Source organism: Henckelia pumila, chromosome 3 (assembly GCF_033568475.1).
Source record: "Henckelia pumila isolate YLH828 chromosome 3, ASM3356847v2, whole genome shotgun sequence".
Taxonomy (NCBI): Eukaryota; Viridiplantae; Streptophyta; class Magnoliopsida; order Lamiales; family Gesneriaceae; genus Henckelia; species Henckelia pumila.
The window spans coordinates 61,023,298-61,094,333 of record NC_133122.1 but is presented as its reverse complement, the minus strand read 5'-3'; the positions used below and the strand labels follow the sequence as shown (position 1 = coordinate 61,094,333).

The 71,036-nt window shown below is 38.2% G+C and overlaps 3 protein-coding genes across 4 annotated transcripts; all 3 read right to left on the bottom strand.

Annotated features, from left to right (window-relative positions):
- Nucleotides 1–36,113: 36,113 nt before the first annotated feature.
- On the bottom strand, nucleotides 36,114–37,286 carry LOC140888841 (uncharacterized). The gene has a single exon (XM_073296545.1). It carries the CDS (start codon nucleotides 37,284–37,286, stop codon nucleotides 36,114–36,116), a length of 1,173 nt encoding a protein of 390 aa, XP_073152646.1.
- Nucleotides 37,287–43,417: 6,131 nt separating this feature from the next.
- Nucleotides 43,418–45,337, bottom strand: LOC140892778 (uncharacterized). 2 transcript variants are annotated; one of them, XM_073301771.1, is made up of 3 exons: nucleotides 45,173–45,337; nucleotides 43,858–44,028; nucleotides 43,418–43,727 (listed from the first exon to the last, which is right to left on the bottom strand). In XM_073301771.1, exons 1-3 carry the CDS (start codon nucleotides 45,329–45,331, stop codon nucleotides 43,557–43,559), a joined length of 501 nt encoding a protein of 166 aa, XP_073157872.1. In that variant the 5' UTR covers nucleotides 45,332–45,337; the 3' UTR covers nucleotides 43,418–43,556. The 2 variants fall into 2 exon arrangements, with proteins under 2 accessions (XP_073157872.1, XP_073157873.1); XM_073301772.1 differs by having other exon boundaries at nucleotides 43,858–43,932.
- Nucleotides 45,338–47,103: 1,766 nt separating this feature from the next.
- LOC140888840 (gibberellin 2-beta-dioxygenase 6) lies at nucleotides 47,104–48,488 on the bottom strand. The gene is made up of 2 exons (XM_073296544.1): nucleotides 48,088–48,488; nucleotides 47,104–47,710 (listed from the first exon to the last, which is right to left on the bottom strand). Exons 1-2 carry the CDS (start codon nucleotides 48,486–48,488, stop codon nucleotides 47,104–47,106), a joined length of 1,008 nt encoding a protein of 335 aa, XP_073152645.1.
- Nucleotides 48,489–71,036: the final 22,548 nt, after the last annotated feature.

The window sequence follows — 71,036 nt, the reverse complement described above, 5'->3', positions numbered from 1 at the left end:
AATTGCACCGTCACCACCAGCTAAAGCTATTGGTAAGTGTCATACAATCGGTCCTACATTATTTTTAGGATAATACTACATGTTCATGGAGAGTTACACGTTTACACATTACACTTACAATTACATGATTATCTCTGATGCATTTTTGAAAGATTTTTTTTTCCCAAATAAAGTGTTGGGATAATCATGTAATTTTAAGTATAATGTGTAAATCAACAACGTATAACAATCCGTGTACATGTATAACACTACCATTATTTTTATTGGTTTTATTTATTATTAGTATTAATTTAATGGAAAAAATACTCTATATGTCCAAATTATGTAGGTCATGTTTTTTTTTTCTCAAATGTATAATAATATTTATTACACTCCTTGACTAATATACATTTATTAACTTGTTAGGATCGAAATATGTGGAGAGGGGGGGGGGGGGGAGGTGAATACACAATATAAAATTTTGCGAGTACTTCGATCTGATTTGTAAGAGTCAGACAGAAGTTTTGTTTGCTCAAAACTTTTGATCTGTTCGAAAGATCTGAGCAAGTAAGGCGGAAATAATCTTCCTCACAGATTGAATGCCTAATAGTACTAATGCAAATGAAATGAAATAATTGCAGTAAAGAGATAGAGTTGTTTCTGGATGTTCGGAGATGAATTCTCCTACGTCACCCCTTCTTCTATTTCCAGAAGGATTCCACTAGAAGACTTTGACTTATACAATTCCTTTATACAAATCCAATCCAATCAATCCTTTGATAGAAACTCCTAGCTATACTCTAACTCGAAGTAGAACAATTTTTCTACTTAGAGTTTACAAGATGAAGCAACAGAGTATGCTTCGATGGTTTGAACTGGGAAGCTGTAGCTTTGATCTGGATCGATTTGAAGTGTATCTTTGAGCTTGATCGATCTGTGTTGTGTTCTAACTCAGAATATCGAGACTTTGATCTGATGAAATAAGTATCTGATTTGGTATATTGAGTGAAGGCTTTTTTGACTTTGAATTTGATTGCTTTGTAATTTTCACTCTTGGTCTCGTGTCTTGAATCTTCGAAATGCTTGAGTATTTATAGTTTCCAAAAGTAGACAGTGAGCCGCCAACAATTTCTGATATTGGGCTGCCAGCATATCTCATAAATAGCTCACAAATCTTGACTTAAAGCGAAGACCGATCAACGTTCAAATTATCATTAAATGATTTTGTCGTTTTCTTCAATTACATCAACAGATAGATTCCTGATGAAGCTTCGATCTGGTTGTTGACCATTTGATCTTGTGTCAATCGATCCGGTGTAATAAGATCTGTGGAGTTTGATCTGTATCTTGGTTTAATCACGATACTTTGATCTGGAAACTTTCGTAGAAATCTTTAGTCTTTAATATTTGATGAGTCCGATTAATTTATTTACTTGGTTTTGTTTTGACTTTGTAATCACCGAAATTCTAGAGTTTGATCTCCAACAATTTCCCCCTTTTTGGTGATGTCAAAAACAAGTTAATATTCGGATCAAAAATATGATGAAGACGATAGATCGAAAATCTTTTCAAAAATTTTCTGTCATAGATCAAATAATAATTTTAGACAAAATAAATGTCAAAAATTAATTCTTCAGATCTGCTTGTCTCTGCTTTTCTTCTGATCTGAAAATTTTACTTCTTTCCCTTGCCTTTAGCCTTTTCCCCCTTTTTGGCAGCACCAATCTAGAATAACTGTGAGCTGAGTACCAAAAGTGTCATGAATCTGTTTGGTGTAAGCTTCAGTGGAGGCTTCGATACCTTCAAGCTTCCGAAGAATATTTATATATTCTGCAGTGTGTTGCTTTCGGACATGCAAAACAGATTCACTAATGTTGTTTACCATTGTCAGCACATGTGATTTGAAATCACGCAGCTCGGTAAAAGTTTGCAGCTGATTAGCTTGCAGTTCACCGACTATAGTAGAGAGTTGAGTGTAGTGACTCGTATCCGTGATTAATGATTAATGAGTAATTAATCATGTAATCATGTTTGGGTTAAGTAAAACATGATTAAGGAAATTCTATGAGGATTAACGGAGCCCAAAAATGGATCCAGGACACTCGAAATTGGTTTAGAGGGTTCCAAGACTCGAGTGGGATCGGAAGCAACGATCTAGGATCGGAGCATCCGATCGATGATCGGAACGTCCGATCAAGAACGGAGCTTCCGATGGCTGTCGATGACAGGTGTGTGGTTGCATGTGGACCGAATTGACACGTGGCGAACGGAGCGTCCGATCGAGGAACGGAGCTTCCGATCTGTCGGAACGGAAAGGAACGGAGCTTCCGATCGACGTCTATAAATATAGGGTCCGAGCTCCTCATTTCTTGCCAATTCCGAATTCCTCTACTTCGCCCTAGTAGCTCTATTTTGGGCTTTGGGTACTCTTATTTTAGAGTTGGAGTAGGAAATATATTTTAGTATAGTCAGACAGTGTCAGACATAGTAGCGGGGCAGTGCTCGTGTAGCGGAGCAGTGCTCGAAGCTGTGGAGCTGCAGCAGGGGTGTGCCCCTAGTTGCGGGATAGTCGCCATCAGTGGGCTGACGATGGACGCAGGTATAGCTATGGTCTCCTTAAGTTATTTAGGAGTATGCAATAGCTTAGTTAAGGCTTTTAGAGCTTATTGAATGATGCATGGATATTTGCATTGTAGAGTTGATGATAGGCTTGGAACCTAGAGTGGGACTGCTAGGATTTGCCTGTAGTAAGGTACGTAAGTACTGACTGAGATGGCCAGCATGATATATATTATATGTGTTGCATGAGTATGTGCTATATGTTTTACCATGTTTTACGGCTTTAGCACATGCATATGTTTTTACGGAGACTGCATCGGGATGATGTGAGTCATGACAGTTTCCATCAGTCGAGGCGATTCTTCCTGAGGATTCGTGTCTTGGGAATATACGAGTACCACGCGGAGTCGCTCTCTAGCCCGGTACTGTGTATTCCAGGCGCCCAGAGAAAGTGATTTAACCCTGATTTTTGAAGTCACTTATGTGTTGCATATAAAATATATATCATTGCTTTCGTATTGAGCTTAGAGCTCACGTCCAGTGTTTCTGTATGTATGGACACCCCATTCGACGGGGCAGTTGTAGGTGCATGGTTGGGCACCAGGAGCTTGGAGTAGCCAGTGACCAGTGAAGACAACAGGATTTAGCTGAAGGTTTTGCCTTTAGGGTTATTTATTTCGATTGGGTTGTATAATCGAATTTATTTATCCGGTTGTATTCTGCCGGTCTGTTTTAACTTAAGTCTTCCGCAGCGATTTATTTAATGCATGTTTAATTATGCTCCTAAACTCTGATTAGGTAGTGGATCCGGGCTGGGTCGCTACATTCATTGGTATCAGAGCATATACATGCAAGAGACTTGGGATATAGTACTAAGACTTTGGGTTATCCTTGTAGGATTGGTGAGACCTAAGGATAATTTTCTTCATTGCCAAGGTCTGCGACAGGAGTTTTCATTATAAGGAAGGCAACAGTGATGAGAACACCGGTAGTAGCATGAATATGCTGACTACAGTTCATCATTTGATGCATTGGGATGCTGATCGAAGAACATATGGATTCCAGCAGGAAAAGACTGGGAGAGAAGAAAGAGAATATCACGTCAGATATCTCTGAGGGCTTTTTGGAACGAATGGTATGTAATAACCCATGTGGTTCCAGTCCGAAGAGATTCTCCACTCGTAGTTGGAGAGATTGTCATTTAAACTCATGCAGAACATGGTTTTTCCGGTGTGCATGTATCGATGCTTTTGGTACGCATACGGGAAACTTCATGTTCAAAAGCATGATTTAGTTACAAGAAGAAAGCTGACGATAGATCGTGAGCATAAGAGGTCGATTGACATGCACTGACGCAGAGCATAGCTGGTTAGCTAACACGTGCCATTTCTCCGGAGTTCTTTGCGGGAGGACATATAGAGAGACTTGGACGGGAGTATGCTTGTATCGATGCGTGTGTCGATTAGAAGCTTCATGCTCAAGGAACACAGACTAGTACGATGATTTAAATACTGTATTGTTGTAGTTGTAAACAGTGTTTCAGTTGTAATAAATAATCAGATTCGGTTGTATCATTCAAGTTATTGATTGTACATTTTGTATTTTCGGAATACTGTAATCGTATTACATAGGGATTGTAATCAAGAAATTGTACATAACTTGAAGCAATGATACATGTTTTATTAATCTAGCAATTCGCGGATGATTGCGTGTTTTTGCTAAGTTTAGCATTGATCCTAGTTGATTAGTGTTCAACTGTGGTGACTCGTGGGATTTGAGTAGGGCCAACGGTGATTGTTGACTTGCGGTTAGTCTAGGTGTTTTCATAGGATTGACCTAGTTAGTCAGTGGACTAAGATAGTGCCAGCGATGGGTGGACTCATCTAGAGGCATTAGGCATATTGTTCGGTTTAGAACATTTGGGCTTTGTTCTAGATTGTTTCTTGGAACAGTAGGCTGTCTGACCTTCGTTAGATTGAGACTTGTGATGATGGGTTTTCATCAGGATGCCAGGTCCAGTATATACCAAGAGTTGTGGACTATGATCATGACTAGACGTGATGGGGCGCGACCCTATGCCAGTGTTACTCTGGGAGTCTTTGCACTTCAGAGGATTACCTGGGAGCCTTTTGTGCTTCAGGAGATGGCGGTGGGAAGGCTACTCAGTCTAGGGATTTGGCAGTAGTCACAACAGGGTATGACCTTGGATTAGATATCACAGGTTTGATATTGATGGTTCGATATCGTCTGATGTGTCAGAGATATCAGTGATAGTGTTCTGCTGTGGGAACTAGTCTTGGAGGGATTTCCTTGACAAGTGTGTGCTCTAAGCAGATAGATTTAATTTTTGACCGATGATTACTGCTAGACGTGTGGATCTAGTAGGTGGATGGAATTCTAACAACAATGACTTGTGGTTGTCATCAGAGTTGTGGATAAAGTTTCCTTGAGATAGGAATTATCCGAGATCCAGGATGGGATGCAGTTTCAAGACTTCGACTCGAATACAAAAATTACTTCATGATGATTGATTTCATCAAGTGTCAGATCATATGATAAGTATTGTACAAGGATTATTGAGATCTGAGGGAAGCATGGCCTATACCCGTGAAGCCCTGGTGGTTGTCCAGGTGGGTTATCGAGGTAAGCTACCCTAAGTCTTGAATTGTCGTACAGTCTTAGCAAGGGATCTGATCCGGAGCATGTTCGAAGATTGTGAAGATATTTGGTATTCGTTAGTTATGCTTCTTGGACTTGACGAATCGTGATGTTCATCTTGAAAGAACGAGGCAAGAATAATGAGTCCAGTGATTGCGCCAAGAACTGTCTGATATTTCGGAGGTTGAGCATAGGATTTTCCCTGAGATGGAAATGGTCTAAGTTGATAAGATCGCGAGAAGATCTTGAACTTGGTTTGTCTTTATGATCATCTCGAGTGAACAAGACAAACGAGTAGTAGTGCTGAGACGGCACAGGATTTGTGCCAATGACTACTAGTGGTTAATGATTAACTTTGTCAGAGTTAGATTGATTAAGTCAGTGTACGAGATAGCTGTCAGTAATAAGACACGAGATTGTGTCATTGGATTACTAATAGCTATGTTTCGGTTACCAAGCGCGGGTTTGTTGTAACCAGAGAGTTTTTGTGTAATCCAATATTTGAATAGTAGATTTGGATCAGTCGAGTCAAGAGTAATTGATCGAGCCACTTAGGTGTTGACGATCAGTGGTTATCTGATTTGATAAGTGTGAGTATCAATCAGTAAATTGACGAGGTCAATTAGTAAGTCCAATCGGTGATGATTTGGATGTAGCAATCGAGAAATATTTTGGATAGTATTTTGTCGTTCAAATGCTTAAGAGATGAGTACTTGGTACAGTCTCGGAGCAGGTGGTGCTTTGAAATCTATAGGTTGCCGGAGATGAATTCACCAAAGAGTTTCAATTGACTTGAAGGGTCAAGTTAAGGGTTAACTTGACAGGAGACACAAGTGAAGGAGTTGGTAACTTCCAGGATAGTGCTTTTGTGATGATGTCTTAAGTGTACCATTGGAGTTTGGGATCCAACGAGGATTGGATACTCATATGGACATCAGTTGTATGATCGCGAGGTGTGACATTAGCTGGGGTCTATTTTCGAGATCCAGCAAGGGGTGTCACTAAATTTTAGCATGTGGTGCGTGAGATCATGGAAATGATCGAAGCAGTCATTGATCGGCTTAGTGGTCAACAAGATTGTTGTGGGAATTGAAGACTTTGCAAGACAGCGATGCAGCAAATTTGTTCTTTCCAGTCAGTAAATCACATCCGTGCTGACTGTTTGTCAGAGATTTTACGTTCCAGCTATGACGACAGTCAGAAGCGTTGTGTGACCAGCTATTAGAGGACAAGTGTTTCCCAGGATCGGCTAGGAAATCGACGAATTAGTCTTTTCATTGCTGTGGCTGATGAGTTCAGCAAGGGAAGCTATTTGACTATTGAGAATCCGTTGGGATTTAGTCCCAGGATCAGTGTGTTTAATCTTGGGAGGTTGGTATGCGATGATGGCTTCATCAGAGACTCCGAGTTGAGTTATACCAGACACTTGAAACTGTTGAGTTTCGAGACGGTATAGAAAGCGTTTCCATATGTCTGTGTACTGTGGAATGTCCCAGTCGAACATATTGGTGGGAGCTTGCCTTAGTCTTGATTTGTATACAGTGATTGCGAGTGAGTATAACTATCGGGAAAATGTCTATTGATTGGGAATTCATGGGTGAATAACCTATGATTGAGATGATGTTAATCATCAGAGGCTAGAAATGACGTAGCATCATTATTGGTGAGTGATGATGTTTTCATCATAGCAGGGTGCTGAGATATACTAAGAAACATGAACGGTGATTGGTATTAGACTGGATAGTTCCCAGTGTTGCTCTTGGGAAGCTGTTTTGCTTTGGTGAGGCATGGGGAGGATAATCAGTCTATGAAATCATGTTAAGCAGTTATATTGCAATATAACCCTGTGTTATTTAGATTCTCTTGAAGAGAATTAGAGCTTTGTGGTGTCAGCACAATGTTGGGATTAGTGTTTTCTCACTAGAGGTGTTGGGCACTGAGGACTTTTGGTGACCAGTGGATTGTTGTATGCTTCGTGATCAGTAAGATCGTGATTGTGACGAAGGACGTATCAGTGCTGTGGCACGTTAGTGTCAAGCGAGGTTAATTGTCATCAGGTAATGCAGTGGTTTCCAGCTCGGAGAATGCTATTGTGATTTAGCATTTATGCAGCTTGCATATAATTCGACAAGAGTCTGAGTATGTCGGAAGCTATTTCGACTAGACACTCGGGCAAGTGTCTGTATTTACGTTCTCGAGGTGTTACCCTAGATTTCGAGGACGAAATCTTTTAAGAGGGGGAGAATGTAGTGACCCGTATCCGTGATTAACGATTACTGAGTAATTAATCATGTAATCATGTTTGGGTTAATTAAACATGATTAAGGAAATTCTAGGAGGATTAACGGAGCCAAAAAATGGATCCAGGACACTCGAAATTAGTTTAGAGGGTTCCAAGACTCGAGTGGGATCGGAAGCAACGATCTAGGATCGGAGCGTCCGATCGACGATCGGAATGTCCGATCAAGAACGGAGCTTCCGATGGCTGTCGGTGATAGGTGTGTGGTTGCATGTGGACCGAATTGACACGTGGCGAACGGAGCGTCCGATCGAGGAATGGAGCTTCCGATCTGCCGAAACGGAACGTCCGATCGAGGAACGGAGCTTCCGATGGACGTCTATAAATATAAGGTCCGAGCTCCTCATTTCTTGCCAATTTTGAATTCCTCTCCTTCGCCCTAGTAGCTCTATTTTGGGCTTTGGGTACTCTTATTTTAGAGTTGGAGTAGGAAATGTATTTTAGTATAGTCAGACAGTGTCTGACATAGTAGCGGGGCAGTGCTCGTGTAGCGGATCAGTGCTCGAAGCTGTGGAGCTGCAGCAGGGGTGTGCCCCTAGTTGCGGGATAGTCGCCATCAGTGGGCTGACGACGGACGCAGATATAGCTATGGTCTCCTTAAATTATTTAGGAGTATGCAATAGCTTAGTTAAGGCTTTTAGAGCTTATTGAATGATGCATGGATATTTGCATTGTAGAGTTGATGATAGGCTTGGAACCTAGAGTGGGACTGCTAGGATTTGCCTGTAGTAAGGTACGTAAGTACTGACTGAGATGACCAGCATGATATATATTATATGTGTTGCATGAGTATGTGCTATATGTTTTACCATGTTTTACGGATTTAGCACATGCATATGTTTTTACGGAGACTGCATCGGGATGATGTGAGTCATGACAGTTTCCATCAGTCGAGGCGATTCTTCCTGAGGATTCGTGTCTTGGGAATATACGAGTACCACGCGGAGTCGCTCTCTAGCCCGGTACTGTGTATTCCAGGCGCCCAGAGAAAGTGATTTAACCCTGATTTTTGAAGTCACTTATGTGTTGCGTATAAAATATATATCATTGCTTTTGTATTGAGCTTAGAGCTCACGTCCAGTGTTTCTGTATGTCTGGAAACCCCATTCGACGGGGCAGTTGTAGGTGCATGGTTGGGCACCAGGAGCTTGGAGTAGCCAGTGACCAGTGAAGACAGCAGGATTTAGCTGAAGGTTTTGCCTTTAGGGTTATTTATTTCGATTGGGTTGTATAATCGAATTTATTTATTCGGTTGTATTCTGCCGGTCTGTTTTAACTTAAGTCTTCCGCAGTGATTTATTTAATGTATGTTTAATTATGCTCCTAAACTCTGATTAGGTAGTGGATCCGGGCTGGGTCGCTACATTGAGTGAGTGAATTAGCCAAGTGTTGATCTGGTCTGATGTCAACCGGATGAGAGAGATGAGCTTCAGTGGCGTCAGTAGAAGTGGAAGCACTAATTTGAATTAGTGAAGCAGAAGCAACAGGAGGTGTAAGTGTAATGTCCTTCATAAGCTTGGATGTTCTCTCTGGATCTGTGATGCAAATCTTTGAGAGAGATGTAGATGGAAGATTCAACTTGTCTTTGAACATAATGGTAATAGGCCTGAATATACTATGAATAAGATCAGTTTTAACTATCTCAAAGATAGGAGGCAAATCCATTACCAATTGCTCAGAAGGATCTATCATCAGAGACTCGTCAGATAAGAGACAACTTTGTTCTTCCATTGGAACAAATGGTACCAGTGCTGTGTGCGGATCAATAGTAGAGGTCTTTGTTCGTTCTGGAGAGTCCATGATGATATCTTCAATATGGGAATCATTCGGAACAGAGGTATCCACTTGCAATTCATCTGCAACTTGTTCTTCACCAGAGATAATAGTTTCAACTGGTGGAGTTTTGAGAACCGTAGATGCAGCTAGTGGTACTTCTATTTCTTTCTCAGTGGTTGAAAGGTCAGGAGGAACAGAAGAGTCAGGCTGTTCTGTATTGACAGATCGATCAGCTGACACATCTTCAGAAATCGGAGGAATCAGTGGTTCCTTGTATTGAAATTCCTGAGCAGACTGATCTGTGGGAACAACATCAATGATTAATGACTCTTCTGGAACAGAAGTATCCTTAGCTGATGAAATGCTCGTATCGATTGGTTCGGCAGAGAGAGTGAGTTCATCTATCAGAGATAGTTCATCTGTTTCAGACGGATGAGCTGAAGATGAAGGTTGAACTCTGACTGGTGCTTCTGATGGAAATTCTTGTCTCATAAGTTGAGCATTTGCTGTCATCAGATTAGCATCATTCTCCAGTTGGTTAAATGCGGCGGTCTTATAAAAAATATCCAGACTGGTTGGATTGAACTTGACTCTCTGTGTTCGAATGATGTGTCGAAGAGTGCTTTCCCGTAACCTAAGTTGAACAAACTCTCTTCTGTTCAAGGCTCTAGACACCATTCTTGTTTCAGCCCATTCAAGAATTTTATCTTCAAGGACTGCAATTTTGTCCAGTGTGTTCAATTCCTTGATGTTGATGAAATGATCCTCAATCCGATGAAAGACCCATCTGTCAAACGACTTCATTTTTAGATCCATATTTTTGATAATGTGTTCTGCAGTCAGATCAATAATCCTTTGAATGTTTGACAGTAGATTTGGTACATCATCAGGCTGTTTGAAGAATCCGGACTGAAGCATGGATACATTAAGTTGAGTCACTGGTGGAACAACATCTTCTACCATAGAGAGAGGAATAGCTGGAACTGGTGCAGATGGAATAGGCATTGGAATCCGAGGAAGCCTGACTATTCTTCTTCTTTTCTGCGGATGAGGTGGAATGATGACAGCAGTAGTAATTTGATCCGATTCAGAAGATTCGGACTCAGATGAAATTGCTAAAACTTTTTTCTTTGCTGTAGTCTTCCTTCTAGGAACTGTTCTCCTTGTAGGCATAGCTTCCTTTGTTGATGTGATGGCCAATGATTTAGATTCATCCTGGAGCGTTAAGTCTTCAATCTCATCCAAGTGAGATGAATCATGCTTGAAAATAATCAGCTGTTTAGATTTGTATACATCAATGGCTCTTTCATTTAAAGTCTTGTGCGGATGAAGTGCAGACGAGGGTCCCAGATGGACATTCAGATCATTCAGAATATCTCCGATTTGAACTGCAAATCCTTGAGATTGTTCTGTAGGTGTAGTTATCATAGCAGATAGAATATTGAACAGAACAACTGACCAATTTACGGTAATAACAGCAGATATAGCAACCATAAAATCAAATTTCTTAGATGTAATTGCATCAAAAGAACCTGCTTTGGCCAGAAGATATTTGGCCACAATATCGTGCATAATCCTGAATTCCATCTTCAATTCCTTCTTCTTGTACGGAATGCGAATTGGCTTGTTTGTCAAGGAGTACATGCTCTTAATCTGCTTCTTTGTTTCAGCAGAGATTGATGAGAAATCAGTGATACCCTGTCTCGGCAAATCAAATGACGAAGTGAAAAGGGTAGAGATGATGCGGACAGACTCTCCACCAAGACTTGCAGAGATGGAGTCGTCTTCAACTTTGGCCGTCTGAAAGAATTTGGGTAGGGCTTGCTTGTAAAGCAATTTCCCTCCTTCGAGAAATTTCCGAAGCCCAGATGCTTCAATCGTTTTGAACATATCCACCAATCCTTGATCTGTCAGATCGAATATTGTGTGAAAATCGATGAGAAGAACGTTTTGGGTAATGGGCGTTATCTTTGTCCTGCAAATCGAAAAATAAATGCGAGTAATCTCGTTTTTGCGAAGAAGGAGCAAATTAGGGCTCAGAAGAATGCGAAGTGTAGAAGAGGCATTTTTTCCGATAATTTTTAAGAGGCTAAGCACGTGGCAGATGACGTAAGTGACTTTTCAAATTCAAAAAGTGCGACTGATGTGGGATGCCAAGCATGCGGTAAAAAAAATACTATTTAATATTATCTTGGGAATGCATATCGACATAAATAAATAAATAAGTAAATAAATCCCTTATAAATAGATCACTCGGATGTATCTTTCGAGTATTCCGTTTCATACTCAAACCATAAACTCAAATAAAGGAAATGAGTTCTAATCTGTCTCTTGAGGAATTTAAGGAAGAACTTCAGGAATTTATCCTGAAGTGGGTAATGCGTCTCTGGTTCAAAGTGGAAGAGATCCGGATGTATCATCAGGCGCCATTTCCTCCACGCAAGCATGAGGATGTTTGCAAGCTTGAGGATCGCAAGGACAAGTACAAGGAGTTGCTGGGTGCCATAAGCGTTGAGGAGATCCTCTCGAATCAGGGTGTTTCCTTTCTGATGTACAGGAAAAAAGTGAGGGTCCTCACTCATCTGATCAATGCAGGTGAGTTCAAAGGGAGGCGTTTTGATCCGGTTGTGTTGGAATGGTTGAACAGGTGGCGTTTGGATGCTGATGTGAGAAAGCGGGTCTAGGGGCCAATGAGAGAAAATTTAGGAGATTAAGCTAGTATGAAGAGTATGATGTACTACCTTTGAATTATGCAATGAAATATTATGTTTTATCTTATAAGTTTTGTGTTTTGTGCGTGCGATTGATACTTGTGAGTATAAACAAAAATACTTGAGAAAACTTAACCAGCATCGAATAAAATGAAGATTTATTCAGATAAAAGTTTAAACTAAACGTTTCATCTTTAGTCGGATGAAAGATCCAAAGTCAGATGAAAGATCATTAAGAAAATTGAACTAATTAAAAAAAATGGACGAAAAATGATGATGATATTTTGAAGGTTACGAAGCAAAAAGTACAGAAGATAAAATAAAATAAATGTGATTGGACAAGCAGTCTGTGAAATAGTCTTGCGACTTATCAACTTTCTGCAATAAAGTCAAAGAGAATTAGAAAGGTTTTGATAATCTCAAAAAGAATTATCACGATCTAGGCAGATCAAATTGAATTCCCGTAATAAATAGGTAGAAGTTGATTGGACGTTTAAAGAAGCTGAAGTGGCTGAAGCCTTTTCATCCATTTATCTGTCCCTATAAGAAGCAAAGTTACAAGACACTAGCAACTCATAATTTAAAGCAGTAAGAGTAAATGGCAAGTGAGAATAATAACACCGTTGTTCCATCTGTTGAGCAAGAGTATGAAATCCGGAAAGATTTATATAGGAGAAGGGTGTTTGAGCGCGGAATGAGAATGTGCAATTTCCTTGATTCCATTCGCTATCCTCATCCAAATCCTCCTCCGGTGTGTTGGAACACGGTCGTTCTCCGGATCGAAAAAGAAAGTAATACCCGGTGCAGCGGAAGTTTTAAATTTTTATATGGAACGATTCCATATGGGTATCAAATTCCTACGATTAAAATTGATAATATAAAATTTAAACAATATAAATTTTACCTTAAAATCTCGAAGCGAGATTATGGACACCAACAGATTAAACTGCTCTTGTTGTATATCCCAGGAACTGATGAACGAACAATTCTTCAATCAGGTCCACGAACAGAAGTTTAATCCCTCTGATAGACTGCACTAGAAAGTCTATCAGAAGTTTCTACGATGAGATAGAACAGATATGATCTGTTAAATCAGTCTGCAAATTCAAAAATTCAGAGACTGAATTTTCAAACTCTGTAGGGGAGGGGGGGGGGGGGGGGGGCGGCCGAATTCTCAAGAGAGGAGGCTCTCTAGGTTTTCGAAATTATGACCTCTGTTCTTTAATTTCTGTACGGCAATAACTTATTTATAATATGGGCTGCTAACAGCTTAGGGCCCATTAGTCATAAGTTCAAGCCTGACAAGCAAAGCCCGCATGTTCAGAAATTAATATAAAATTCATCGTGACTCAGATTGATAAACAAATTTCATCAATGTGCATAGAAACCATTTCTGCATCTTTTAAAGTCAAGATAAATTTTCTGAATCCGAATTCAGTGGTTTCCAAAAATGTCCATCACTATGTCATTTTAGGAAATCTTACTCCCTCTACTTTTAAATAAGAAGTCCCACTTCTTTATTCACTAAATTTAACTCTTTAAATTTAATTATCTCAACGGGGATTAGAAATCCATTACTTGTGTGACCCTCAATGGTTAAGGGATACAACTAGCCGTGGGCTCACAACTCCTTGTGACTCGGAACAACAATTTCCGACTTGCCCATCGAATCATGGTAAGAGCGCCTAGCAACATCGCCCCATGATTCCCTAGGTATCACTGATAGTGCCTGCAAGAACCAATAGATTTTGGTTAGCGTACAGTACGGTCCCTTCATCCATATATCCCGATCGAATCAACAACCATTGGTAAATCGAGAGTCGTTCGAGATTCGATAACTATGCAATACATCTTGAAGATCAAATAGTGACATCGCATGTGCTACTAGGAAACCAAGTAACCTAAAACACATCATGTACTCTGGCCAGAGATTCGTCACACTAATATCTCCTCAGATTGCATAGGATATCTACACTCACAAGTATGTGGTGAATCCTTGACAACAAAGCATCGACTCCTATATGTGTCGTAACTGTACCCAATCCCGACACCTGATGATCCTAATAGAGTCGGTAAATGAGTCAAAGCACAGTACTAGCATATAGAGTCTCAATGATGTTTCAAGTAATAAGGACTAATGGTGTACAACCAAAACCGAAGACTTTATCCACTCGATAAGTGATGACCACTTGGAAATTCCGGATAGGGTAGTTCGATCATTCATCACATGAATATCCATTTGCATGCTTTGAACATCTCTATGTTCCATACCAATGAAACGTGGTACTCGGCATCGCAAATGCTAGTCTCAATCTCGAGCGATCCTTATCCTTATTAACGGACGGCTCAATCGACTAGGAACTGTTTAGAATATACAGTGATTATAAGATGTGTTTCATGACAGCCATCCCCATGTGCTACCACATCTTACATACACTATAGTATATTCAAGGTCTTCATCTAAACATCTTATAGTATGTCACAACATAATAATATGATAAAAGATAAAGTAAATGCCATTATAAAAGTGTAAATTATATTAAACAAAAGATTGTTTATACATAGAGTCATAAAAGCCCTTAGCCACAAGTTGGCTCACCGGGCACCCACTCTTTCACGGTGACTCAGGCAATGCATCGTCGAAATTATTCTAGGATGCAGTGGTGTAAAATCATGCTAGGTACTCATCATGCTAGAGATGTCTTGAAGTCTTTTGGAGTTCGTCTTGTCATTCTCCTCACAGAGCGAGATGAAATGCAGAACATTTGCTTTGAAGATGACGTCTGCAATGGTCAAGGCTCCCTAAGTGCTTGGATGATCAACTGGAGCCATGAGATGCGTAGAAGAATAGATCTAGCTCGTATAGCTTATGATACAAATCAGTGAAATGTAATAAGTTTTATGTCCTTTATCTGTTAAATGTACTGGAACGAGCAGATATAAAAATTAAGTGTTAAGCAGATATTCCCCCTAAACATGTGATTTATTTAATCGATATAAACTAAACCAAGAACATTTCGAAAATAAGAAAACTTAGCGTCGGGTAATGGTTTGGTGAAAATATCGGCAACTTGCAAATCGGTTGAAACATGTTCCAGACGAACATCTTTCTTTTGAACATGATCTCGAATGAAATGGTGACGAATATCAATATGCTTCGTTCTGGAATGTAGAATCGGATTGTATGTGATAGCAATTGCACTTGTATTATCACAAAAAATTGGTGATTCAGATGAATCAACACCATAATCTTTGAGTTGTTGTTGTATCCAGAGCAATTGTGCACAACAACTTCCAGCGGCTAAGTATTCTGATTCTGCTGTAGATGTAGCAATAGATGTTTGTTTCTTACTGAACCAAGAAATAAGCCCGTCACCAAGAAATTGACAAGTCCCACTTGTGCTTTTACGATCAATTCTGCAACCTGCATAATCTGCATCTGAGTAATCAATTAGATTAAAACTAGAATATTTTGGATACCATAATCCAACATTCTGAGTTCCCTTGAGATATTTTAGGATTCTTTTTGCGGCAATATAGTGAGATTGCTTCGGATCAGATTGAAATCTTGCACACAGACCGACTGAGAACATAATATCCGGTCTGCTTGCTGTCAGATAGAGTAAGGAACCTATAAGTCCCCTGAATAGAGTTTGATCAACCGAAGGTCCAGCTTCATCTTTATCCAATTTGATTGAAGCACTCATTGGAGTACTAGCAGCAGAGCAATTCTCCATTCCAAACTTCTTTAGAAGTTCTTTTGTGTATTTGACCTGGTTAATGAATATTCCCTTTTCCATCTGTCTGACTTGCAATCCAAGAAAGAATGTTAATTCTCCCATCATACTCATCTCGAAATTTTCCTGCATCATCTTAGAAAACTTTTTGCATAATTTGGGGTTAGATGACCCCAAATATGATATCATCAATATATATTTGTACTAATAAAGTATGATCGTCTTTGACAAACTTAAAAAGAGTTTTATCTACAGAGCCAATAGTAAAACCGTGATCATTAAGAAAAAGTAAAAGAGTATCATACCAAGCTCGTGGAGCTTGTTTTAACCCATAAAGAGTTTTATCTAGTTTGAATACATGATCTGGATAAGTTTGACTTTCGAATCCTGGGGGTTGTTCTACAAACACTTCTTCTTGGAGAAGACCATTTAGAAATGCGCTTTTAATATCCATCTGGAATACCTTAAAATTCTTGAAAGCAGCATAAGCAAGGAAAATTCGAATAGCTTTAAGTCTAGCTACAGGATCAAAGGTTTCGTCAAAATCAATGCCCTCTTCTTGTATGTAACCCTGTGCTACTAATCGAGCCTTATTTCTTACTGCATTACCACTTTCATTGAGTTTATTTTTAAATACCCATCTAGTTCCTATTATAGATTTATCTAAAGATCTAGGAACTAAATGCCAGACAGAATTTCTTTCGAATTGATTCAATTCATCTTGCATGGCTTCTATCCAATTACTGTCAAGAAGAGCTTCTTCTACTTTCTTAGATTCTATATGAGAAATAAAAGCAGCATGCATGAATTCTTTAATCATCTAACCTCTGGTTCTCAAAGGTGCAGATGGATTACCTATTACTAAGTTTGGTGGATGAGTTTTGGACCATCTGTAATTTGGACCAAGTTGATATGTGTTTCCTTGTTGATCTTGATCATCGTGATGTGCAATATGATCTGTGTTTGTAGTAATCTCATTCTCAACTGGTGGTTCTTCTGGTCTCTGTTCTTCAACTTGATCTGGTTCACATTGAATATTTTGTATGATCCGGATTTCTTCTTCATCATCTGAATCAAGCTTTGCATCCTCAATTCTGTTACTGAGATCATTTAGGCTTGAAGATTCATTAGTGACAGATGTTTCATCAAAAACAACATGTATAGATTCTTCAACTGTTAGAGATTTAGTATTATATACTCTATAAGCTTTACTAACAGATGAATATCCAAGAAACAAACCAGCATCTGATCTGACATCGAGTGCAGCCAGATGAGTCTTACCATTGTTGTGAATGAAACATTTGCAACCAAATACCTTGAAGTATGATATCACTGGAACTTTACCATACCAGATCTCATAAGGTGTTTTTCCAACTTTCTTATTAATCATTGATCTGTTCTGAGTGTAACAAGCTGTGTTTACAGCTTCTGCCCAAAACTTTTGTGAAATACCTGAATCAGCAATCATTGTTCTAGCAGCTTCCTTTAGAGTTCTATTTCTCCTTTCTGCAACACCATTTTGTTGTGGCGTTCTAGCTGCTGAATACTCATGCTTGATTCCATGATTTTCAAGATAAGTATACAGAGTTTGATTTGTAAACTCGGTTCCTCTGTCACTTCTAATTTTATCAATCAATTGAGATTTCTCATTTTGAAGTCTTAAAAGGAGTTTAATCAATTGGGTGGCAGTTTGATCTTTGGATTTTAAAAATATCACCCAAGTAAATCTTGAGAAATCATCAACAATAACCAAGGTGTACTTCATTCCCCCTAAGCTTGTTACTGGTATAGGACCAAAAAAATCCATGTGCAATAGTTCTAAGCTTTTGGAGGATGACTTACATCCTTTGTTTTTAAAAGTTGATCTGATCTGCTTAACTAGTTGGCAGGTAGAACAAATTTTATTTTTTGAAAACTCGATTTTAGGCAGACCTGTAACCAATTCATGTTTACTCAGATTGGCTAAAGCTTTGAAGTTCAAGTGATTGAGTCTCTTGTGCCATAACCAATTTTGGTTCACTTTTGCTGCTACCAGACAGACTGAAGTGAATGGTTGATCCGATCAATTGACTTTATAAGTGTTTCCATTTCTTTCACCTGTCATAATGATTAGTCCAGATTGATCTTTTACACTGCAAGTGTGCTTTTGGAACTCTACGAAGTAGTCATAGTCACACAATTGACTAATACTAATCAGATTGTATTTCAAATTTTCTACGAGTAATACATCTTTAATATGAATATTTCCATGGATAAGCTAACCCTTACCCATGGTTGTACCTTTAGAGTTATCTCCGAAAGTAATCTTAGGTCCTGATCCTGGTATATATTCAGATAGCATTCTTCTGTCTCTTGTCATATGCCTTGAGCATCCACTATCCAGATACCACACTGTTTGTTTGATCAATTCGCCCTTGTTTTCCTACAAAAAGAAAGTAAAATAACTTTGGTCCTCATTCCTACTTGGGTCCACGCTGGATTAATCCCTTTGGAATCCATACTTGGATTATCCTTACAGGCTTTCCATGATGTTGTCCTTTGGGAATAACATATTTATCTGATGACCTTTGTGCTTTGTGCTGTGTGTGCCAATTGTTGTGATCAGATCGATTATTCCCATTTGAATTCCAATACTTTCTATACGAGCTGTTAGAATGTGGTTTATGTTGAGTTGACGAAGTTTTCTGTCTTTCAAAACTATTTCTAGACCAATTTGATCTAGATCTAGTCCATCCTGACTTAGATCTATCTGGCTCAACATATCCCAGCCCTCTGTGTAAGAGTTTGCTCTGATGAGGTATTGAATATGTCATAGGGATCTCTGGTTCATATATCGTGCTGGATCTCACAAACTTCATATACTTTAAGCTGTTATTTTACTGACACGATTGGGTGATTGGAGTAGATGATCTTCCTTCATTTGTGTTGTAGCCTAAGCCAGATTTATCTCCAGCTTGCTTTTGCATTACGGTAAGTTTATCTAAGGATATCGATGCTTTATTCCAAGAGTTTATTAGATCTGTTAATCTCTGATTTTCAGATAAAGTTTCTTGTAGCTTGCTTCTCATATCATTGTTTTCGGTCATTAGCAAATTTATCTGAGCTCTTAGACTGTCTGATCCAGTGTACTCATTCGAGTTACTTTGATCTAACTTATCTGTTGTGCTCTTTCCATTTGTTCTGACTTCATCAAACTTAAGAGATAGCATGCGATATTCATTAACCACCTCATTTAATGCATTGATAAGATATTCCTTACTAAATTCATCAGAAGTAAAGTCAAGTACCTCTCCATCGTCTGGAATGTCAGCGTTATTAGCCATAAGACATTTGACAGCTTCATCTTCACTTTCACTTGACTATGCTTCTGAGTTAAATGAGGTGTAATCTGATTCTGCCCATTTGCTATTGCTTTCATCTGCTAAGAAGGCCTTTTGTTCTTTCTTCCTGCTGAATCTTTTCCTTTCTTCTCTTGAGTTCTTCTTGTATGATGTTCTTTTCTCATCTTTTTTGGGTTTGGTACAGTCAGCTATGAAGTGTCCTTCTTTTCCACAGTTGTAACAAGCTCGATTTTCTTCAACTGGTTCTTTTGGTTTGAAGCTTGATCTGTTAGCTCTTTGGAAACTGTTGTGATTCTTTCTCATGAATCTTCCAAACTTCTTTACAAATAGTGACATTGCATCGCTACTGATTTGTTCTGAAGTCTTGGTTGCTGGAATTTCATCTGCTGCAATGAGAGCTTTGGTAAATTGTGATGTTGATGTGTCTTCCTCAGTTCGAACTCCCAGTTCGAATTCATAAGCTTTAAGATATGCAAATAGATCATGTAGTTCGATCTTATTGAGATCCTTGGATTCCCTCATAGCGACTGTCTTTACATCCCATTCTCGTGGCAGAGCTCTCATGACTTTGAGTGTTACTTCACGATTGTTGTAACTCTTTCCAAGTGCATTTAGCTCGATCATAATGCTGCTGAATCTTTCATCAAATTCATTCATTGTTTCTCCTGATTTCATCTTGATATTGTCAAACTTTTGAATAGCCACCATGAGTTTGTTTTCCTTCGTTTGATCGTTTCCTTCACATAATTGAGTGAGTTTCTCCCATATTTCTTTGGCAGTAGTGCAGCTTTTGATCTTGCTAAACATGTTTTTGTCCAGAGTTTTGTATAGAATATCTCTGGCAACATTGTCAAGATTGGCTTTCCTTTTATCTTCAGAAGTCCATTCAGATCGAGGCTTTTCTATCATCTGAGGAGCACCTTCAGTAATAGCAACAACAGTGTTGACTTTCATAATCTTCATTGGTCCATCTGTTACAATGAACCACATATCATCATCCAGTGCTGATAGATGAGCCTGCATACGAATTTTCCAGTCATCATAATCTTCTTTTGAAAACATAGGGATTTTGCTCAACGATGTCATAGCTAAAGATGCCATAGTTTAAGAGACGATTCAGGTGATAAGCAAGAACCTCTGATACCACTTGTTAGGATCGAAATATGTGTAGAGGGGGGGGGGGGTGAATACACAATATAAAATTTTGCGAGTACTTCGATCTGATTTGTAAGAGTCAGACAGAAGTTTCGTTTGCTTAAAACTTTTGATCTGTTCGAAAGATCTGAGCAAGTCAGACGGAAATAATCTTTCTCACAGATTGAATGCCTAATAGTACTAATGCAAATGAAATGAAATAATTGCAGTAAAGAGATAGAGTTGTTTTCTGGATGTTCGGAGATGAATTCTCCTACGTCACCCCTTCTTTTGTTTTCAGAAGGATTCCACTAGAAGACTTTGACTTATACAATTCCTTTGTACAAATCCAATCCAATCAATCATTTGATAGGAACTCCTAGAAATACTCTAACTCGAAGTAGAACAATTTTTCTACTTAGAGTTTACAAGATGAAGCAACAGAGTATGCTTCGATGGTTTGAACTGGGAAGCTGTAGCTTTGATCTGGATCGATTTGAAGTGTATCTTTGAGCTTGATCGATCTGTGTTGTGTTCTAACTCAGAATATCGAGACTTTGATCTGATGAAATAAGTATCTGAGTTGGTATATTGAGTGAAGGCTTTTTCGACTTTGAATTTGATTGCTTTGTAATTTTCACTCTTGGTCTCGTGTCTTGAATTGTAGCAACCCATCTCGGATCCACTACCTAATCAGAGTTAAGAGCATAATTAAGCATGCATTAAATAAAATCGCTGCGGAAGACTAAATACAAGCAGACCGGCAGAATACAACTGGCTAACAAACTCAATTTATACAACCCAATCGAATCGAATTTAAACAAAACCTACAGCTAATCCTGCTGTCTTCAAGGTCACTGGCTACTCCTGGCTCCTGGTGTTCAATCCTGCACCTACACCTGCCCCGTCGAATAGGGTATCCAGATACACAGAAAATACTGGACATGATCTCTAAGCTCAAAGCACGGATAAACATACAAATATGATGCATGCAAATGACAGGGTATCCATATCTGGGATAACTGTATACGAACTACTCAGACTGGCGCCTGGGATATAAGCTTGTCACATCGGGGTAGCTAACCACTGTGTGCGACCACTCATTCCCGAATCACGGACACGGACCACGAAGTCCTTCAGGTATCAGTACCTAGGGGTACTCGATATCAAATGTCCTAACAGGGCTGAGCAACCTTAACTGGCTCATCTCGAAAGATATACAGATGTACAGGCACAAGATGATATGCACATGCCGCATAACAATAATAACATGCAAACACATAAATGCAACATATAAGCATGCATATCCGCTGGCAATCTCAGTCAGTACTTACATACCTTTCTAAGGCAGTCCTAGTAGTCCCACTCTAGGTTCCAAGCCTATCATCAAGTCTACAATGCAAATACCCATGCATCATTCAATAAGCTTTAAAAGCCATAACTACGCTATTGCATAATCCTATATAATTTAAGGAGACCATAGCTATACCTGCGTCCGTCGTCAGCCCACTGATGGCGACTATCCCGCAACTAGGGCACTCCCCTGCTGTAAATCCACAGCCTCGAACACGGCTCTACAACACGAGCACTGCTCCGCTACTATGTCAGATACTGTCTGACTATACTAAAACAAATATCCTACTCCAACTCTAGAATAAGAGTACCCAAAGCCTTAAAATAGGACCACGAGGGCGAAGGAGAGAATTCGGAATTGGCAAGAAATGAATGCCTCGGACCTTATATTTATAGGCATCGATCGGAACGTCCGATCCTGCCATCGGAGCTTCCGAACATCCTCATCTGCCATGTATCAAAATCTTACTGGTTGACTTCGGATAGGGGTGAACGGAGCTTCCGATCCTGTTTGGAGCTTCCGATCAATCACACGTCATGGATGACGTAATTCGATCGGAGCTTCCGATCGTTCATCGGAGCTTCCGATCACCTTCGGAGCTTCCGATCTGTCTGACCCTCCGGACCATTTCTGATCATTTTGGGTCTATTTTCGGGCTCCGTTAATCCATTTAGAAGTCTTTTTAATCACGTTTTACTAAATCTAACATGATCACAATATAATTACTCATTATCGTTAATTTTTGGATATGGGCCACTACATTCCCACCACCTTAAAAGGATTTCGTCCTCGAAATCTAAGGTAAACCTCGGGACTATAGTATAAACCATTCGTCCAATTCATTAGAAGTTCCGGTTCAAAACATCTGGTCAAATAACTTTCGACAATACCAAACCTCGCTAAACCTGCAAGGTCTGTTCATTCACTGAACCACATCAGAACATAAACTCGATTTATAATTCGCACTGATTTCAAACTCGCACGCTTTTAACAATCACTCTGGAAATCACTGCCTTCTTATCAGCAATCCTGCGAGAATTTAGTAACACTGCTGACTATCGTCAGTTATCCATCAATAACCGCAACAACACTGCACCTTCGGCCCAAATTGCCGACTGTATCAGCCATACTGCCTACAAATCTTAGCGATGACACTCCTGTTAAGATCGTAACTAGCCATCAGCTATTCTCTAGACATTCACGAACTCCATCGGTGCCCACGATAAAACTAGATACAACACATTGTATTTCACTGGTCTAACGGTAACATCGCATCCCTTGACGTTATCGCAAAGTTCTAAAACAAATTGATCTAGATTTGACTTTCGGTCAAACCCTGGATACCTTATTCCAAGAACTCATGTGAGTTACTTTTTATCACGAAGGATAAAATATTTCTTCCCAAAACAGTACCTTATGCGAATAGAAATGGCAACTACAGGCCACCAGTTCGCAAAGCAATCGCATCACTGTCACCACTCTAACCATCTGAAATCCTTAGACTGATTGCGATAAACCTTGATCTGAATCCCGCTATCGTAGATAGCATCTACTCAATCGTATTAGTCATCCTTCCATGGATAACAACAAAATCCTGACGATTCCTGGTGTCATAGTACGTACTTCCAGTACTCACTCTGCCCGATGAATGTTTCTCAAAGAACACCAACTAAGTAAACAGATGACAAAATCTTTATACACAATTTCTTGTCTAAATGTATCCTTCGAGGTCGTCGCCTCGAAATTCACTATCATCCTGCTGAAACTACCAGATGGACTAACACCATCCTCAGCAGTAGTCTATATCAGATGCTTACTTCTATCTCGGAACCAGAGATAGTATCGATGAAAACAATTTCCGTTATATCCTGTTCCAGATAACCAAATCCTTGGCTCCCTAGCGGGGATAACCAAACTGATTCACCTTGATCGCGCACAAAATCTATCAATACTAGTGGCAATTACGTTATCTAACCCTCTCAATGACACAACATATCAAAATGCACTGGGATCTCAGTGACAACAATCCTGCCAGACTCAGAAACACAAGTCTCAGCTGTTGTTTCATCCCATGAAACAACTAATGCTAGCCTGCTAATGTTCATTGAAATCCATGAGCACTTGTCGAATCGCCTCTCAACAACAAATCTGGAGAAATCTGCTGGAAGCACCCCAAGCAAAACACTCTGACTAACAGTCTTCAAAATTCGTCCACTGACAAACCTGGGACGATCACTGAATCATATTTCCACAATTGAATAATTCATTGCTAAAACCAAGCAATGTTCAGATCAAAATCCGTCAATGGTAATCTCAGTAATGTTATTAACTAGAAAATGGTCACAAGAGCCATCCTATGGCTAATCTCGTGATCTGCAAAATCCAAAATCCCCGATTCTAGCATCCCTGGAGATTCCTTAGCGACTAAAGAATTCCCTAAATGCACTTGAATTGCTATATCAAAGCATACCATACTTAAGTACTATTCCCAGTACTTCTTGATTCACTATATCCCAATCAGTACCGATTGGAATAATCTGATCAATCAAATCGACATACTGTAGTTCTCGCCATGCCTGACGGTATAAATTCTGATCAGACAATCATTGATCGATGAAACTCTCATGGCCGATCAATATCGATGATCTCACTGCCACACGTCCGCAGATACCAAATACTTGGAATCAAAAGAATCACAGCTGATTCAATCACTCATCTTTGACAGAGTCAGACAACAGTTACAAGTAATCACTAGTGCTAAACCTGCACAAGTCTAGACATACTATCCACTGTCTATATTCATTCAAGATGATCATAAGGACTCGTTCAACCCAAGCCGCAATACAAGTCCGAAAGATTTCAACTATCGCTGAACATGCTTCTGATAACTATATCTCTTGCTAAGACTGCAACAAATCGAAACTGAGGTTACTTGCCGCGGTGTCCCACCTGAAATCACCACCAAGTGTACACTGGCATAAATCACGCTATCCTCACGCCTCAAATAGTCATGTACAATCCTTAGCATCGGATATAATCTATCACTGAAGGAAACCATCATTGCTGAAAAATACTCATCCCCGAGTCAAATGTTTCAGGAAGTTCACAAACCATCTCCTGGATAGCCCCTATCACAAGAGCATCCAAACACCGTCTAGATCCACTAGTCTATCAGTATCCAATAGGCTAAAACTATCTGCTCAGAGTACGCACTTGTCAAGGAAATCCTTCCAAGACTGGTCCTTATGACAAAACTACAAACCAATATCTCTGACGACAGTCAGTCGATATCTAAACCGCTGATACCTAACCAGGCATCTAATCCAATGTCATACTTCGTCGTGACTGTTACCAAAACTCTAGACTAGGTAGCCTTCCCACCGCCAATCCTGAAGCACGAAGGCTTCCAGGTATTCTCCGAAGTACAAAAGACTCCCAGAGTAATACTGGCATAGGGTCGCGCTCCATCATGTCTAGTCATGATCATAGTCCACAACTCTCGATATGTACTCAACTGGTTCCTGATGAAATCCCATCATCACGAATTCCCAACCTATGAAGGTCAATCAGGCTACTGTTCTACGGAAACAACCTAGAACGAAACTCAAAATTTCAAACAAGATCAAAATTTCCATGCCCCCAGATGAATCACCTCATCACTGGCACTAACCCAGTCGAACGACTAATTAGGTCAATCCTAGGAAAACACCTAGACTAACCCCATGTCAATCCGTTACCACTGGCTTACTCAAAATCCATGAGCTAGCATAGTCAATCACTAATCAACTAGGACCAAGACAAACTTAGAAAATCATCGCAGTCATTCACAAATTCCTGGATAATTAATACATATACATTACTTCAAGTTATGTACAATTCTTTATAACAATCCTATGTAATATTCAGTATTCAAAATACAACAAAATGTACAACCAATAACTTGAAATGATACAACCGGATTCTGATGATTTATTACAACTGAAATATTGTTTACAACTACAACAATACAGTATTTGAAATCATCGTACTAGTCTTCGTTCCTTGAGCATGAAGCTTCCAATCGACACACGCATCGATACAAGCATACTTCCATCCAAGTCTCTCTACATGTCCTCCTGCGAAGAACTCCGGAGAAATGGCACGTGATAGCTAACCAGCTATGCTCTGCGTCAGTGCATGTCGGTCGACTTCTTTTGCTCGCGATCTACCATCAGCGTTTTTCTTGTATCTAAATCATGCTTTTGAACATGAAGTTTCCCGTATTCCTACAAAAAGCATCAATACAAGCATACTGGCAAAACCATGTTCTGCACGAGTTTACAGACCTTACGCTCGAAACCTGTCATGCCTTAGGCACTCACAGTATTCTTTGGTAAAGGTCTATCTGACAATCTCTCCAACTACGAGTGGAGAATCTTCAAGGACTGGAACCACATGTATTATTATACACCCTTCGTTCCAAAAAGCCCTCAGAGATATCTGACGCGATATACCCGATCTTTTCTTCCAGTCTTCCCTGGCTGGAATCCATATGTTCTTCGATCAACATCCCAATGCATCGAATGATAAACCGTCCACATCAGTCATTCTATCTATCGATATACTACTACTGGTGTTCTCATCACTGTTGCATTCTAAAAACTTCTGCCGCAAACCTTGGCAATGAAGAACCAAATCTTCTTTCGCTAGGCCTCAATAAATCCTACAAGGATAATCAAGAAGTCTTATTATCAATTTCCTAAGTCCCTTGCTTGCAGCTCTGATACCATAAATGTAGCGACCCATCCCGGATCCACTACCTAATCAGAGTTAAGAGCATAATTAAGCATGCATTAAATAAAATCGCTGCGGAAGACTAAATACAAGCAAACCGGCAGAATACAACCGGCTAACAAACTCAATTTATACAACCCAATCGAATCGAATTTAAACAAAACCTACAGCTAATCCTGCTGTCTTCAAGGTCACTGGCTACTCTAGGCTCCTGGTGTTCAATCCTGCACCTACACCTGCCCCATCGAATAGGGTATCCAGATACACAAAAAATACTGGACATGAGCTCTAAGCTCAATACGAAAGCACGGATAAACATACAAATATGATGCATGCAAATGACAGGGTATCCATATCTGGGATAACTGTATACGAACTACTCAGACTGGCGCCTGGGATATAAGCTCGTCACATCGGGGTAGCTAACCACTGTGTGCGACCACTCATTCCCGAATCACGGACGCGGACCACGAAGTCCTTCAGGTATCAGTACCTAGGGGTACTCGATATCAAACGTCCTAACAGGGCTGAGCAACCCTAACTAGTTCATCTCGAAAGATATACAGATGTACAGGCACAAGATGATATGCACATGCCGCATAACAATAATAACATGCAAACACATAAATGCAACATATAAGCATGCATATCCGCTGGCAATCTCAGTCAGTACTTACGTACCTTTCTAAGGCAGTCCTAGTATTCCCACTCTAGGTTCCAAGCCTATCATCAAGTCTACAATGCAAATACCCATACATCATTCAATAAGCTCTAAAAGCCTTAACTACGCTATTGCATACTCCTAAATAATTTAAGGAGACCATAGCTATACCTGCGTCCGTCGTCAGCCCACTGATGGCGACTATCCCGCAACTAGGGCACTCCCCTGCTGTAAATCCACAGCCTCGAACACGGCTCTACAACACGAATACTGCTCCGCTACTATGTCAGACACTGTCTGACTATACTAAAACAAATATCCTACTCCAACTCTAGAATAAGAGTACCCAAAGCCTTAAAATAGGACCACGATGGCGAAGGAGAGAATTCGGAATTGGCAAGAAATGAATTCCTCGGACCTTATATTTATAGGCATCGATCGGAACCTCCGATCCTCGATCGGAACGTCCAATCCTGCCATCGGAGCTTCCGAACATCCTCATCTGCCACGTATCAAAATCTTACTGGTTGACTTCGGATAGGGGTGATCGGAGCTTCCGATCCTGTTCGGAGCTTCCGATCAATCACACGTCATGGATGACGTAATTCGATCGGAGCTTCCGATCGTTCATCGGAGCTTCCGATCACCTTCGGAGCATCCGATCCTAACTTCGGAGCTTCCGATCTGTCTGACCCTCCGGACCATTTTTGATCATTTTGGGTCTATTTTCGGGCTCCGTGAATCCATTTAGAAGTCTCTTTAATCACGTTTTACTAAATCTAACATGATCACACGATAATTACTCATTATCGTTAATTTTTGGATATGGGCCACTACATGAATCTTCGAAATGCTTGAGTATTTATAGTTTCCAAAAGTAAACAGTGAGCCGCCAACAATTTCTGATATTGGGCTGCCATCATATCTCATAAATAGCTCACAAATCTTGACTTAAAGCGAAGGCCGATCAACGTTCAAATTATCATTAAATGATTTTGTCGTTTTCTTCAATTACAGCAACGGATATATTTCTGATGAAGCTTCGATCTGGTTGTTGACCATTTGATCTTGTGTCAATCGATCCGGTGTAATAAGATCTGTGGAGCTTGATCTGTATCTTGGTTTAATCACGATAATTTGATTTGAAAACTTTCGTAGAAATCTTTAGTCTTTAATATTTGATGAGTCCGATTAATATATTACTTGGTTTTTTTTTGACTTTGTAATCACCGAAATTCTAGAGTTTGATCTCCAACAATTTCCCCTTTTTTGGTGATGTCAAAACCAAGTTAATATTCGGATCAAAAATATGATGAATACGATAGATCGAAAATCTTTTCAAAAATTTTCTGTCATAGATCAAATAATAATTTTAGACAAAATAAATGTCAAAAATTAATTCTTCAGATCTGCTTGTCTCTGCTTTTCTTCTGATCTGAAAATTTTACTTCTTTCCCTTGCCTTTAGCCTTTTCCCCCTTTTTGGCAGCACCACCCTCAGATAAAAGATCTAGAATAACTGTGAGCTGAGTACCAAAAGTGTCATGAATCTGTTTGGTGTAAGCTTCAGTGGAGGCTTCGATACCTTCAAGCTTCCGAAGAATATTTATATATTCTGCAGTGTGTTGCTTTCGGACATGCAGAACAGATTCACTAATGTTGTTTACCATTTTCAGCACATGTGATTTGAAATCACGCAGCTCAGTAGAAGTTTGCAGCTGATTAGCTTGCAGTTCACTGACTATAGTAGAGAGTTGAGTGAGTGAATTAGCCAAGTGTTGATCTGGTCTGATGTCCGGATGAGAGAGATGAGCTTCAGTGGCGTCAGTAGAAGTGGAAGCACTAATTTTAATTAGTGAAGCAGAAGCAACAGGAGGTGTAAGTGTAATGTCCTTCATAAGCTCGGATGTTCTCTCTGGATCTGTGATGCAAATCTCTGAGAGAGATGTAGATGGAAGATCCAACTTGTCTTTGAACAGACTGATCTGTGGGAACAACATCAATGATTAATGACTCTTCTGGAACAGAAGTATCCTTAGCTGATGAAATGCTCGTATCGATTGGTTCGGCAGAGAGAGTGAGTTCATCTATCAGAGATATTTCATCTGTTTCAGACGGATGAGCTGAAGATGAAGGTTGAACTCTGACTGGTGCTTCTGATGGAAATTCTTGTCTCATAAGTTGAGCATTTGCTGTCATCAGATTAGCATCATTCTCCAGTTGGTTAAATGCGGCGGTCTTATCAAAAATATCCAGACTGGTTGGATTGAACTTGGCTCTCTATGTTCGAATGATGTGTCGAAGAGTGCTTTCCCGTAACCTAAGTTGAACAAACTCTCTTTTGTTCAAGGCTCTAGACACCATTCTTGTTTCAGCCCATTCAAGAATTTTATCTTCAAGGACTGCAATTTTGTCCAGTGTGTTCAATTCCTTGATGTTGATGAAATGATCCTCAGTCCGATGAAAGACCCATCTGTCAAACGACTTCATTTTTAGATCCACATTTTTGATAATGTGTTCAGCAGATCAATAATCCTTTGAATGTTTGACAGTAGATTTGGTACATCATCAGGCTGTTTGAAGAATCCGGACTGAAGCATGGATACATTAAGTTGAGTCACTGGTGGAACAACATCTTCTACCATAGAGAGAGGAATAGTTGGAACTGGTGCAGATGGAATAGGCATTGGAATCCGAGGAAGCCTGACTATTCTTCTTCTTTTCTGCAGATGAGGTGGAATGATGACAGTAGTAGTAATTTGATCCGATTCAGAAGATTCGGACTCAGATGAAATTGCTAAAACTTTTCTCTTTGCTGTAGTCTTCCTTCTAGGAATTGTTCTCCTTGTAGGCGTAGCTTCCTTTGTTGATGTGATGGCCAATGATTTAGATTCATCCTAGAGCGTTAAGTCTTCAATCTCATCCAAGTGAGATGAACCATGCTTGAAAATAATCAGCTGTTTAGCTTTGTATACATCAATGGCTCTTTCATTTAAAGTTTTATGCGGATGAAGTGCAGACGAGGGTCCTAGATGGACATTCAGATCATTCAGAATATCTCCGATTTGAACTGCAAATCCTTGAGATTGTTCTGTAGGTGTAGTTATCATAGCAGATAGAATATTGAACAGAACAACTGACCAATTTACGGTAATACCAGCAGATATAGCAACCATAACATCAAATTTCTCAGATGTAATTGCATCGAAAGAACCTGCTTTGGCCACAATATCGTGCAGAATCCTGAATTCCATCTTCAATTCCTTCTTCTTGCACGGAATGCGAATTGGCTTGTTTGTCAAGGAGTACATGCTCTTAATCTGCTTCTTTGTTTCAGCAGAGATTGATGAAAAATCAGTGATACCCTGTCTCAGCAAATCAAATGACGAAGTGAAAAGGGTAGAGATGATGCGGACAGATTCTCCACCAAGACTTGCAGAGATGGAGTCGTCTTCAACTTTGGCCGTCTGAAAGAATTTGGGTAGGGCTTGCTTGTAAAGCAATTTCTCGCCTTCGAGAAATTTCCGAAGCCCAGATGCTTCAATCGTTCTGAACATATCCACCAATCCTTGATCTGTCAGATCGAATATTGTGTGAAAATCGATGAGAAGAACATTTTGGGTAATGGGCGTCATCTTTGTCCTGCAAATCAAAAAATAAATGCGAGTAATCTCGTTTTTGCAAAGAAGGAGCAAATTAGGGCTTAGAAGAATGCGAAGTGTAGAAGAGGCATTTTTTCCGATAATTTTTAAGAGGCTAAGCACGTGGCAGATGACGTAAGTGACTTTTCAAATTCAAAAAGTGCGGCTGATGTGGGATGCCAAGCACGCGGTAGAAAAAATACTATTTAATATTATCTTGGGAATGCATATCGACATAAATAAATAAATAAATAAATAAGTAAATAAATCCCTTATAAATAGATCACTCGGATGTATCTTTCGAGTATTCCGTTTCATACTCAAACCATAAACTCAAATAAAGGAAATGAGTTCTAATCTGTCTCTTGAGGAATTTAAGGAAGAACTTCAGGAATTTATCCTGAAGTGGGTAATGCGTCTCTGGTTCAAAGTGGAAGAGATCCGGATGTATCATCAGGCGCCATTTCCTCCACGCAAGCATGAGGATGTTTGCGAGCTTGAGGATCGCAAGGACAAGTACAAGGAGTTGCTAGGTGCCATAAGCGTTGAGGAGATCCTCTCGAATCAGGGTGTTTCCTTTCTGATGTACAGGAAAAAAAGTGAGGGTCCTTACTCATCTGATCAATGCAGGTGAGTTCAAAGGGAGGCGTTTTGATCCTTTTGTGTTGGAATGGTTGAACAGGTGGCGTTTGGATGCTGATGTGAGAAAGCGGGTTTGGGGGCCAATGAGAGAAAATTTAGGGGATTAAGCTAGTATGAAGAGTATGATGTACTACCTTTGAATTATGCAATGAAATATTATGTTTTATCTTATAAGTTTTGTGTTTTGTGCGTGCGATTGATACTTGTGAGTATAAACAAAAATACTTGAGAAAACTTAACCAGCATCGAATAAAATGAAGATTTATTCAGATAAAAGTTTAAACTAAACGTTTCATCTTTAGTCGGATGAAAGATCCAAAGTCAGATGAAAGATCATTAAAGAAATTGAACTAATTAAAAAAAATGGACGAAAAATGATGATGATATTTTGAAGTTTACGAAGCAAAAAGCACAGAAGATAAAATAAAATAAATGTGATTGGACAAGTTGTCTGTGAAATATTCTTGCGACTTATCAACTTTCTGCAATAAAGTCAAAGAAAATTAGAAAGGTTTTGATAATCTCAAGAAGAATTATCACAATCTAGGCAGATCAAATTGAATTCTCATAATAAATAGGTAGAAGTTGATTGGACATTTAAAGAAGCTGAAGTGGCTGAAGCCTTTTCATCCATTTATCTGTCCCTATAAGAAGCAAAGTTACAAGACACTAGCAACTCATAATTTAAAGCAGTAAGAGTAAATGGCAAGTGAGAATAATAACACCGTTTTTCCATCTGTTGAGCAAGAGTATGAAATCCGAAAGGATTTATATAGGAGAAGGGTGTTTGAGCTCGGAATGAGAATGTGCAATTTCCTTGATTCCATTCGCTATCCTCATCCAAATCCTCCTCCGGTGACTCAGGCAATGCATCGTCAAAATTATGCTAGGATGCAGTGGTGTAAAATCATGCTAGGTACTCATCGTGCTAGAGATGTCTTGAAGTCTTCTGGAGTTCGTTTTGTCATTCTCCTCACAGAGCGAGATGAAATGCAGAACATTTTTTTTGAAGATGACGTCTGCAATGGTCAAGGCTCCCTAAGTACTTGGATGATCAACTGGAGCCATGAGATGCGTAGAAGAATAGATCTAGCTCGTATAGCTTATGAGACAAATCAGTTAAATGTAATAAGTTTTATGTTCTTTATCTGTTAAATGTACTGGAACGAGCAGATATAAAAATTAAGTGTTAAGCAGATATTTCCCCTAAACATGTGATTTATTTAATCGATATCAACTAAACCAAGAACATTTCGAAAATAAGAAAACTTAGCGTCGAGTAATGGTTTGGTGAAAATATCGGCAACTTGCAAATCGGTTGAAACATGTTCCAGACGAACATCTTTCTTTTGAACATGATCTCGAATGAAATGGTGACGAATATCAATATGCTTCGTTCTGAAATGTAGAACCGGATTGTATGTGATAGCAATTGCAATTGTATTATCACAAAATATTGGTGATTCAGATGAATCAACACCATAATCTTTGAGTTGTTGTTGTATCCAGAGCAATTGTGCACAACAACTTCCAGCGGCTAAGTATTCTGATTCTGCTGTAGATGTAGCAATAGATGTTTGTTTCTTACTGAACCAAGAAATAAGCCTGTCACCAAGAAATTGACAAGTCCCACTTGTGCTTTTACGATCAATTCTGCAACTTGCATAATCTGCATCTGAGTAACCAATTAGATTAAAACTAGAATCTTTTGGATACCATAATCCAACATTCTGAGTTCCCTTGAGATATTTTAGGATTTTTTTTGCGGCAATATAGTGAGATTGCTTTGGATCAGATTGAAATCTTGCACACAGACCGACTGAGAACATAATATTCGGTCTGCTTGCTGTCAGATAGAGTAAGGAACCTATAAGTCCCCTGAATAGAGTTTGATCTACCGAAAGTCCAGCTTCATCTTTATCCAATTTGATTGAAGCACTCATTGGAGTACTAGCAGCAGAGCAATTCTCCATTCCAAACTTCTTTAGAAGTTCTTTTGTGTATTTGACCTGGTTAATGAATATTCCATTTTCCATCTGTCTGACTTGCAATCCAAGAAAGAATGTTAATTCTCCCATCATACTCATCTCGAATTTGTCCTGCATTATCTTAGAAAACTTTTTGCATAATTTGGGGTTAGATGACCCCAAATATGATATCATCAACATATATTTGTACTAATAAAGTATGATCGTCTTTGAAAAACTTAAAAAGAGTTTTATCTACAGAGCCAATAGTAAAACCGTGATCATTAAGAAAAAGTGAAAGAGTATCATACCAAGCTCGTGGAGCTTGTTTTAACCCATAAAGAGTTTTATCTAGTTTGAATACATGATCTGGATAAGTTTGACTTTCGAATCCTGGGGGTTGTTCTACAAACACTTCTTCTTGGAGAAGACCATTTAGAAATGCGCTTTTAATATCCATCTGGAATACCTTAAAATTCTTGAAAGCAGCATAATCAAGGAAAATTCGAATAGCTTCAAGTCTAGCTACAGGAGCAAAGGTTTCGTCAAAATCAATGCCCTCTTCTTGTCTGTAACCCTGTGCTACTAATCGAGCCTTATTTCTTACTACATTACCACTTTCATTGAGTTTATTTTTAAATACACATCTAGTTCCTATTATAGATTTATCTAAAGGTCTAGGAACTAAATGCCAGAAAGAATTTCTTTCGAATTGATTCAATTCATCTTGCATGGCTTCTATCCAATTACTATCAAGAAGAGCTTCTTCTACTTTCTTAGGCTCTATATGAGAAATAAAAGAAGCATGCATGAATTCATTAATCATCTGACCTCTGGTTCTCAAAGGTGCAGATGGATTACCTATTACTAAGTTTGGTGGATGAGTTTTGGACCATCTGTAATTTGGACCAAGTTGATCTGTGTTTTCTTGTTGATCTTGATCATCGTGATGTGCAATATGATCTGTGTTTGTAGTAATCTCATTCTCAACTGGTGGTTCTTCTGGTCTCTGTTCTTCAACTTGATCTGGTTCACATTGAATATTTTGTATGATCTGGATTTCTTCTTCATCATCTGAATCAAGCTTTGCATCCTCAATTCTGTTACTGAGATCATTTAGGCTTGAAGATTCATTAGTGACAGATGTTTCATCAAAAACAACATGTATAGATTCTTCAACTGTTAGAGATTTAGTATTATATACTCTATAAGCTTTACTAACAGATGAATATCCAAGAAACAAACCAGCATCTGATCTGACATCGAGTGCAGTCAGATGAATCTTACCATTGTTGTGAATGAAACATTTGCAACCAAATACCTTGAAGTATGATATCACTGGAACTTTACCATACCAGATCTCATAAGGTGTTTTTCCAACTTTCTTATTAATCATTGATCTGTTCTGAGTGTAACAAGCTGTGTTTACAGCTTCTGTCCAAAACTTTTGTGAAATACCTGAATCAGCAATCATTATTCTAGCAGCTTCCTTTAGAGTTCTATTTCTCCTTTCTGCAACACCATTTTGCTGTGGCGTTCTAGCTGCTGAATACTCATGCTTGATTCCATGATTTTCAAGATAAGTATACAGAGTTTGATTTGTAAACTCGGTTCCTCAATCACTTCTAATTTTATCAATCGATTGAGATTTCTCATTTTGAAGTCTTAAAAGGAGTTTAATCAATTGGGTGGCAGTTTGATCTTTGGATTTTAAAAATATCACCCAAGTAAATCTTGAGAAATCATCAACAATAACCAAGGTGTACTTCATTCCCCCTAAGCTTGTTACTCGTATAGGACCAAAAAAATCCATGTGAAATAGTTCTAAGCTTTTGGAGGATGACTTACATCCTTTGTTTTTAAAAGTTGATCTGATCTGCTTACCTAGTTGGCAGGCAGAACAAATTTTATTTTTTGAAAACTCGATTTTAGGCAGACCTGTAACCAATTCATGTTTACTCAGATTGGCTAAAGCTTTGAAGTTCAAGTGATTGAGTCTCTTGTGCCATAACCAATTTTGGTTCACTTTTGCTGCTACCGAACAGACTGAAGTGAATGGTTGATCCGACCAATTGACTTTATAAGTGTTTCCATTTCTTTCACCTGTCATAATGATTAGTCCAGATTGATCTTTTACAGTGCAAGTGTGCTTTTGGAACTCTACGCAGTAGTCATAGTCACACAATTGACTAATACTAATCAGATTGTATTTCAAATTTTCTACGAGTAATACATCTTTAATATGAATATTTCCATGGATAAGCTTACCCTTACCCATGGTTGTACCTTTAGAGTTATCTCCGAAAGTAATCATAGGTCCTGATCCTGGTATATATTCAGATAACATTCTTCTGTCTCCTGTCATATGCCTTGAGCATCCACTATCCAGATACCACACTGTTTGTTTGATCAATTCGCCCTTGTTTTCCTACAAAAAGAAAGTAAAATAACTTTGGTCCCCATTCCTACTTGGGTCCACGCTGGATTAATCCCTTTGGAATCCATACTTGGATTATCCTTACAGGCTTTCCATGATGTTGTCCTTTGGGAATAACATATTTATCTGATGACTTTTGTGCTTTGTGCTGTGTGTGCCAAGTGTTGTGATCAGATCGATTATTCCCATTTGAATTCCAATACTTTCTATACGAGCTGTTAGAATGTGGTTTATGTTGAGTTGACGAAGTTCTCTGTCTTTCAGAACTATTTCTAGACCAATTTGATCTAGATCTAGTCCATCCTAACTTAGATCTATCTGGCTCAACATATCCTAGCCCTCTGTGTAAGAGTTTGCTCTGATGAGGTATTGAATATGTCATAGGGATCTCTGGTTCATATATCGTGCTGGATCTCACAAACTTCATATACTTTAAGCTGTTATTTTACAGACACGATTGAGTGATTGGAGTAGATGATCTTTCTTCATTTGTGTTGTAGCCTAAGCCAGATTTATCTCCAGCTTGCTTTTGCATTACGGTAAGTTTATCTAAGGATATCGATGCTTTATTCCAAGAGTTTACTAGATCTGTTAATCTCTGATTTTCAGATAAAGTTTCTTGTAGCTTGCTTCTCATATCATTGTTTTCGATCATTAGCAAATTTATCTGAGCTCTTAGACTGTCTGATCCAGTATACTCATTCGAGTTACTTTGATCTGACTTATCTGTTGTGCTCTTTTCATTTGTTCTGACTTCATCAAACTTAAGAGATAGCATGCGATATTCATTAACCATCTCATTTAATGCATTGATAAGATCTTCCTTACTAAATTCATCAGAAGTAAAGTCAAGTACCTCTCCATCGTCTGGAATGCCAGCGTTATTAGCCATAAGACATTTGACAACTTCATCTTCACTTTCACTTGACGATGCTTCTGAGTCGGATGAGGTGGAATCTGATTCTGCCCATTTGCTATTGCTTTCATCTGCTAAGAGGGCCTTTTGTTCTTTCTTCCTGCTGAATCTTTTCCTTTCTTCTCTTGAGTTCTTCTTGTATGATGTTCTTTTCTCATCCTTTTTGGGTTTGGTACAGTCAGCTATGAAGTGTCCTTCTTTTCCACAGTTGTAACAAGCTCGATTTTCTTCAACTGGTTCTTTTGGTTTGAAGCTTGATCTGTTAGCTCTTTGGAAACTGTTGTGATTCTTTCTCATGAATCTTCCAAACTTCTTTACAAATAGTGACATTGCATCGCTACTGATTTGTTCTGCAGTCTTGGTTGCTGGAATTTCATCTGCTGCAGTGAGAGCTTTGGTAACTTGTGAAGTTGATGTGTCTTCCTCAGTTCGAACTCCCAGTTCGAATTCATAAGCTTTAAGATCTGCAAATAGATCATGTAGTTCGATCTTATTGAGATCCTTGGATTCCATCATAGCGACTGTCTTTACATCCCATTCTCGTGGCAGAGCTCTCATGACTTTGAGTGTTACTTCACGATTGCTGCAACTCTTTCCAAGTGCATTTAGCTTGATCATAATGCTGCTGAATCTTTCATCAAATTCATTCATTGTTTTTCCTGATTTCATCTTGATATTGTCAAACTTTTGAATAGCCACCATGAGTTTGTTTTCCTTCGTTTGATCATTTCCTTCACATAATTGAGTGAGTTTCTCCCATATTTCTTTGGCAGTAGTGCAGCTTTTGATCTTGCTAAACATGTTTTTGTCCAGAGTTTTGTATAGAATATCTCTGGCAACATTGTCAAGATTGGCTTTCCTTTTATCTTCAGAAGTCCATTCAGATCGAGGCTTTTCTATCATCTGAGGAGCACCTTCAGTAATAGCAACAACAGTGTTGACTTTCATAATCTTCATTGGTCCATCTGTTACAATGAACCATATATCATCATCCAGTGCTGATAGATGTGCCTGCATACGAATTTTCCAGTCATCATAATCTTCTTTTGAAAACATAGGAATTTTGCTAAACGATGTCATAACTAAAGATGTCATAGTTTAAGAGACGATTCAGGTGATAAGAAAGAACCTCTCTGATACCACTTGTTAGGATCAAAATATGTGTAGAGGGGGGGGGGGGGGGTGAATACACAATATAAAATTTTGCAAGTACTTCGATCTGATTTGTAAGAGTCAGACAGAAGTTTCGTTTACTTAAAACTTTTGATCTGTTCGAAAGATCTGAGCAAGTCAGGCGGAAATAATCTTTCTCACAGATTGAATGCCTAATAGTACTAATGCAAATGAAATGAAATAATTGCAGTAAAGAGATAGAGTTGTTTCTGGATGTTCGGAGATGAATTCTCCTACGTCACCCCTTTTTCTGTTTTCAGAAGGATTCCACTAGAAGACTTTGACTTATACAATTCCTTTGTACAAATCCAATCCAATCAATCATTTGATAGAAACTCCTAGCAATACTCTAACTCGAAGTAAAAAAATTTTTCTACTTAGAGTTTACAAGATGAAGCAATAGAGTATGCTTCGATGGTTTGAACTGGGAAGCTGTAGCTTTGATCTGGATCGATTTGAAGTGTATCTTTGAGCTTGATCGATCTGTGTTGTGTTCTAACTCAGAATATCGAGACTTTGATCTGATGAAATAAGTATCTGAGTTGGTATATTGAGTGAAGGCTTTTTCGACTTTGAATTTGATTGCTTTGTAATTTTCACTCTTGGTCTCGTGTCTTGAATCTTCGAAATGCTTGAGTATTTATAGTTTCCAAAAGTAGACAGTGAGCCGCCAACAATTTCTGATATTGGGCTGCCAGCATATCTCATAAATAGCTCACAAATCTTGACTTAAAGCGAATGCCGATCAACGTTCAAATTATCATTAAATGATTTTGTCGTTTTCTTCAATTACAGCAACGGATAGATTCCTGATGAAGCTTCGATCTGGTTGTTGACCATTTGATCTTGTGTCAATCGATCCGGTGTAATAAGATCTGTGGAGCTTGATCTGTATCTTGGTTTAATCACGATACTTTGATCTGGCAAATTTCGTAGAAATATTTAGTCTTTAATATTTGATGAGTCCGATTAATTTATTTACTTGGTTTTATTTTGACTTTGTAATCACCGAAATTCTAGAGTTTGATTTCCAACATAACTATATCTTGAAAATTGTGCAATTATTTTTTGAATACATTAAATAGGGATAGAATGGGGAGTTTGTACAGAATTTGTTTCCCAATATTTTTTTCTTAATCCGTGTGAAAAAATAGGTCTATATAATTAGGACGAATGAAGTATTTTTTTTTTACTTGAAGAGAGTTGTCCTTACATCAAGATCACACAAAAACACGGATTGAAAAGTGTCTTATTTGGATAGGTATTATATATGATTTATTGTAATGCACAGCGTTTTCCTAAAAATAGTATTATTAAATGGATTTAGACAATATCTAAATTTCGTGATCATGTTTTCAACCATTAGTCATCCACGTGCAGCGCACGTGCACTTTCCTAGTATATATATATATATATATATATATATATATATATATATATGTTTTGATTTTTTTATATTAAATGTAATGATATTGAAGTAATTAAATTTTTTTTTGAAGTCAAAGTAATTAGTTTTTATTCCACATGAATATTGGAGTTTTTTTTAATTTTTTGGGCAAAAAATTTGAAATGGGTTTGTCGAGTAATTAAAGACTTCAAACATGTGATTATATTCTCGGATTCATTTCTGGTTGTGCAAACAGTCACGCAGCTTTGCGGTGATCTTAATTATTAGTTATGTGGGTTTTTGTGCTTCAGATATTACTTCTCGTATTTCGGACTTGGACAATTTCACTTTTTCATGTTAAGAGAACGGCCAATACTCTGAGTCATTCATTAACTAAATTTGTTTGTTCTTCTATTGGATTTGAGTTTTTTCGTAGTTGACTAATAAATCTTGCACCGAATGATGTTTATCAATAAAATTACAAGTTTTACGTTTTAAAAAAAATAGTGGTGCCAATATTTATAACAGAGTATATATAAATTGAACTCCTAATGATATGTGTCGGTGTATATTCAAATCAATAAATTTAGCAATAAAAATTTATTTCAACTAGCTGAGACATGATCATGCACGTCGCTCCCAAGTAAGAATGAGCTAAATTGCCACTTTATCTCATCATTTAACGGGATTGATTTGGATTTCCCTTATTCTAAAAAAAATTGTTTGTATTAAGAGCAAATATTTTTAATTTAATAACTACAATGTGAAAATGAAAATTAATTCAATGATCATTAAGGTTATCAACAACGAAACTTTTAACAAATTGGCCGTATCGTATTAGTTTCAATAGTTGTTTTTTTTTTTTTGTTTGTTTAAAATGAAACTAACGACCGTGACTCTTCGATGAAAATCAACGTGAAATAATTGATCTTGTAATTATATTATTATAATCACTATTCACAAATAATTAAATTCACTATTTTGTATAGCCAATCCCTACTACTTTGGCGTAGGGCCGGCCATACAAATGTGGTTGACTAATAATTTTGTCGTGGATATAAAATTTGTTACAACGCGAGCATGAAATTAGAATGATGCACTTTGTTTATGTCTTTAATTTCATTGTTTATTTATTATATTAGCTAATCATAGAATCACACGTGTTACGTGTATATTGTACGTATAATATAATTATAAATTCGAAGCAACCACAAATATATAAATTAAGAGGAAGATATTCACAATGCAAACTTACATGTTCGTTATTTGAACATGGTGGGAATTGTAACTTGAAAAATCAGTTTTGTCACATGATAACCTAAATATTTATACCATTTATTTTAATATTTACTCATGTGATTATATATGCTCGTTTAATTTTACACTATCATTAAAACTAGCTACTTCGTACCCATCGTCCAGCATATTATATCAATAAGTCTCCAAAGTCCAAAACTTTACACTCATACGTTGACATTAATAATTGCGTCTGTAAAATGGTAAGTGTCGATGCATCAATATCATATTACCAAAAGAACGGTGGAAAATCGTTCAACTTTTGTTCAATCATAACTTCATAAAGGAAAATTAAACCTAATTTCGCAACATTAATCGATAACATATAAGACTACATGAGCAAAATACAAATTAATCGCACCTGAGGTCGGGGTTTGAGTCGAATTTAATAAAATAGGATCTTCAAAATAAAAAAATTGTGGTAAGTTTCTCAAATTAAATATAATGAAATTTTTTGGCTTTATGTAGAAAAAAATTATAAACATAACAAAAATTCTTTAGAAATTTTCCTTACCAATGAAGAAAAGAAAATTATAATGTTAAAATTTTAATTGATTGCCTAAATCACTTGTTATTGTGAGATTATATGCATAAGATGATAAATAAAGAATTCTATTTGTATGTTTAAACATCAATATATGATTAATAACAGTGAAAGATCTTTATTTTCGAAAATTTTTGGACTCGCTCGCATAGGAGAATAAGATTGTTTACTAAGTGTTTTATAAATAAAAAAAAAAAAAATTGGGTTACTTTAGAGTATAGATTATGAGTTGATCAACTCATGAGACTCACCTAAAATATGAGTACGTGAACAACAAAAAATTGTTTTATTTTTATTATTAATAACAAACATATTATTATTATTATTAATCAATTCCAAAGATATAAAGTACTTGAGAAGGGAATCTCTTTTGATTCAACAATGTACATTACCTCATCCTAATTTTAAATTATTCCACTCATATCTCTTTTAATTCTTGCTCAATTTTGATCATATTGCTCAAATTCTATAATATATATGTCGATAAAATCTCGCTTCACAAAAAATACCGAATTGTCAAATTATTTTTTGACTCCTACCAATTTAATCATATTGCTCAATTAATTTACACATTAATTATATAAAATGTTGATACTACATATCTCATCCCACGAAAATTACAAAAATACTATATTGCACGAAATAATTACAAAAATTGACCAAACTAATTTTATTTTTTATTTTTATTTTTTTAGAAAAACGATAGGCATGCCACGCGTACGTGCATTGCGGTGGTCATTTGTATGTGTACACACACTTAGTCAAACGAGTTTGAATGACATTCATAAGCACTACTAATTACTAATGATTCATGAGATCCGTCAACTTTGTATGCATCTTCACTTTCTAGGTTGTCATGAATCATGACACTTTAGTAATTAATTATTACACAAATTAATAATCAATTATTATATTTGCTAGGCTCCGATCCATTCATTTTTTTTAATGGAGGGTATCTTTCTACCTTTTTTCAAACGATAGGCCGCCACTTAAACTAGAAATTTCTCTTATTTTTTTTAAAAAAAAATGTTTTTTGTTTTTGGTTTAGAAATGTTATACTAGTTTTCTTTTTATTGTCTTTGGAGTAGCAATCAAATCATTGTGTCTTGCAAAATCATTGAGAAATTTGAGGTGATAACAAAAACCAAGAACACTTATTGATTCAATTAATGAGTTAAAATATTTGAGTGAGTGAGCTGTGAGTGGTAGGGTATATGTTTTGTGAATTCAACAAGCTCCTAGTGGTGCGAATCATTTGGATCAATTCTTGTCATGTTACTGCATGCATTATTGAAGCAATTGATTAACTTGAATTCTCTAATTAAAATCATATATATTCAAAGGGATTATTTCACTATGAATTATTATGATCTACTAAGATTATCTTGTTATATAAGTAAATTTATCAAAGATAATTTTATTTCCATCCTGAACTCATCAACTCATATAACACAAAGAAAAAGAAAGGATAGTTTGCTAAGATATGTTTTCTTTAAAAAACAAAATTAAAATTCACTTCCATAAACTACAATTAATTTTTGTTCATAAACGTATGACAAAAAGATCAATTATTGGTATGAAATGTGTATTCATACAAATACGATTCAGTGTTTGCTAAAAAAAAATAAGAGAGAAGAAACACTATTAAGTGACAAGAAAATGTCTAATTTGATTTTAAATAACCGCTGACCCACAAATTAATTAGTATAAATTTGTTGTGTAAATTTTAAATAAAGGGCGTTTTCCATTACTAATATAGTAATGCATTATTACTTGTTAATTCCTATCCCACAATAAAATAAACAAATCGGAAACGAATAAGGGCAGATATGACTTGACAGTCTTGACTTACACTCCAAGTAGTAGGTGTCATAGCGGTTATGTATACAGAAAGCAAGAAAATACTAAAATGACATGAAAAAAACCTAAATTGATTCAAATAAATACAATTAAGTTGTGTTTGGATGAAAATATTTTAAATATATTTAAATTTATTTTTTTGTTCAAAGAAATAACACTATAAATTAAAATTTTGATAAATTGTTTCATTGTTAACCGTACAATATATTCGAAATTCGTGGATTTAAAGTCCTTTCATAAAAACACACCTTAGTTAGTTATTGAAGGACCTTTGACACCACTCTTCTTCCCATCAAGGAAGTACTTCCATTAGACCACAGAGGCATAGGCAAGTTGGTAAGGCCCGAGGTTACGTGGAAAAAAATTTCCCAGCGTTGCGGGTTCGATCCTCGTGTGGAGCATATTCCTCATTGAAATATTTGGGGATATGCTCTGGGGATTGAACCATGTTGTTCCCTCCCTCAGGTCCCTGCCTACTCGTGCACATCCCTCGATTTAAACCCCGCATAAGCCAATGGACCTCTGACTCATGTGGAATGGGGTCCCCTTCGGGGTCAACCCTTTTAAAAGGAAGTACTTCCATTGAGGCAGGTAGGACAGTTGGGCACTGGGTTAGTAAAAAAGCCAAATGATATTATTACAGATGATGGATCCAAATCCAAAGTCTGAATCACCAAATTAAATAACTGAATACACACACACAGAGATACGATTAAATGATGAAGCTGCTGCATTTGAATTTGCCATCGCATAGAGTAAGCTTCTCTGCTTTAACCACAACATCAAGTGGTAAGGGACAGAAACTCCGTGACGGACCGTAGAAATGAGGAAACCTAATATTTGACTCATCATCCACAGCTTCATAAATCAAGCCGCTCCCAAGCTGCATCCACCGATTTATATTTGTTATATCCCAAAATACGCACACACATGCACATATCCACCCACACATGTGAATGCTGTCTGGTCTCGATAACACTTATTGAGTTATTGTGAGTTTAAAGTAATGTTACCTTCTTAACATCAACCTGAAGCAGGTACAGATCCTCCTTTACATTCAAAAAAAAGTTCTGTAAAGTCGATTGCACCTGCGAGTCAAAATTGTAATATGCTTTGAACCTTTCAAGGATTCTGAATGAAACCCCAGATGTAGCTACAAAGACCCAAATGACTAGCCAGATCACCTAAAATTTAAAATAGAACATGAAAGAAAGGCCAATGTCCATATTTTAAGTAATCAAAAGTCACACACCATAGAGCTGAAAATTTAGCAACATGTTATACTAAAATAGTTGGTTGTAACCAAAAGATAATGAGTACAGAATGCTTTCCCTCGATTTATATTTTAACTTTTTTATATCCTAATAAAATGGATTTCAGATTCCTACAAAATGGAGTCATTTGTAATCCTTTTCTCAAATCCAAATCCATATGCAACTAACTTCATAGAATTTGCTAGTAAGTTTATTCCTCTCAATCAGTACACGGATTTCATTCTATTGGCAACAAGCAGTACAACTTCCTGGTATTAACGTTTTCTCTCAATCAAATCAACACTAATTTCAGCAGCCAATTGTCTTCCAACAGTAGAATATTAAATGGGGAAACGAGGAAAAATAAAACATAAGGGATATACATTCAAGATAAATGGTATTTGAATCTGCTTTTTCTGTCTATGCCAACTTGGGCAGGAATATTATTCACTCCAACTTTTATCCACATGAAGAACAATATTATTCTTGAATCAAGTTTCTTGATTCCATTTAAAAGAATGTCCTGGTACAAGATCCCTCCAAAGAATGATTAAACTCAAATCTTTTGACGTCCAAGGAGGACGTAACCCGTGTATATTAAAAGATTAGTACTTTATTCCGAAACTAAATACTTTCAATGAACAAACATTATGGAACAAGAAGATTTAGAGACAATTTCATATAAACAAAACTGATAAAAGGAACAAATCCCACTGACAAACCACAAACAAAAAATTCATATACACAATCAAATTACTCAAGTTAAACTGATCAACATTTTTCAAATTTAAGCGAAGTTCAAAACTACGATAGAATATGCTTCAATCAAGATTAAGATTTAACAATCCATGAGCGTTGGAACCCCTATGAAATCCCTAACTCGAGCAGATTACTCAACCCATAGTCTACAGCGATCGGAATATGGTCGGGCGGGAATTTGTTTTTTCAATTATTTCCATTTTTTACTTTAATTAGAACGTTATTTAACTTATTTATGTAACTCACGCATCCGACACACAGTGTTTATCAAAACCTAACCAAATCATTCGAGGTAAGGAGAAGTAGATGAAGAAACCTGATGGAGCATGCTGAGGTGAAAACAAGCAGTTGATTTGTCAACATGTCCACCAAAAGTGGAGCCAGTTCGCCGGAGCTCCTCCCACTCCTCGGCGGTGCTGATCCTGTACACAAATTCCTCCTCATTTCCAATTCCCTCTTTTGTACTGGCAGCCATTGTTCTGTGGCGTATGTAGTAACCACCTCGGCGAGCTGAGTAATTAATGGATAAAGTAATTTGGGCCTTTTAAATAACCCACTGGGCCTTCTTTTGACATTGATCGAATAACTTTGCGTAAGCTACAAAAAGCTATGTTCGAAATTCATTATATATATGTACATTGGTATAATTTTGTTTTTGTTTTTGTTTTTTATTAGTTAAGTTTTTTTATACAGTAATTTTGGATTTCTCTAACAATTTGTTCTAAAAAAAAATTATGTTCGAAATTCATTATATGTACATTGGTATAATTTATGTTCGAACTTCGAAGTCCACAAATTATTGTTGATGTGTATAGCATTACATCATATATAAACACAATTTTAAAAAATGCGGGGAGGTTTATGTCATTATATTTATATATACTACTAGGAATATTGGTGGCCATTACATATTTGATATAACAATTTTGTACGCTTAAGTTGTGAATTACATTTTTTTCCCTACGTATTTAGTTTTTTTAAATCATGCATTATATTTTTCTATGTGCTTGTACTCATTCGAATTTGATGAGTGAAGACCAATACTAATTAATTAATTGATAGATACTTGTAGAGAAAAAAATTATCAATTAATTTGACAATTATTGATCCAATCATAATAATTAGGTGGAATAATATAATACTCCGTTGGTTTATGGGTATATGAGACGTAATTCTAAAGACATTAATCCTGTTATAAGACAGTGTCTAATGATATATATTTAATTATGAGATCCACATTTATTTAGATGACCTCACTTGTTACGGAAAATATTCATATTTAAATGCACTATATATATATACTACTTTAAAGATGGTAAAATCTCCCGGTTTTTTTTTTTAATGAGATTATGGGATACTTGTAAGTGGTAACTAATCTTATATAAGGTGCTCTCTTGCTATTTAATTATTTATTACGTGTCAAAGTTAGAATAACTATGTTTCTACATTACGTTAAAAAAACACTATGTTTCTACATGAAATTTGCATGTTCACAAATGTAATATTAAAATGATCTTTCTTGTTATACATAAATAATAAGAATTATTTTTTGACGAAATAAATAATAAGGATAATGATTTAGAAACCATAATAAATTCTAATTAAGACTTATGATTTAGTATATATATATATATATAAATCTCATGATTTTTAGATTGATTTTAATTTATAATAAGCTATTGAAAATTTAAAAATTCAAATTAATTACTCTAAATGGAAAATGCTATTGAAAATGCTATTATTATATATTTACGATAGAGTAAAAAAATAATTCATTTGCTTATTAATGTTAATTGTATAGTTGTTGAACATGTACGTAGTTGGTGCAACATGCATGCATGTCATGGTTCTATATTTTTATTAATTTTCTCGGGTGGCATATAAAGCATTCATACTATTTATCAAGTGAGGTTCCAAGAGAAATGTACAAATATCTTTTTTTACAAAATAAAAGGTTCACAACTTCTAAAACAATTCTAAAAAACAAAAAAACAAAAACAAAAACAAAATAAATACAATTTTATTATAAAATTAATAACACAATAAATATCCAAATCAAATCAAATAAAATGCAAGCACATTATTTTAAAAATATATAAAATTTACGTAAAATATTTACTAATATAGGTAAAATATACTCTCAATGCATGCAGCATACATATTCTTGGATTACCAATCAATATCATATATAATTTGATCAAATCGATATTTAAATTGATCATATTCATCATATATATCTATTATTAATTAGTCGGAGTTTTTAAAGAGGTCGAGTCGATCATTAGCCAACTTCAATGAATACACAGTCTTCTTGTACTCCCCCCACGTAAAAGGCTTGTATTTACTAGGGTTTTCGAACGAGACCAGTTGAGGAAGAGGAGAAATGATCGCTTCAAGAGGCGGCGCCGCGAAATATATGATGGACATCCGCGGTTTACTCATCTTCGGCGCTATCTCCGCCCTATGTCTCGCGCTCACGAATCTCCCATTTGTCAGAGCGCCAAAAACATCGCCTACGAACACGCAAAACTTATCGGAGTCAGGAGGAACCGGCATCCAAGAGTTGCCATCGCGGGACAGTATCTGGAGCCCCGCTACCTCGTTGGTTCGCAATATAGTGAGGATTTGAGGGTCTGAATGCTCCCCAAATCCAATTCTTGGAGAAGAAGAAGTGATTGTAGGATAGTGGTTGATCCTAAAGCAAGAGTCACTGTTTGCATCTTGAATGAGGTTTCTTATTAGATTAATGCCCTCTTCATTATAAGCCTGCATGGGAGACAAGCCTTCTGCTAATATGTCAAGAATCTCACATGCTAGCTCTCTTGCTCCTTCAATGTAATCATTCACAGCATAACTGTACCCATGAAAATAAATATAACAATATATAATAACTCCATGCATGACCTATACGTTGGTACGTTACACTTCTTGAAATTATAAAATTATCTTAATAAAAAAAATATTTAATCATTACTGCAATCGAAATAATTTTGTAATTTCAAAGTCAACGTATAACTGTACGTGCATGTAACACGTGTAGCATAACTAAAAAATAATTAGAAGCATAAAATACGTCAACTTGTCACTCAGATTGACGACCATCAATCCAATTGATATTGACCACCAACCACGTGTGAACAATCGCAGAACAAGTAAAATAAGTTCAACCAAACACTTTTTGTTAACGACCAACGGAAATTCCACGAGTATATATAACATATAGGTATATACCTGAAGCTTTTAGAATCAGAAGGAGCGATAGATTTCGATCTCAGAGAAACGGAGAGAGCATCGGCTTCGAGGAGCAGGAACTCGAGGTCTCCCTTGTCCCCGTTGAAGCCGATATTCTTGCAACCATAACCGAAGGGCGTCGCGGGACCCGCGCGCATTTTCTCCGACCAAGGCCTAGAGAAGAACTTGTTTCCTTCATCTTCAACTCTGGAGATGACATCACTCGAAACTCCATGGTTTTTCACCATGAAAAACCCTAATTCCTCGCATGCTTTCACCATTAATCCGCACACAGCTGACCTTTCCCCCCTCATATCTATAACTGGAATGCTGCTACTAATTATAGCTCCATCCACGCACGTCGGAGCATGATCGCGGTTTATCGGAACTGGCACCACCATTGTTTTTGGAGCTAGAATGGAGTTCTAAGGGATGGAGATATGGAAGAGCATGCAGGCAAAGCATTGGCTATATATAGAGGAAAATATATTTGGAGACTTGAAAAATATATATAGGTGGCACCGCCTTTGCAAAGTATTTTATTTGTTCTCTTCAAGGAAAAGTTAATTGGTGATGATCACTACTAAAAAAAAATTAAGTACAATTAATAAGGTTATTATCCCTTATCCGATTCGGAGAAGTAAGTGAGCAGTTAAGAACTCAATTATCTCTACAAAGGGAAAAAAATTCTTCTGTGCAAAATGATATAACATTTGAGATCATGCAGTATCAACAGAAACTTAACAAATGAAATTAACTAGCGATGTAATAGAGAATGTTACATCAATTTTTGTCACGAGTGATTTTTTTGCCTCTACGAATACTTTTTCGGGTGAGTCTGTTATACAGATCAAGACGGGACTTTACCCAATTAACACAAAACAACATGACTCTTGTATGCTTTGAAGATCTGGTTTAATTTTAGTAAAGTTTGATATTTTGGTCTCCATTACTCGATATGTTTAGGAAAAATTCAATGGGAAAAAGTTGGATTGATTCGATTTGGAAAATCCAGTTATAATTTGGTCTCCATTATTCAAATGCACGCCCAAATGACAATATATATGTGTGGAGGCGGCAACCACAAAATCCAATGTTAGTTGTTTGTTCCCTACTTAGTCTACTCTTAAATTAATCAGTGGCAGCTCAAAAGTTTCATTTATCAATTCAAAACGCGTCTCCTCTTGTTCCTCGGTCGCATACTTCAATGAATTAATCCTATATTTATTTATTCAATATCAATTATTAACTAATAATGTATACATTGGACGGCAGAACCAATTGACTCATACATATACCATTAAAGAATTTTAACCTCGAACTATATATAGTACGATATCATATATTAATTTTTAGTGTGAAATAAGATTTTCATATGAAGGATAATCTAGTTTTAAGTTAAAAGAAAGTGTTTATTAGCGTAATTTTCCCAATTAAAATTTATATCTGAATTTATGTTTTTTTATGGTGTAAAATAAAATTTTAGAAATAGCTAGTGATGTCCAATAGCACTATAGCAGCATGCTCGCTGAGTTAGTTTAGAATCAAGGTTTCAAATTATACTGACATTCAAGTCGAAGTTAACAGATACTTATTGTCAATGTCAAGTATAAATCAACAATATATATAGTACATATAAAAATCATTAGACCTCTTAGCTAGGCAATTAATTAATTGAAAAAAATTAAGTATATATATATATATATATATATATATATATATATTTATTTATTGTTGACCATCGTGATTATAAAAACTTAGTTCATACATAGTTTTGACTCCAAAACATCAAGACGAATGATTAATATTTAAGTGATTATAATTAACTTAGAATAATTTGACTTATCATTTGATTATATTACAAATATTTTCAACATATATTATTATCGTTAACATATAATTATTCGAAAGTGTCGATGCTACCCACAGTGGCGTGGCAGATTTTGATTGGTCAAAATCAATGAGCTCCACGTAAAATCCACTGTTTTTTACCAATCATGGGGTTACATGTTGCCCATAGGGTAGTACCCTGTTGGCAACATGTACAAATCCTAATTATTCATATCGAATTGAAACAGAAGAACATTGTGAAAAGCTTGCAAACAAATAGAACAATGAAGCGTCATGAAATGCATGCCCACCACGATCGACTAATTTAAATTTAAAGGGAAAAATTAAAGTGCATTTAGCGGCCGGCCGTCGTGAAGCATGCTTTTTCACGGTTTAGTACATGCCGCCCGTAAGGCACTACTCTACGGGTGACTTGTAACCCCATGATTGGTCAAAATTAGTAAATCTCACTTGGAACCCACTGATTTTAGCCAATCATGAACCGCCACGTCACCCGCAGGGCACTACCCTGCGGGTAGCATCGACTCAACCGCTTTTCACTTGCCCTTGGACATCTGCCATATGGTTAAGTCGATGCCACCCACAAGCGTGGCGGATTTTGATTGGTTAAAATCAGTGAACCCCACATGGGACCCACTAATTTTAACCAATCATGGAGTTACACGTCGCCCGCAGGGCATGAACAAAACCCTGCCATATGATGCAACACACGCATACGAATCAATTCGATTCTTATTCTACGATAAAAAATAGTATATATTTTTTTATGAATTGAGTTAAATTGACGATTAACTTACAAAATTGACAGTCTTATAATAAAAATATATTAGTAAAAGTATTTATTAAATGTGTAAAACTTGAAACAGAAGCGTGTACACCAAACAAGGATTAGTTTTTGTGGGAACATTTTCGGGGTCTTTCGAAGAATATTTAAATTCAGCACGCACGCACATATATATTATATATGGATAAATAATGTTACATGTACATGAAGTTTTACACGTTGAGTTACACATTATTATACTTTAATTTTAAAAAAATTTACATTTCAAAAGTAACCATAAAATGCTGTCAGAGACAGCACACCCTTAATAATATTTTCAAAGGTTTGGTGTCTCTAACAGGACATGGCAGCGTCCATTGTCAGAGACAACAGACGATGCCTACGTGGCGGCTCACCCTCCATTTCTCCTTACATGTTAATATATTTGTGTATTGAGATTTTAAAATAAATCAAAACAAAAGTAAATAAATATACCTAAAATAAGTATAGGTAAAATAATATATATTTTACCATTTATATATTTTTTCATCTAAGTAATCTATTATTCCATGCAAATGACCAATAATAATTATTATAAAAAAATACATAAACGCATTCATATAAAAAATACCGAATACATACATTATTTAACCAACATTACTAAATACATATATTATATATTTAACCATCATAAGAACAAATGTCTACGTATCAACCATACCAAATGTTGAAGAATTTCGTAAATTTAGAAAGGATTTAATGATGAACTCTAAGGCACGTTTTAAACGCTATCTTTTAAGAGATGTTTTTAAGATCTCTCTCAGGATACAATGAAGATAATAATCTAATTCAAGACATTTGAATCTGATGATGCACCTCTATTTATAGAGAATGAAAAGACGTATCTGAACGAGTATGACTCTTAGTCAAACAATGTATCCGTTCATGAACCAAAGCATCAACTTGCGAACAGTCGTGAACGATCCCCATAATTTTCGCAGCGGAAATCTTTATTCGTCATCGGCAACAAAATTTTTGAAAATATTCTGAAAAATATTCTAACACCAAATACGCACATATGTAATTTAAAAAACACACATCAACACAATTTTACCAACATTAGCAAACACATATATTATTTAGAAATATTAAAAATAATCAAAAGTGATTATTATCTAACCATGCGCGTGTTGTGTATTTGTATAGTTAGAATAATTATTTAAACATTATATTTTTTGTTATTTTCAAATTAATGAATTTTAATGCTATTTTTTTAAGGGTGATATAACAATAATGTAAAAATTTAGAAGTATAGCTATGGATTTAAAAAAAAATTAAATAATTTAAAAATCTAGAAAAGTGGATAATCTCACACGAAGTCACCAAAAATAGCTACTCTAAGGATCTCTTGATTTAGACTATAGTATATATACATATTCACGTGGACGCATTGCGTATTATATAATTCTTTTTTAATATATATATATATATATATATATATATATATCATAACAATTTTGAAAAGTAGTGTACGTTTTTTGAAATAAAATAATTTTATAAACGTAACGATTTCTTTTTTTTCGAAGGCAAAAGATCCATTCAATCAAAGAGGAACAAATACATCAGAAGACAAGTTAAGAACCTGTCTTACACTGTCAGACAAAGATCTGGCCGACCTTGCTAGCCTATGAGTCGCCTGATTCGCTGACCTATAAACAAAAGATAACGAACAAGAGAGTAGTTCCGACGCAAGGAACCTACAATCTTCCATTAATAAACCCACGCCAGAAACATCTATTGCCGAAGAATGGAAAGCATTAACGACTAAGAGCGCATCCGATTCGACGATTACATTGGAAATATTTAGCTCTTTCAACCAACTGAGAGCCTCACGAACACTCATAGCTTCAGCCATGATCGATGTGAAAATTCCAGGAAAACAACCACAAATAGCTTTGATGACAACTCCAGAAGAATCACGAATGATACACCCATAACCCATACGAGGAGGGTCCTTGAAGACAGCAGCATCTACGTTGCATTTTACAAAATTGATAGGAGGCTTAGTCCAAGAAGAATTGGGTTGCCGAAGAGAAGCAGATGATGAGGAACCAATACTTTGATTAGCTAGCAACCATTGATGATGGACTTCAACAGCAGATTGATAGACTAGTGTTGGAGATTTTGAAAACCCGTTCCAGACCACATCATTCCTTGCATTCCAAATGTTCCACAAAATCATGGCTGCACTTTCAATGTCAGAAGAAGAATGATTTGTAGATAAAAAGGTCCACCAGTCTCTGAAAGAAGTTGCTGCATTAACCAAGATCCCAATAGACGTGAGGCACCAAACATTGCGGGCAAAAGAACATCGGACAAGCACATGGATATCAGACTCGGGATCATGATTACAGAAGGGACACCATTCTTGAACATCAATCCTTCTACCTCTCAGAGCTGTCTTTGTTGGTAAGCATCGAGATAATGTTCTCCAAATAAAGTTGCGGACTTTGGGTGGAATCTTGAGTCTCCAAACAAGAAGCCAATTTATTTCATTGCTATCAGGATCTGTTCTTTGAAAGGAAGACAACAATTTATATCCACTTTTCACAGTATAACAACCTTTGCTATCGAGCCCCCAATTCCACCTGTCTTCAATATGATTTTTGCTCAAAGGAGTTGACTGGATTAGTAACTTATCGCGCTCCTCGAATAGATCATTCAAAATGTCCATATCCCAGCCGCCTACTTGTGAAGTCCTCAAAGAGCAAATTTTTTGTTGCTGCAACTCTGGAGGACAAGCAGAAACAATGAAAGGGTTACTCGAGTCAGGAAGCCAAGGGGTGCCCCAAATAAGAGTCTGCTCACCAGAACCGATACGACGTCTAGCACCATGACGAATAAGATCTTGAGTGGCTAATAAGCTCCGCCACACATAGCTGGGATTGGACCCAATCTTAGCTTCCAAGAAATTCGATGAAGGATAGTAACGAGCTCGAAAGATTTGAGCCACTAAAGAGTTTTGATCAGTGACGAGCTTCCAGCTTTGTTTCGATAAAAGAGCCAAATTATAATCATGGATATTGCGAAAGCCCAATCCACCTTCAGCCTTATGCTTCGAAAGTTTTTCCCATCTTAGCCATTTCATCCCTCCTCTGCTTTGCCCAGTTTTGCCCCACCAGAAGGAGTTCATCATGCGTTCTAGCTCAGAACAGAGCATTTGGGGAAGAAGGAACACACTCATAACATAAGTGGGCAGAGCTTGAACTACTGACTTGAGAAGGATCTCCTTACCTGCTCGGGACAACCATTTATTTTTCCACCCAGTCATACGCTTCCAAGCTTTCTCCTTCAAAAATGCAAAGATTTCCGTTTTGTTACGGCCTATCACTGACGGAAGTCCCAGATAATGTCCATGATCTGTAGTATACCTCACCCCAAGAATTTCGCACATTAAGTGCTTCTATTCATTAGGCAGATTTGGACTGAAAGTAATAGAGGATTTATCAAAGTTGACCGTTTGTCCAGAAGCCTTCTCATATATCCTGAGACAGCGTTTGACATTGGCACATTCATCTGAAGTAGCATTGAAGAATAAGTAGCTGTCATCAGCAAAGAAAAGATGAGAAATTTTAGGGGCATTACGAGCCACTTGAATACCATGAATGCTACCTCTCCTCGATTCTGCCTGTAATAGAGATGAAAGCCCTTCCATACAGATCAGGAAAAGATAAGGAGAGAGTGGATCCCCTTGACGAAGACCACGCTGCGGGATGATTGGCCCAACCTCGTGGCCATTGTGAACCACTGTATAACGCACAGATGAGACACACTTCATGACTAACTCCACCCATTGACTGTGAAAGCCCAAACGAAGAAGCATATGTTTTAGGAAAGACCATTCAACACGATCAAAAGCCTTCGACATATCTAGTTTAAGAGCTGCCACACCTCTCTTGCCTTGAGATTTTCGCTTTAGATAATGGCCTATTTCAAAGGCAATGAGAACATTATCAGTAATATGTCTTCCTGGAATAAAAGCACTTTGGGAGTGAGAGATGATCGAGTTGAGCACTCCCTTTAGTCGGTTAGCTATCACCTTAGCCACCAACTTATAAATAACATTGCACAAAGAAATGGGGCGAAGATCAGAAGGAAATTCCGGACGGTTCTTCTTTGGAATAAGAACAATAGAAGTATCATTGATACCGTCAGGCAGATAGCCCTGGTTTAAAAAGTCTAAGCATGCTGCTGTAACATGAGACCCCGTGATGTCCCAAAAATTTTGATAAAACCCGGGGTTCATGCCATCTGGACCAGGAGATTTATCCTTGTGCATTGAGCTTAAAGCCGATAACACTTCATGCTCTTCATAAGGTCGAGTAAGCATGTGGTTTTGTTGATCATCTATTCGACTCAAAACTTGGGATATAATATGTTCATCAAAGCAACCATTGGAGGAATATAAGTTCTGAAAATAATGAAATATAAGCTTTTCCATACCTTGGCCCCAGTAACAAGAGTTCCCGAGATGATCTTTGAGTTCCATAATCATATTTTTCCTTTTGCGAGAGGATGCGTAATTATGGAAAAGCTTTGAATTATTATCACCAGCTTGAAGCCAAAAAATTTTAGCTCTCTGTTTCCAGAATATCTCTTCTTGGGCCAACAACGAAGAGAGTTTTCGTTTGATTTCATCGATACGATCATCATTCAAAACACATCGGCTACGCTTAAAAAAACGAAGTTGATCTCTACAATGAGAGATGGCCTTTTTGAAACGAAATTTCACTTTATCACCCCAAATTTGCAAATGATTACCATATGAAGCTATTCGATGTTGAATATCTCCTCCTTCACAAATCATCCAACTATGATGAACCACCGCCTTACATTCTGATTCAAGAAGCCAAGCGTTTTCAAAGTGAAAACGTCTTTTCCTCGCAATTATTTTGGAATCAATGTTCAAGAAAATAGCACTATGGTCTGAAGAGATAACCTCCAGGTTGCTAACCTCAGCCGTTTTAAAAGCGTTCATCCACAAAGAATTGGCCATAGCCCTGTCAAGCCTTTCTTCAACAAACATATCAGAGCCCCTACTCCTTTCCCAGGTGAACCAGTGGCCTTTCATTCCCAAGTTGATCAAACCACTATCATTCACTGCTTCCCGAAAACCGTTGATAAGGTTAATAGGGTGGGGAATTCTACATCTTTTCTCTGAATGAGACAAGAGGTCATTAAAATCTCCAATACAACACCAAGGCAAAGCAGACCTTTGAGAAAGCACACGCAGCATATTCCAAGATTGAGACCGTCTACTACGTTCAGGAAACCCATAAAACCCCGTCAAACGCCAAGCCACCATTCCCGGGATGGTGACTTCTACATCAATAAAATTAGAAGAGAAGGCTAATAATTTAGCCATATGCTTATGCTTCCAAAGTAAAGCCAGTCCCCCGCCATTGTTGAGACCAGGGACATAAAAAAGACCTTCAAAATCCATCTTACGCTTAAGATTTTCTACTTTGCTACGAGAGGTTTTAATTTCCATAAGAAAAACCAAAATTGGCTTGAACTTGGACGTAAAGCCCAAGATTTCTTGAACTGTGCGAGGGTTGCCAAGCCCACGACAGTTCCAGCTAATGGTACTCATTGATCTAGGCGGGCCTGGTGACCAGAGCCCGCCTCCAAAAAGTTTTTTGAACTCGAATGACCCGATTCCATCTGCATTTGCATTGGCCCAAAAGATATTTGGTCCTCTTCATGATGGTCCTCTATTCGACGACGTTTAGGATCAAATATAATAATACTTTCCTGATCATGTGCTTGATGGTCAGCCACGTAGGTGTCAACTGTTTCAATGCCTTTTTTGCGTAAGTCAACCTCTTTGATCCCCATACTTTCTGTTGCTCCTGTTACATCACCATGATTCAAGATATGGTCATGGAGAATCGAGGTATTAGATTGATGTTGACCCGCCAAAGCCACCCTCCGATCATCAACTTGGCCAGATGTTATGCCGGAGTCTCCTGAGACTATTTCTGAGCGTAGCCATCTTGCACCACTACCAGGAGGAACACGTCTAGTAGGTGCTCGAAGCCAAACCCCATAGAATTTCTCAATCGATTTATCCGGGCAATCAAAGAATTTTTCGCAGAATTTATCTGAATGTCCGATAATTCCACAGAAAAAGCAAAAAGTAGGAAGCTTTTCGTACTTGAAGTTTATCCAGCTATGATCTTCCCTCTTTTTTTGAAGTTTCATCCTCCTCTTTATTGGGTTTTGGACGTCTAACGAGACACGAACCCGCATGAAGTCCCTCCAAATTTCTGTGAAATTATTGGAGTCTGCTTCGATGAAACTTCCAATGAAGTTACCAATCTCTTTAGCCACCCTTTCAGACATAAACCCAATAGGAAGGTCATAAACTTGAATCCAGAAATCCACATGATAGAGGGGAACCTGCTGTGGAGTTGTGCCAACTTCCAAACGCTTAAAAACTAGCAAATGCTGATCAAAAGTCCATGGTCCATCATTTATAACCCTTCGCAGGTCCAACTCATGGAAGAATTGGAATAGATAGATATTAGAACCAAGGGTCCTGATGCTGACTCCCTTGACTGGGCGCCAAACAGATGCCAAAGTGTTTTGCATGGCTGTGAAATTTATTTGACGATCTGTTAAGAGGCGACCAACTAGACACCATTGGATATCTTGACATTCCGTGGCTTCCTTGATGTCTGAAAAGTGAAGGGATTCACCTTCTTCTTCTTCCAGAGACAGTCTTTTGTAGAAATCCTCCGCTGAGATGGATGGGGAACTAGAAGATGCCATATCCAAAAGCCAGGAGCAGAAGAAAGTGAGCGATAAAAGATGACCTAAGGGAAAGAAACACCCTGTTACATTAAATGGCAGCATAAAGAAGGTTTGTTCACGCCAACGTACAAACAAGAAAAACCGGAAACGACAACGAATATTATCCGTTGTCGTAGGGGTCGAAAAACCGTTGTACTTTTATGTGTTGTCGTAAGTATAACATACGACAACGGTTTATATCCGTTGTGGATTCCAACATATGATAACGGATATGCAACATTAAATATCCGTTGTCGTACGTTGTCTTTTACGACAGTTATAAACCGTTGTCTATGTTGGCATACGACAACAGATTTGCAACCCTTTATATCCGTTGTCGTATGTTTAGAAATAACCACGTTTTAAAAATGATGTCTTATCTACGTGTACGACAACACATATGCAATTTCTTATATCCGTTGTCGTTTGCTTATTATTCAACCACGTTTTAAAACCGTTGTCGTATGTTATTTTTAACAACAATTTATAACCATTGTCTTAAATTGCCTTTTCACAACAGTTATTATTCACAATGAATTCAAAAACCATTGTCTATTTTAATTAGTGGTATATACCCATGCAAAATAAAATATTTACTACATACATAAAATATGTGAAATAATATATATCTTCAAGTCTCAAAAGCTGTGACATACATCTAAATACTTTTGAAGAAATTGTAGCGCTAGTAATTTCGAACCCAACATGTCATGGAAGTTGTACAAAAAATATAGATCTACTTATCTGACCGAATTTACAAGTATTTTCGATCACGATTTTCAAAAACAGCTTCTCCTCAATTGTTAAGAGTTCGATCTTGTAGTGACCCTTACCCGGATCCCCTACTAAACAGAACTTAGGCATGCAATTAACTTATTTAAATAGATATCAGAATAAAACTGCGGAAACCATAAACAAAATACAATCCCAAGTAAAGGAATCTGTAATTTATCCAAATAATATACAACCAAATCGAATAGCTGTATCAACCCAAACAACAGTAATAAAACCTAAGCGAAGCTCCAGCTGGTCAACCACTGACTAGCCCCTCCTGGATCCACCCTCCTCGTCCAATCGCAAACCTGCCCCATGGAATAGGGTGTCCAGAAAATACAGAGTACGAGACGTGAGAATAAAATGCTCAGTACGAGAGTATGAGTATACATGCATGCAAAGTGAACTCCCTATAGACTCGAGGTCAAGGATCAGATAACAGAGACAGACCGGGCCCTGGTATGTGGCACGCTGTGCCGTCGCTTCAGGAGGTGGCTCCCATACCGATATAACCGTGGATACGCCGGACCCAAATCGATGGAAGTCCATCCACTAACAGGATAGGATACAACCCTACTAACAGACATCTCGAAAAAGATACAGCAAGATGCAAATGAATGCAGCATAATATCATGACATATAAATCATGCAGTCACATAATACATGCATACTTAGTCAGGATATCTCGAACAGTACTTTCGTACCTCAAAACAGTGCAAGCTCTACCAACTCTAGGTCCACGCCTATAGTCTGCTCTACACTGCCAAATGATACTACTATCATTCAAGTGCTCTAAAGGCCTTAACTAAGCTATTGCATACTCCTAAATATTTATAGGAAGCATAAGCTATACCTTCGTCCGTCGTTAGCCCTTTGATGTCGATGCCTCCAGAACTTGGGCACAACTCTGCTACGACTCCCGAATGTCTCGCCGACCTCTGGACCAAGCCTAAGAAGACTAGAACAGCTCCAAAAGGACTAGAATGGAAAGAAAAACTCGGAATTGGCAAATGAAAGTGAAGCCTCGGCCTTCTATTTATAGACAACGATCGAAACTTCCGATCCTTGATCGGAACGTCCGAACCTCGATCGGAACGTCTGATCCTGCCATCGGAGCTTCCGAAGATCCTGATCTGCCACGTGTCAAAATATCACTTGTTGACTTTGGATAGGGGTGATCGGAGCTTCCGATCCTGATCGGAGCTTCCGATCTAGCCAATCGTTATGGATGACGTAATATCATCGGTGACTCCGATCGCTCATCGGAGCTTCCGATCCTGTTCGGAGCTTCCGATCCTGCCTTCGGAGCTTCCGATCCGTCCGATACCCAATTATTTAATTAGCATTAATCTTTTAATTACTCAATTAGGGTACGGGCTACTACATTCTCCCCCACTTAAGATATTTCGTCCTCGAAATCAGATCTTAAGTACCGAATGCAAATACAGAAATCAGAAACATTCTTTATTCAAATCAAACGTTTACAGAGTTTGAAACTGAATACAACTTAAAGAATGAAATCAAAACAACTCAGGATGGTCTTTACGCATCCTGTCCTCAAGCTCCCAAGTAGATTTCTCAGTGCCTCGGCGCTGCCACTGAACTAAAACCAAAGGAATGACTTTGTTCCGTAAAACCTTATCCTTATAATCCAGGATACGAAGAGGTTTCTCAACATAAGTCAAATCCTTGTCTACCTGAACCTCAGACCGCTGCAGAATATGAGATTCATCCGCCACATACCGTCGTAACAGAGATACGTGGAACACGTCGTGAATACTGGATAGATGCGGTGGCAAAGCTAGTCGATAAGCCAAATCGCCAATGCTCTCCAAGATCTCAAACGGACCGATAAATCTGGGAGACAACTTGCCCTTAAGGCCAAATCTGAGAATCTTGCGAAAAGGTGACACTCTCAGAAACACTTTCTCCCCGACCTCGAACTGCAAGGGCCTACGCTTGATATTAGCATAACTGGTCTGACGATCCTGTGCAGTCTTAATCCGTTTCTTGATTTGATCAACAATGTCTAATGCCTGCTGGATAAACTCCGGTCCCTCAGCCTGTCTCTCCCCCACTTCTTCCCAGAAGAGTGGAGTACGACAACGTCGCCCGTACAACGCCTCAAAAGGTGACATCCCAATACTAGTGTGATAGCTGTTGTTGTAAGCGAACTCGATCAACGGCAAATGATCCTGCCAGGCTGAACCAAAATCCATGACGCACGCTCTAAGCATATCCTCTAAGGTACGGATAGTGCGCTCTGACTGACCATCAGTCTCCGGATGATAGGCTGTACTCAAACTGAGAGTAGTACCCATCGCACGCTAAACACTCCCCCAGAATTTAGAAGTAAACCTGGGGTCCCGATCGCTGACAATGCTCACAGGCACTCCATGAAGTCGAACGATCTCCTGAATGTACATCCGTGCCATGCGATCCACAAAGTACTCTCGGTTATAGGCAATGAAATGCGCTGACTTGGTGAGTCGGTCCACCACAACCCAGATAGCATCACAGTTCCTCGGGGATACCGGCAAATGGGTCACAAAGTCCATTATGATAAACTCTCATTTCCATTCAGGAATAGGCAGACTGTGAAGCAATCCTCCAGGTTGTCGGTGCTCTGCCTTGACCTGTTGACACACCAAACATCTCAAAACAAACTGATAAACACTGCGTTTCATTCCCTTCCACCAGAAACGAGTACGGAGATCCTTGTACATCTTGTTGCTCCCAGGATGAATACTCAACTTAGTGCGATGTGCCTGAGACAAAATCTCCTCTCGCAACTCTTCATCCTGCGGAATCACAAGCCTACCAGACAAACACAGAAAGCCATCTGACTGATAATGAAATCCAGACGAGCTACCCTCGTTAGCTAGACGAGCTAAATGCTGGGTCTTCGAATCAGACATCTGAGCATCTCGGATCCGCGAATACAAGGCTGGCTCAGATAATATCGCAAACATCTGGATACTATGCATACCTTTCTTATGCTTGAAGGTATAACCTGAAGTACAACAGTCACTGATCGCACTAGACATCGAACAAGTCTGAAGTGCGGATAGTCGCTCCTTGCGACTCAAAGCATCAGCGGTGAGATTAGCAGCTCCCGGATGGTACTTAATCTCGCAATCATAGTCCTTAAGCAAGTCCATCCAACGTCTCTGCCTCATGTTCAACTCCGCCTGAGTGAACAAATACTTGAGACTCTTATGGTCGGTGAAGATCTCAAATTTCTCGCCATACAGATAATGACGCCAGATCTTCAAAGCGAACACAATGGCTGCTAATTCCAAATCATGGACTGGGTAGTTGTCCTCGTGAAGCTTCAGCTGTCTAGAAGCGTATGCGATCACATGCCCATTCTAAGTCAGGACACAACCTAATCCCTGAAGAGAAGCATCCGTGTAAACTACATACCCTCCAGATCCTGACGGTAATGCCAACACCGGCGAAGAAGTCAACCGCCGTCGAAGCTCACAGAAATTCTCCTCGCACTCGGAGGACCACTCGAAATCCACACCCTTGCGGGTAAGCTGCATCAACGGTCGAACTAACTGAGAGAAGTTCAGAATGAAGCGACGATAATACCTTGCTAGACCCAGAAAACTACGGATCTCAGCAACTGTCGTCGGACGCGACCAATTAAGTACCGCTTCAATCTTGCTTGGATCAACAGAAATCCCCTCCCTGGATATGATATGGCCAAGAAAGACCACTCTATCCATCCAGAACTCACACTTGCTCAGCTTGGCGTACAATTGCTCATATCGAAGAGTCTGTAGTACCAACCGCAAGTGAGAAACATGCTCTTCCGTATTACGCGAATACACCAGGATGTCGTCAATGAAGACCACGAAAAATTTATCCAAATACTCCCTGAAGACACGGTTCATCAGATCCATGAATATAGCCGGCGCATTTGTCAAACCAAATGGCATCACTAGGAACTCGTAATGCCCATAGCGAGTACGGAATGCAGTCCTGGCTACGTCCTGATCATGGACTCTCAACTGATGATACCCAGATCTCAAGTCAATCTTGGAGTAAACTGATGTGCCCTGCAGCTGATCGAACAAGTCATCAATATGAGGCAATGGATACTTGTTCTTCACAGTGACTCGATTCAGCTGCCGATAGTCAATGCACAGCCGCATCGACCCATCCTTCTTCTTCACGAAGAGAACAGGAGCTCCCCAATGAGATACACTAGGACGAATGTACCCCTTGTCCAAAAGATCCTGTAGCTGATTCTTCAACTCACGCATCTCTGACGGAGCCAGACGATACGGTGCTCTAGAAATAGGCGAAGTACCCGGCATCAACTCTATGCCAAACTCGACTTCCCTAGCAGGAGGAAAACCCGGAATCTCGTCAGGAAATACATCTGGAAATTCATCCACAACAGGAATGCTCTCTATCCCAATACTCTCAGCGGACAAATCAACTGCATAGATAAGGTAGCCTTCTCCGCCAGACTCTAGAGCTCGACAGGCTCTCAAAGCTGATACCAAAGGCATCGGGGGTCGCGCTCCCTCACCATAGAAAAACCACCTCTCACTCCCCTCCGGATGAAAGCGTACTAATCTCTGATAGCAGTCCACTAAAGCTCGATAGGTAGTCAACATATCTATTCCCAGAATGCAATCAAAGTCGTCCATCGCCAGGACCATGAGATTTGCTAACAGAATGTTCCCTTCGAACTCTAAAGGACAACCCATCACTAGACGCTTAGCCAAAGCAGATTGGCCCGTCGGAGTAGAAACAGACATTACTACGTCTAGGGCAATGCATGGTAACTTATGCCTCTTAACAAAACGTGCAGAAATGAAGGAATGAGATGCACCAGTGTCAATAAGTACAAGAGCAGGTATACCATAAAGCAGAAATGTACCTGCGATGACTTTCTCATTCTCCTCCACAGCCTGATCATGTCTCAGGGCAAACACCTGGCCAGAAGCTCGTGGCCTCAAATGAGAACTCCCAGCAGACTGTCCCTGCGACCTCTGCTGAACGGTGGCCTGAGAGCCCGATCCTGAACCAGAACCAGAACCGCCTCCCCCAGACAGTGGACAATCCCTCCGGATATGACCAGTCTCTCCACAACGGAAACAAGCTCCAGAAGCTCTACGAAACTTGTCGGATGGATGGTTCTTCCCACAGTGATCACACTTGTCCTTCTTACCATAACGGACAACACCTCCAGAACCAGAGGAAGAAGAAGATCCAGACTTCTTGAAAGTTTGGGCACGGGGACCCAAAGAACTAGCAGGCCTCGACTGAGGGAAAGACCTGTTCCGCCGAATGCTGTCCTCCGCCTGGTGACAACGGCTCACCAAACCCTCGTAGGACATGCCGTCGCCAACCGCCACACGGTCATGGATCTCAGGGTTAAGGCCCTGAAGGAACATATTATACTTCATCTCTGAGCTATCAGCAATCTCGGGGCAATAGGATAGCAGATCAAAGAACCTCTGCTGATACTCATCAATAGACATGGCTCCCTGTCGCAGACTCATTAGCTCGCCTGCCTTTGACTGTCGGAGTGCAGGAGGAAAATACCGCTTTTGGAAAGCTGTGCGGAACTCGGCCCAGGTGGCCACTCCTCTCGCCGCAACAAAAGGTGCAGAAGTAAACCTCCACCACCTGCGCGCACGCCCATCCAGAAGATAGCCAAGGGTCTCCACCTTCTGCTCCTCGGTGCATTGGAAAGTCTGAAAAGTCGTCTCCATGCGGTCTAACCAGTTCTCCGCATCCTCCGGAGACTCACCTCCAACTAAGGGCTTAGGACCCATAGCTAAGAATCGACGCACAGTGAAACGCTCGTCGTCATGATGACGATGACGTTTTTCTCGACGAGGCTCCGGTTGGCATCACCCCAACGCCCACCAACACTTCCATGAGAACTCCGGTCGTCACGATTTGCCATCTACAAAAATACCTCATGATGAGACTAAATCCCAAGAATTCTTTTGCATGCTCTGATACCATAAATGTAGTGACCCTTACCCGGATCCCCTACTAAACAGAACTTAGGCATGCAATTAACTTATTTAAACAGATATCAGAATAAAACTGCGGAAACCATAAACAAAATACAATCCCAAGTAAAGGAATATGTAATTTATCCAAATAATATACAACCAAATCGAATAGCTGTATCAACCCAAACAACAGTAATAAAACCTAAGCGAAGCTCCAGCTGGTCAACCACTGACTAGCCCCTCTTGGATCCACCCTCCTCGTCCAATCGCAAACCTGCCCCATGGAATAGGGTGTCCAGAAAATACAGAGTACAAGACGTGAGCATAAAACGCTCAGTATGAGAGTATGAGTATACATGCATGCAAAGTGAACTCCCTATAGACTCGAGGTCAAGGATCAGATAACAGAGACAGACCGGGCCCTGGTATGTAGCACGCTGTGCCATCGCTTCAGGAGGTGGCTCCCATACCGAGATAACCATGGATACGCCGGACCCAAATCGATGGAAGTCCATCCACTAACAGGATAGGGTACAACCCTACTAACAGACATCTCGAAAGAGATACAGCAAGATGCAAATGAATGCAGCATAATATCATGACATATAAATCATGCAGTCACATAATACATGCATACTCAGTCAGGATATCTCGAACAGTACTTTCGTATCTCAAAACAGTGCAAGCTCTACCAACTCTAGGTCCACGCCTATAGTCTGCTCTACACTGCCAAATGATACTACTATCATTCAAGTGCTCTAAAGGCCTTAACTAAGCTATTGCATACTCCTAAATATTTATAGGAAGCATAAGCTATACCTTCGTCCGTCGTTAGCCCTTTGATGTCGATGCCTCCAGAACTTGGGCACAACTCCGCTACGACTCCCGAATGTCTCGCCGACCTCTGGACCAAGCCTAAGAAGACTAGAACAGCTCCAAAAGGACTCGAATGGAAAGGAAAACTCGGAATTGGCAAATGAAAGTGAAGCCTCGGCCTTCTATTTATTGAAAATGATCGGAACTTCCGATCCTTGATCGGGACGTCCGAACCTCGATCGGAACATCCGATCCTACCATCGGAGCTTTCGAAGATCCTGATCTGCCATGTGTCAAAATATCACTTGTTGACTTCGGATAGGGGTGATCGGAGCTTCCGATCTAGCCAATCGTCATGGATGACGTAACATCATCGGTGACTCCGATCGCTCATCGGAGCTTCCGATCCTGTTCGGAGCTTCCGATCGTGCCTTCGGAGCTTTCGATCCGTCCGATACCCAATTATTTAATTAGCATTAATCCTTTAATTACTCAATTAGGGTACGGGCTACTACAGATCTTGAAACAAAGCGCTTCTCCTCAATTTCCCAAAACAGCTAGTTCATTCCACATTCCCAAAATAGCTAGTTCATTCCACGGCTTCATGCCCATGCCCGACATGACTTCCAGTCACCCGACAGCCAAAACTACAAGTAACAGCAAATACCAAATAGTGTTACAAGCCAATTACGAAATTAGGGCACATTAGTGTCCTATAACAGGCACATTTTAATAATTTACGTATTGTCATATTCAATTCATTTGCATACATTTTCAGACGTCAACACTCATAAAATATCTTAGAGTTCCCTACAGAATTTGAGCATCTTGGCAACACAACCCCGTTCTGGCTCCAAAAGATCCAGACTCGGGTAAAACATCAATTTGAGGCGACTCCCTATGGGTAAAGCTTCTAATTTCTCAATTTCTTAAATTATCAATAATGTCGAAAACAAAAATTACATAAGATCCCCAAACAAAGAAGGGTTAGAAGAACAAATTACCTGTGTCAGAATGAAAAAGGCTCTCATATTTAACTTGGCTACTCAAGCAACTCCCCATTACAATTCCCAAAAACAGCTTAAAAAAGACTGAATCTTTCTGAACAGTAAACAGCTCAAAGAAACAGGCCAAAATTCCACAGCCCACCTCAAGATTTTCTTTCCAATCAGTAAATGCAAAAAAAACAACAAACTATCTTAGCTCGCAGGCCCGAATGAACAAAAGAAACCACCATTACCATCCCCTGCAACCTTTCTCAATCAGCTGGTTTGATTGTGCTCTTAAGCCGTTCATAGCAGAGTTTAACCTATCTCAACTATTATCTAACAAAAAATTTTCGGTTACGATCAAGCACAAGGAATTATATATCACAAACCAAATACGATGATATCCTCATTCCGACATCATCATTTGGAGAACCATTTAAGAAGAACATACACGCTTTATTTTTCTTATCATGATAATCAAATAGACAGTAAAAAATTAAGTTGTGTAACATGGTAGCTAAAAATATTTTCCAAATGAAGATTTTTTTTTCCCGAAATACCCTTTAATCTGCAGTTAATTCAACAATATTTTTACAATACACGAAACGAAAAATCCAAGGAGATCACAAATTACCAAACAGGCGACCCAAAATGGCAAAATCTTCTTCTGTCTTGGACTCTTGGTGAGTATATAATAAGGAAAATATTGGAACGATTTGATCTTTTCACATATTTGGAGTATGTTTTTTGATTAAAAAGAAAGCTGAAATATGTTGTCCCTTTGTCTCAGAAGCATCAGAAACTTGTGTTTTGTGACCATACCAGAAAATAAACAATTTTGTTTTTCTTTTTGAGGAAAAGAATCTCAACTCCCACAGAAAACAGAGAGAAACACGGGATGAGTAAATAAATGCAAACCATGACTTTATAATGAACAAACAGATAAAAAAATATTAAAGAATTTTTAAGACCTTGGATTCATCAATTTCAGAGGGGGAGACAGAGGGGGACTGTCAGTTAGAGAGCCACAGCTCTGGCCTCCATTGAGAGGGCCAGATTTGAACAAAACTTTGTTTAAAAATGCAAGATTTGAACCAAATTAATCTTGCATATAACCAAATTAAACAAAACACTTAAATATTAAACCAAGAAATCTTGGACATACAAACAAGAATACTCTGCCAACCGTTTTGTTATACCACTTCATAATTCAACAAACCTATAATGCCCAGCATGTAAATGGAAAATATTTTACAAGGAGCCTTGACTTGGCCAGTAGAAATAGCAACTAAGTGGACTCATCAATATTTATTATGTGAGCACAAACGACTAATAGCAACTAAGTGGCCAGTAGAAATAGCAACTAAGTGAACTCACCAATATTCTACATGCAAACGACAAAATCATCAGGTCCTGTAGGTCTTGGCATAAACATGCAGCTGGAGATTTAAATCTGATAAGCATAAAAAAATACTTAATTCACACTGACAGTCATAGGTAGAGTACCTTATCTGTAAAATTTCCGTTGTTCGTCCATAAATATACGTACCTAGTAATGAATATAATCTTGTATGCATTCCGCCCATTCGGAACGAACTTCATTAATTTCTTCCATTGAGTAATCTGTTTTCACGAACTTCAAACCACAAATAAATTATATTATTACCCAAATAAATGTAAATGACTTTGGAAAAAAATAACAAGACAATTATTTGAGAAGATTTACTATAGCGGACAGTGAATGCTTTTCACTGTTAACATTTCCTTCAATAATATATTTCATAAATCTCATCACATAATAACCACATTGTTTTGCATCTGGTTGTCGAAGACCCTGTGTAGAAGAAAGCAGAATGTCTCATCTACAAATAATATTTTTAGATGAATCACAAGTAGACATGCATACATACCTTTACTGTTTCCTATATTGCCTGTTTTCTGCCTTTCCTTTCTTTGTTTGAATTAAACAATTTCAAGCTCCTTCATACATAATATTAACACATCAATGTTGAATCACATAATTAACTCCTCGATAAAGACAAAAATATGTACTCACATATTCACTACATATTTCCAGTCTTCATAACGATTACGATGACTCAGTGGATCCAAAAAATAAACCATCTCTATGTAAGGATCAATAACAGTGAGAATCCAATGAAACCTATGCGTAACAATATATTATTAGTGCATACATTTCCCTAAACAGTTTCCAAAAATCAATTTCATATGATATTATAACATTTGCTTACCCAACATTAACTGGCACCAAAACTAGTTGATTTCTCGATGAACCACTCAACCTATCTGCCAAAACATTCGTTCTTTCATTGAAGTGTTCAATTTTACCATTTCTGTCAAGGTTGGTCACAAATGGAATGAATTGGATGGTGTGTGGATTCATGAACCTATATTTCTCAACCTTGTTATCACTTTTCATCTTTCTGTAAAGATGTCTGCCATTATCAACAGAAAAATTTTATTATGCTGAATTAATTAAAGTATGTACAACGTATATGCTAAAAAAATTAAGGTATAAAAGTTCATGTTAATTGAACACCTACCAAATGTAAACAACCATACAATTGGCAGATACTGGCTCCAACTCATAAAAAGGAATGATGTCTTCAAGGTGCACAAGTAGTTCGTATTCTTCGTCAAACAAATCATGATCTAAATAAATTGATATATTCTTTTCCTCATCAAGATCATGCTTGCAGAAAAAATGCAACATATTCAAGGACTTCGGTACATGCGATGCCTAAACAGAACTACTTGTTTTCTTCACATTTTTCTTCTTTCCATGCTTCTAAAAATTGCAAATGTAGATGTATATGTTAGGTACAGTGCACTAATTTTTTTTGGACAAGTTAAGTCCAACTATAATATCATATTTACCTCATCCCGCATCAATACCAAGTGCACAGGCCAAGCCACGTGAGAACCTACAGCATCACCAATAGTATCACATTCATTTGGAATTGGGAATGGCAGCTGTGCTGATTTCTCCACAGCCTCATCAATGGCAATGCACATACAATTTACGGGCAATGAAACTCCATGAAGTAAGTTACCACCTCCATTGACATGAACAATTGTACCGTATGCAACTATAATATTAGATTCCAGTGTCAACGTAACCAACTTGCCCTATAAAACAAAGTTTCATCATGTTATAAATTGATTCAACTCCCGGGTGACATTCATTCAATTACATAATAACAGTAGCGTAGGCAATACCTGCAAGAAATCGTCTTTGCTCAGAATTTGCATGTCATCATCAATGAAAGTTTCATAATATGGGGCACTCTTTTCTGTTTTGATTTTGTCTTCATTCCTGAGATGTAACTTTACGGAGCAACTACCTTTCTCTTCAATCTCAGAGGCGCATGCACCATTTTTGAACATTTCTTCCAACTTTTTTATGCGTTCGTCTTGATCTGCAAGGCGAGTAGATTGTTCTGAAATCAATAGTTTTGCCTCTGACAACTCCTTTTTATGATGCATCAATAAGTGGCCATCACCAGTAGGACTTTTCCATAATGTACCAACATTAAAGTAGACAGTTGGAGTTATATGACCTCCAACACCCCTGACACGTCCACCATGCTCTTCTGAATCAAGTACATTTGAAAGGATATCCTTTTTTGACCCTTCAAAGTGCAACTTACCATCCCGTTTTTTTTGCACATATTCATCCTGTCAAGCACAAGAAATTTTTTTTTTACCAAAAACCAGTTTAGTTGAAGAAATACTATTGGAATCATGTACTTATTACATACAATCTTTTCTATTTTCATTTTCAGATCATCTCCTTCAACTTCACCCTCCTTATTCACTCGTCCTTTCTTCCAAATAAGAGCCCGATTGACATCATCATCATCACATAATTCACTTGCCTTCAAACAAGATAAAAAATATCAAATGATTGCCATTGTTATAGAAGATAGGTTATGAAAAAAATACTTACTATTTCATCAGCAAATTGTGTATAACCTTTACGGGATAGCCGATGTGGGTATATGTTCTGCATTCTTCTCTTCTTTTGCTCAGCACTTAAGTTCTAGATAATTATCCACATGTGTTAATGTATCGGTATATATAATAATAACATGTTAAATTGTATTTAAGAACTAATTAATAATCGATCTTACAATGAAGTCAACGGACATGCGAGTGATTACAAAGGAACTCCAATCATCTCGTGGAATACCGTAGCCACTTGGCGGTTGTAGTGACCCTGCATGGAATCACCTACTAAATGGAAACTAATAGCATGCATTAAACTTAATACAGCAAAATACTTAATAGAGTAAAAACGTGCGGAAACTTAACCATAATTTACATATCAGCTCAGCAATATAATCCAGGCTTAAATCTGTAGTGATACAACCATATCGAAATTCTTAAAAGTAAACATTAAACAGCTAATAAATCATGCTGTATAAAAACTTTCAAAGCTCCTGCTCCCTAGTCCTGCCTTGAACTACCAGCTCCGTCCATCCTGCGACCTGCCCCATGGAATAGGGTGTCCAAGATAACAACTAGGACGTGAGCGCTACGCCCAGTACATAGACATGAGTAAACATATGTATATAATGCATGCAACATGATGACTGGTAAAAGATCATCTGAAAAGTCATGTCAGAACCGGCGCCATATGAGTGCTGCCACCGCACGGATCAATCTCTGGGTGCAACCACACTCGTCTAGTACACCAGAGTAGACAGACATAAATGCCCCCGCCGTCGCGGTACTCTCAGTGACAGACTATCGAGTATAGAGCTGAGCGGCTCTATAATCAGGTATAACAGGGAATAGGCTCAACGTGTATATGCACATGACATATGAGTATAGAAAACGGTAAATCATACATCATGCCATATAATAATGCCAAATAAATGCAACATA

Excerpts from the sequence above, each read along its gene's own strand:
- LOC140888841 (XM_073296545.1), bottom strand. The coding sequence starts at position 37,286 with ATGGTGGCTATTCAAAAGTTTGACAATATCAAGATGAAATCAGGAAAA.
- LOC140892778 (XM_073301771.1), bottom strand. The coding sequence starts at position 45,331 with ATGGCTGCCAGTACAAAAGAGGGAATTGGAAATGAGGAGGAATTTGTG. Across the intron at positions 44,029-45,172 it reads ACCTCAGCATGCTCCATCAG|GTGATCTGGCTAGTCATTTG; the intron begins GTTTCTTCATCT and ends TTTAAATTTTAG. Across the intron at positions 43,728-43,857 it reads TTCAGGTTGATGTTAAGAAG|CTTGGGAGCGGCTTGATTTA; the intron begins GTAACATTACTT and ends CGGTGGATGCAG.
- LOC140888840 (XM_073296544.1), bottom strand. The coding sequence starts at position 48,488 with ATGGTGGTGCCAGTTCCGATAAACCGCGATCATGCTCCGACGTGCGTG. Across the intron at positions 47,711-48,087 it reads TCTGATTCTAAAAGCTTCAG|TTATGCTGTGAATGATTACA; the intron begins GTATATACCTAT and ends TCATGGGTACAG.